The sequence below is a fragment of the Aulonocara sp. 'chitande type north' Nkhata Bay genome, linkage group LG11 (assembly GCF_057382095.1).
Source record: "Aulonocara sp. 'chitande type north' Nkhata Bay isolate Kocher_YH1m ecotype deep benthic linkage group LG11, A_spYH_male_GT1.1, whole genome shotgun sequence".
Classification (NCBI taxonomy): Eukaryota; Metazoa; Chordata; class Actinopteri; order Cichliformes; family Cichlidae; genus Aulonocara; species Aulonocara sp. 'chitande type north' Nkhata Bay.
In genome coordinates this window covers 23,973,473-24,025,028 of record NC_141354.1, presented here as the reverse complement: position 1 = coordinate 24,025,028, position 51,556 = coordinate 23,973,473, and the positions used below count along the sequence as shown (strand labels likewise).

The 51,556-nt window shown below is 38.6% G+C and overlaps 7 protein-coding genes across 7 annotated transcripts; 6 read left to right on the top strand and 1 right to left on the bottom strand.

The window, feature by feature from the left end:
* Positions 1-2,544: 2,544 nt before the first annotated feature.
* On the bottom strand, positions 2,545-4,190 carry LOC147318996 (uncharacterized). Its single transcript, XM_086309950.1, has 4 exons — positions 4,152-4,190; positions 3,995-4,046; positions 3,521-3,671; positions 2,545-3,403 (listed from the first exon to the last, which is right to left on the bottom strand). The coding sequence occupies exons 2-4, from the start codon at positions 4,032-4,034 to the stop codon at positions 2,827-2,829; spliced, it is 768 nt and encodes a 255-aa protein (XP_086166076.1). The 5' UTR covers positions 4,035-4,046; positions 4,152-4,190; the 3' UTR covers positions 2,545-2,826.
* A 2,470-nt stretch (positions 4,191-6,660) lies between these two features.
* apoa4b.2 (apolipoprotein A-IV b, tandem duplicate 2) lies at positions 6,661-8,195 on the top strand. Its single transcript, XM_086311237.1, has 4 exons — positions 6,661-6,757; positions 6,847-6,898; positions 7,100-7,250; positions 7,388-8,195. The coding sequence occupies exons 2-4, from the start codon at positions 6,859-6,861 to the stop codon at positions 7,962-7,964; spliced, it is 768 nt and encodes a 255-aa protein (XP_086167363.1). The 5' UTR covers positions 6,661-6,757; positions 6,847-6,858; the 3' UTR covers positions 7,965-8,195.
* A 3,731-nt stretch (positions 8,196-11,926) lies between these two features.
* apoeb (apolipoprotein Eb) lies at positions 11,927-14,168 on the top strand. The gene is made up of 5 exons (XM_086311236.1): positions 11,927-12,018; positions 12,295-12,360; positions 12,459-12,612; positions 12,706-12,993; positions 13,076-14,168. Exons 2-5 carry the CDS (start codon positions 12,318-12,320, stop codon positions 13,419-13,421), a joined length of 831 nt encoding a protein of 276 aa, XP_086167362.1. The 5' UTR covers positions 11,927-12,018; positions 12,295-12,317; the 3' UTR covers positions 13,422-14,168.
* Positions 14,169-17,694: 3,526 nt separating this feature from the next.
* On the top strand, positions 17,695-18,924 carry apoc1 (apolipoprotein C-I). Its single transcript, XM_086311235.1, has 4 exons — positions 17,695-17,781; positions 18,275-18,344; positions 18,443-18,581; positions 18,670-18,924. The coding sequence occupies exons 2-4, from the start codon at positions 18,290-18,292 to the stop codon at positions 18,728-18,730; spliced, it is 255 nt and encodes an 84-aa protein (XP_086167361.1). The 5' UTR covers positions 17,695-17,781; positions 18,275-18,289; the 3' UTR covers positions 18,731-18,924.
* A 5,912-nt stretch (positions 18,925-24,836) lies between these two features.
* On the top strand, positions 24,837-25,957 carry apoc4 (apolipoprotein C-IV). The gene is made up of 4 exons (XM_086311233.1): positions 24,837-24,937; positions 25,196-25,241; positions 25,334-25,418; positions 25,616-25,957. Exons 1-4 carry the CDS (start codon positions 24,935-24,937, stop codon positions 25,806-25,808), a joined length of 327 nt encoding a protein of 108 aa, XP_086167359.1. The 5' UTR covers positions 24,837-24,934; the 3' UTR covers positions 25,809-25,957.
* A 794-nt stretch (positions 25,958-26,751) lies between these two features.
* Positions 26,752-28,554, top strand: apoa2 (apolipoprotein A-II). The gene is made up of 4 exons (XM_086311232.1): positions 26,752-26,866; positions 27,091-27,135; positions 27,630-27,861; positions 28,117-28,554. The coding sequence occupies exons 2-4, from the start codon at positions 27,093-27,095 to the stop codon at positions 28,271-28,273; spliced, it is 432 nt and encodes a 143-aa protein (XP_086167358.1). The 5' UTR covers positions 26,752-26,866; positions 27,091-27,092; the 3' UTR covers positions 28,274-28,554.
* Positions 28,555-30,605: 2,051 nt separating this feature from the next.
* On the top strand, positions 30,606-32,187 carry apoc2 (apolipoprotein C-II). Its single transcript, XM_086311234.1, has 4 exons — positions 30,606-30,700; positions 30,972-31,031; positions 31,435-31,594; positions 31,678-32,187. The coding sequence occupies exons 2-4, from the start codon at positions 30,983-30,985 to the stop codon at positions 31,760-31,762; spliced, it is 294 nt and encodes a 97-aa protein (XP_086167360.1). The 5' UTR covers positions 30,606-30,700; positions 30,972-30,982; the 3' UTR covers positions 31,763-32,187.
* Positions 32,188-51,556: the final 19,369 nt, after the last annotated feature.

Sequence of the window (51,556 nt, the reverse complement as noted above, 5' to 3'; positions counted from 1 at the left end):
GCAGCAAAATGTTTTCTCTTAACAGTTTTCTGATATGAATTCCAGTAATACTGTAATATTTGGTATGAAAGCTGAAGTTTATCCTTCTTCCATTTACGTTCAGCTCTCCTAAACTTTCTTCTGACAGCACGGGTGGCTTCATTCAGACCTGAACCCTTCAGCTTAAAGGGGGCCACCGACTGAGTAAAACCATGAGCTGAGCTCTTCTGGATCATTACATATAGAATCAGGAAGGCTGCTGTTCTGATTAAAAACAACAGAGAACTGACCAGCAGTGGATGGGTTAAAAATACCACCGCTCTGAGCAACAGCAGGAGGATTAACTTGAGTACAAGGAAGGGAAACCTCAAACAAGACAGGCTTATGGTCCAGCCATACAGCATCACAGACCTCTAAGTTAAAGACCGGTAAACCGCGAGTTAAAACAAAATCCCATATTTTTGTGTAGGCACAGACACAGGTTTTGCGAGTGTACACTAAAAGAGAGTAAACTCTAGCACACAAAAAATAGCCTAAATAGCACAAACAAACACAACAGGAACAGGGCTAGATGGCAAGCCAAACACATTGGTGCCATCTTGGGCACAGGACCAAGATACTTGATAGCCATCACGTGGGAACGGCAAAGCTAGACTGTGTACAAAGGGAGGAAATTCAAGATAGAAAGTGGGCCATACAATAAGACAACATCCTCTTGGAGCAAAGAAAACTAAAAGTCAGTGCTTTGAAATGTTCTGGTCAAAACCATGACCTGAAGGGTTCTGGACGAGCTGCCCATGTCAGGAAAACACCAGCATGGCAGAATCGAATGTGTTCCTCTAGGCTGGTGACTAGGACTGGTCAATATAAATGTTTAGTTGCATTTACTGCTTCACAAAGTGGTAAATCAAATATTTAAATAATTGATCATTGCCTCAATTATTTTAAAAAAAATCCACATTTAGTTAGTTTTGCTTAATATACTATGAAAACTTGCAGAAAATGAAAAAGAAAACCCACAAAAACATACGAGGTTGTTTTATGATGTATTTATAGGGGACTCTGAAAACTTCCAGAGCTGTAACAAAACATTTCCAGTAGAGGTAGAGTTGGAGGTTTAAACACTGGCGTGGAAAATGTGAACATGATGATATGCTGCATACAACAGTTTTCTCATGGCAATTTCAAATGATTCTAAATTCCAAGTACTAGGTGAAATTGTTGTGTTACATTTTTCTTTCTTGTCAAGAACGTCTCTTCATAACAACCCTGCTCTAAAGCATGGCCATATTCATATGATTGAGAAACAAACGCCATGACCTGAGATCATTTCTAATGATCCAATGACATGCGATACTTATCTTATCACTGCTTGTCAAGCAGAGAAGAAAAGGTCTAGTAACAACCTGTTATCTACATCAAAACAAAATCAGATCGCCGTTTGCTTTCGTGGTGTGCAAGGCAAGATGTGTCTTGTTCGGGGGAAAAAAAGAAAAAAAGAACCTAGTGGACTGTGTTGTAGAGTTTAATGGGAGCAGATACCAGCAAAGGCTCCTTAACAATACCTTTTGGCCATTTGACTGATAAGAGAATCTGAATAGTCCTTTTTGCTTCCCACACAAGTGCTAATGAGGTATAAAGACAGGCTGAAACACAAACATTTGTAATCAGATTTGCATTTCAAAAGTCTCACAGAGCTTTTAGAGCAATTTGAGGAGCGTGTCTCTCATTGAATGCAATCCTTATCACTAACTGCATTTAGGGAAGAATGGATGCTAAGGATTTATGTAGGACAGACCTTTAGACATACAAGTAAATTACCCATTGAATCAGTCAAAAAAAAAAGCAGAGCAGTAGTAAATAATCAGGAAACAGATGTTTTGTGTGTGTTGTGTGTGCATGTGAATGCGTTGTTATTGTTATTGGACTCTAACCCTCCACGTTGGATGCTGGCACTGTCAGTAGGGGCAAGATAAGAGGGATAAGACCAGGCGTTATACAGTTACAACAACAGGGGTGGGGGGTTCAATAAATGCAAAATATGTCAAATTTCATGACAATGTAAAATCCTAAATTCTTTGAATCGAAGGGATTAACTTCTTAGTCTCTTGGATTACATTGGTCAGCTTTTTTTTCAGTTTTGCTGTTGATATATGTAATGTGTAGTTTTAATGGCAAGCACTGAGAAGAACAAAAGCGCCTCTGGAAAAACTACAAGCCGAAACTCTTGCAGAAGCCAGGACATGTTAAGACATTGGAGTCAAAATACTTTTTGCCTCCTGGGGGAAAAAAAGAAAGAAAGAAAAAGCAAACACATGCATGAACAGACACACACACACACACACACACTACTGTTTCTTGTGACCCCGTGTGGTCCCTCCATCTATCTGTGCATCACTCAAACACATGGAAGAATTCACTGTTGTGTGCTTTCAGAACCACTTCTCATCATACTTTGTCATAGTTTGTGTTGAAACAAGATGTTTCGCGATGAGATTTCTTTCTAGAGTTTCACTTTATGTAAAAGAGAGAAGTCAATTCAAAAGTTAGCCAGATGAATAATTTCCAGATTTTTGTATTTATTTCAGATAACTTAGTGAAATTACAAAAGGGTCACAGTTTCAAACTTCACAACACAATAAAAATGGAATATTTACATTTTTGATAAGTGCAGGGATTTGTTTTAATATGTTTGCACTTATCCATAAATAATGCGGTGGAGGGTGGGGTGCAAACACAATATTGTTTACAGTACAAGACAGATATTCAATTATTGTATTTCTTCAAAACAGAGGTAGACCAGCAAGTCCGGTATCTTTGAAAATGATATAGTAGATGGAGGGTGACTTAGTTTGTGTTCACAAAGGACTGGTAGAGGGACATGAGTTGGGCCTGGAGGTCTTGGGCATAGGGGTCAAGCTTTTCCTTAAGGTCTTCTGCATAAGGGGCAACCATTTGTTTCACCAGGTGCGCTCTGTGAGTGAGCTCTACATGGACTTTTTCAGTCATAGGGGCAACACGTTTTTGGAAGTCCCGCAGGTGCTGGTCCACCTTCTGCTTCAGGTCATCTGTGTAGGGACCCAGTTGAGACTGCAGATCCTTTACACTCTGCTCCAAGCTGGTCTTTAGCTCCTCACTCTTCTGCATCAGGGTGGTCCTTAGGGCTTCAGAGTCCAGGGAATCTGCATAAGTAACCAACTCTTGCTTGAGCTGCTCCACTCTCTGATGAACCTGGGTCTGCATGTTCTCAGTGTAGGGCTGGAGCTTCTCCTTGACTGTGTTTAGTTCCTGCGTGACACGTTCTCTCAACACATCAGCCTCTGTGGTAACTTTGGTGATCAGGTCCTGGGCTGCAGGCTGAAGCTGTTCCTGGAGGGTGACTGCATACTTGCTGGCTAAGTCAGCGCTTTCTGTCAGCCGGGCACTAGAGGACAGATAGTGATTGCCAGATCATCAGTGGCTTGAATGACCCCATAACAGTCATGAGGCATATGCCCATCATAGGGCCAGTCATGCTAGTGCAGTGTGTCAAAGAACTTACTTGACTTCTTGTCCAATTGGAGAGTTTCTTATCATCTGGAGTGTATCATCAGCTGTCTGTGTGGCCTTGGCAATGTAATCCCAGAAAACATCGGTCAGCACTTCCAACTGTGGCTTGGGAGCATCAGCATAGAAAAGGTTGGCATGGCAGCCTGTTGGATGGAAACACGCGTGGTGTGAGAACAGTACAGATGTTCGGTTAATTATTGCCATTGCCATTAACGTTGAACTATAATCAGAAAGTCTTGATGCATGCTCAATCATCCAGGTAAGGAAATCACAAAAAGTTGATTCTGTTCATCTGGACGTAGCGTTTTCAGTGAGAAAAAGGTTTTGTCATTCATCCAAGTGACTTCTTTAGTCTCTGTGAGAGACTCATCCAACTGACTGACACTTGGATTCTTTCAGTGAAAATGCTACGTCCAGATCAACAGAATCACATTTTTGGGATATAATTAAGAAGCTTGGAAATTACCAGAGAGCGCTGCGACGACTAGTACCATAAACACCTTCATGACTGCAACTAGCTGAAAAACAATAACAGTCTGATTAAGTTTTAAGTAGTCTTAAAAAGGTCATAACTTTTAGATTTGCCTCTTAAAATATTGTTTAAAATGTAGTGAGATTCTCACCTGCTTTGGGCTTGTGTATCTCTTGAGGTTTAGTGTATGTGTGTTGGAACAGTGCTTCCGTGTATATATACTGATGTCAGATGACAGTAATAGTTAAGAGCACAAAGTCCAGAAGTCCTTGCCGTGTTGTAACACCACTCCCCCCCCCCCCCCCCCCCCCCCCCCCCCCCACTTCTACTGTTTCTTCTGGTTACTATTGTGGTAGCACTTCTGGATTTTAGTATTCTCCTAATGTGAATACATTTATCACTCAACAATAAATCTTGTATTAGTTCTTCTCTCACCCCTCTCTATAAAGTCTTTAGGGTATCATCGGCTTATTAACTGCCCACATTGCTGTTCAGCAGTACCAGCCTCTAGATAACTTCAGATAACTTTGGTATGCTAAGATTAGTGGACTTTGTATGAGGGTCAGTGTGACTTAAGTAGTATGAGATGCTTAAATGGTTTCTTAAATTGAAAACTGTGGTTTAAAAAGACCTCAAAATAATCATGTATAATAAGATTTTCTTTCACTTCTACTGAACACTTCATAGGTACATTATTTTTTAGCTACTGACATAGTGGTACCTTATTCCTTTGATTGGCATAGATACTAGGGCATGTTAAGTTATTAAAAGAAACTGTTAGAAGAAAGAGTAAGTAAATGTTATTTCCAACTCTCTGGAATGACTTAAAATTTTCATCATAACGACAAGCAATCATTAAGGGTGGAAGCATATCTGACATATTTACATGAAGCACGCAAAAAGCAATTTTCTGTAAATAAGACCTGTCTATGAGATGTATGCATAATGTTGTACATCATGAATTGTGCAAAATGAATTGACCTGCAGGAGTATTGAAAAACAATAAGGTTTAAAAAGAGAAATGTACTGCTTTTAGTGTCAAAAACAGGTAGAAACGGTTTGATATTTGAATTCCCTAATGGAATATTAAGGTAGAGGTTAATAATCTACATTCAGTTACAATACAATATGCCAAATGTCACTATCCATAGTAAAAATGTTTTATTTTCTATAGCTTAGAAAAGTAAGTGACACCTGTGAAAGTAACTATTCTCCCACAGGTAGTTTCAGTTGATGCTGATATTGTTTATATTGTTGGTAAGACCTGAGCCCTTTATATCAGGCAGGGACAGCTCAGTAGGTAGCGTGGTGGCCCCATGATCAGAAGGTCAGTGGTTTGAATCCACTGAATGGCTAACCTGAGGTACCCCTGAGCAAGGTACCGTCCCTACACACTGCTCCCCGGGCGCCCAATGGCTGCCCACTGCTTCACAGCGTGAATGGGTTAAATGCAGAGAGGAATTTCTCCATTGGGATCAATAAAGTATACTTTCTTTCTATTACTATTATATGACTTCTCTGTGCAGACTTCTAGGTCTGCACAGATAAGACCTAGAAGACAATGACATAGGTATCACCAACAAATCACAATATACTGTTTAAGTAGCTGTTATACGTTCACCAGTAGTTTTATTGGTTACCCAATTTCTAGTACTAGATTGGATTCTATTGTACCTACAGAACTGTCTTAATTCCTCATGGCATATATTCAACTGCTGGAAACATTCCTCTGAGATTCTGGTCCATACTGACATGAAAGCATCACACAGTTTCTCCAGATTTGTTGGTTGTGCTTCCATGATGCAAATCTCATGTTTGACCATTTTCAAAAATTGATCTATTGGATTTTTGGACGGAAACGTTAATTTGTACTTTTGTCGGACAATTTTTTCAGCTTTATAAATAGTCAAACTGCACTCACAGTACTTTATAGAGGTACCATTTTCAAAAAAAAAAATTCTGGTAAAATTGAGATTCAAGTTTCATACACATACACTTGAGAAAAAGAGAAGAACAACAGGGAAAAATGAAATAATTAATACTCGGGACTCCAAAGTGGTTTCTGGCAATTGGACTATGGCATGTCTGACGTGAAACAGCAGTTACTTTGGCCTTCACAAGCTGACAGTGCTCAAGTCTGCTAACCTTTGGTCAGACTTACACATAGGCCTGCTGAACACTGCCCTGACACAGAAGCAGTGTTGCTGGCAAAATGTAAAACTAAGAGAGACAATAAAATACCTACTGTACACGTAATCAAGTAGGACAACAAAGACATTAAAGCAATAGACTCTATCTGTCTTGGCAGAGAGTTATCACTGACTTGGAAAAAACCTATCAGCTAAGTGATTACAGACTAGCCTGTGTGGGTCGGTTGAGGTTAGACTTATGGATTTTGTATCACTCTAACAGTGGTCAATCATCAAAATACAGCATTCGAGTAGTTTTTAAATTTAAGACAATAGGTGTTCTTGGTTTTTTCTTGTTTTTTAATGGACAACTCACAAATGATGACTAATGTGTACTTGTGTATATTGGGGTATACGCTCAGTGTGTATTCGTGTCAAAGAGGCGTGCTGCATGGATTATCTGGCACAAGATGTCAGCAAAGATAGCTGAGTGAGGCAAGGTGACAGCAAAGCACTAATGTTTGGACTTTGTGATCATTGCTGTCTGCCTTGCTATATAAGCCTCAGTTCCTCACCAGTTTAATACAAGCACTACCAAGTGGACTTACAGATACACTAACAAACTCAGGTAAGATGGAGAGCTAAAAGAATCTTTCTTTGACTGTTAACTGTGTTGTTAACATGCTGTGGTAACTAACTGGTCTTTTCTTGTTACAGTGTCTAAGAACCATGAAGGTCCTTGCTGTGCTCGTCCTAGCTGTTTTCACTGGTGAGTATAAGAAAAATCATTATTCTACTATAAATTTTGGCTCATGAGAACATATATACATAATTAGCAACTATTCCGCTCAAGATAAAGAAAAACGTTGGTGATCAGTGAATATGACCTGTATAAATGTCAAATCCCAGAGAATATACAAAGCTGAAATATCTGCACTACTCTGAATTTATTCATGTCTCCATTAAACAGGCTGCAATGCCAACCTTTTTTATGCTGATGCACCCAAGCCACAGCTGGAGGTGGTGACTGATGCCTTCTGGGATTATGTTGCCAAAGCTACACAGACAGCTGAAGAAACCGTGAAGATGATTAGATCATCTCAGTTCGGACAGGATGTCAGGTAGATCATACAAAACTTGCTAATTATGTTAACAGACAACAAATTATAGTATTGCCTAAAATATTCAGGATAAGCTAGAAATATAACTGCGCTGCCTTGTATTCACTAGCTTTTTTTTTCTTCTTATTTTAATCTAGTGCCCGCCTGACAGAAAGTGTTGATGCTGCCAACAAGTATGCCGTCACCCTCCAGGAGCAGCTTCCACCTACAGCCCAGGACCTGATCACCAAAGTCACAACAGAGGCTGATGTGTTGAGAGATCGTGTGATCCAAGAGCTGAGCACAGTCAGAGAGAGGCTCGAGCCTTACACTGACAACATTCAGACACAGGTCCAGCAGAAGGTTGAGCAGCTCAAACAGGAGGTGGCCACCTACACAGATTCCCTGGACACTGAGGCCCTGAGGACCACCCTGACGCAGAAGAGCGAAGAGCTAAAGACCAGCCTGGAGCAGAGCATGAAAGACCTGCAGACTCAGCTTGGTCCCTACACTGATGACCTGAAGCAGAAGGTGGACCAGCATCTGCAAGACTTCAAGGAAAAAGTGGCCCCCTTGACTGAGCGGGTGCAGAGTCAGATTGCACAGAGAGCCCAGCAGGTGAAAGAAATGGCCACCCCCTACGTTGATGAGCTGAGGGAAAGGCTGGACCCATATGCTCAGGACCTCCAGTCTCGTCTCACCTCCCTTTATAAATCCTTTGTTAAAGCCAATTAAGTTAACATCCACCTCACATGAAACAGAAAAAAGTGCATCTAAAGTGCATCTAAAGAATTCCAAATACCAAGGACATGTTCCTGGTATCTGGAATTTAAAAAAAAATCAGATGTTGTTTGATATATTTACAGTTTTAAAAAAACAGTTGATACATACAAAAAATATGTGTTGGTCTGTGACCACAAACAGTTTTCATATGTTGTAGAAAATAAAGTGAAAGCAAAACTATAATTTCTGAGCCTGTTGTCTTATTTGAGTCAAGGTGATGTTAGATAAGTGTGGGTACCTGGAAAATATATTTCTTTAAACTTTAACACAAGAAGTAACTAGACAAAATTAAAAAAAAAAAGATTTGTATCATGACCTAAGAGATTTGCGGTTTGTTCATGTTAGTTGGCTTTAAAAGCACTTTTTTCAGGACTGGTGATTTGATGACTCGTTAGTAGCTATTATAGAAAAGTTTTCATGCTGTAAAGTACATAGATCTGTATGAGGTTTTACTTGTAGATTTGGGCAACTTGGACAGCTGGAAGGAAGCTTGTACATTGTCATTTAGCAAAAATCACTGGTTAAGCTTTCTTGTTTGTTCAGTAGCTGCTTGCAAAGGTTTGGCCCACCGGCACACCCCTGTTAGATAAAATTGTGGGTATTGGACAGGGCATGTTCAGGTTTGTTTCTGCAAGTCTGGAAGTTCATAAACATCTCCAGCTCCCACTTTGTTTTCGCTTTTGTGCCTCCATCCCCGCTGCCAGATTGCTCCCACGCTGCCTTACCCAGTGGCAAACAACATTCCTCTGCTCTGCCCCAAGCTGTCACAGACTCTCCACAATGTTACTCTCCAAGATCAGCTAAAGTTTACAATATTATTCTTACTATTATTAAAACATAATATCTTGGTTTAAGAAAAACTGTATGACAGTGGAAGAAAAAAATAGGAGAAAACAAAAAAATGTTTTGAGCTCCTGGCTCACTTTTAATTTTGTTCACTTTGACACAGAATTCGGTTGAAAAAAAAATACAACATAGACAAAAAAAAGGCTGTGTCATTCTGAAAAGCACATGCTGGTACATTTCACATGAAGTGCTTTCAGAATTAAATATGAGGGGGGGTTAACCCCTCTCTGAAGAACTGCACTGGCAAATTGTTCAAAAGTGCAAGAATGACTTTTCTCAGTGTAAAGCTCCAAGAATTACTTCAATAACTCATTTATTTAATCAGTAGAGGTAATTAGTGATTGGCAGCATGAAAGTATGAAAATGTAATTATCTTTCTAGTGATAAATAAATAAACAAATAAATAAATAAACCTATTTCCCAATAATATCAACTGACTTTGTTGGTGACCAAGGATGAACATGTTGCTGTATGATCTCTGTTGCTGGATCCACATATGAGGCTTTATTAATTTAACCTGAAACACTGAATGCAATGTTGGCTTACACTTTCACTCTCAGAAGTCTGCAGTGTAACTTTTGGTTATGGAAATTCTGCTGTTGCAAGCATTTGATTCGAGTCAGCATGCTACAGTCATGCCACTCCCCCTATCAGGGATTCAAACCACAGATGTTGAGGTTGTGTGGGTTGTGTGGTTTTATAGCTTTTAACGTGAAAACAGGCATTAACTGCAGTAACCTCACTGACTCATCTAAACAGATGACTGCCTATTTAATGGAGTGAGATCATCCCAACCAAAAAGTCAAATTCCTTAAACTTTATTCAAGTGAACAACATCAGGGTTACTTTTGTTCAAACTGTCTGTTGCTGTGAAACAAAAAAGGAGAAGCCGTTACAGTAGGGATGAATGTGCCAGATGTTTTATTGTATTACCTCATAGTTCCTCTTGTTTCTCTCTCTTTCACTTCTCCGTCTGTCTTGTTGATCTTTGTCCTGATGGCATGGCAAAGTTAGGATGAGACTGAGTTCCTGCAGTCTGGCCACTTGTTACACGCATAGTCAAGATGGTCTATTTTTTTCTGCAAGAATAGTCACAAAGCCTCTTGTCTGTATTTGTAATCACCAAGATGAAAATAAGTCTTAGTAGCTAATGTTGGAGACTGTTGCATACAAACTGTTGAACATGCTCCTCATGGAAATAAGATCCCAAATGTTGCATGACAATGTTTTTGGTAGTAAGTTGTAATTACTTTGTGTTTGAACAAATGAACTGTAGTTGAACATACAGTATTTTAGCTTGTGACTCCTGCAGTGACATACACTATACCCGTTTTTGTCTTGGAATAAGGATCAAAAGGTCTTTACTTTAGCACAGCTGTACCTAAACCTTGACTTCATGACTTCTTTCTTCTCATTGTTCTCCCCTTTTAAGGAGAACAAAGGATTTTTCAAATACCTCTATACAGACTGACCTCTTTGGGTTATCATGTTGTAATGTTATCACGTAAACATGTTAATTACCTGACCAAACCCATTTGAACTTTGGCCCTAATTACAAAAGAGAAAAACCAAATGGGCTGACAACAAAAAAGACAAGGCCTGAAGGGCAAATGTCATTATACGTGGGCAAGAGTGAACTCATCCTGCAACTTGTTCGGCAGAAATATGTGAATTTTATCAAATGTAACAATAATAATTCACAGCCAATGCAACAACAAACCTTTAAAGCTTTTAAAGCAATGTAAATGCAGGAAAAATATGCACAATGTCCCATGACTGTTCTGTCCTGCTGCTAAACAAATATTTGGTGTTTAACAAGCAGGGGTAAGTAACTTCTTTCTACACCAAACTTCCTCTGACTTACACCAGTTTCAAAATCCTGGAAATTTTCAGAATACAATTGGTTGTGAAAGCCTTCAACATAAAACCCATGTTTTATTTTTTTCCTCTGTCACATCTGTATAATTTAGATCTTTTGCTCAATATGTTCACTTTGTTCATTGGATTTATTACCTGTAATCCTTCTTTTGTACAGCGGGCATGTTGAGGGTTACCTAATGTGTCCCCGAGTCTGAACATGCTCATCATGTTGGGGTAACGCCTTCTGGCACTTACTGGATATTTGTTTTATTTTATGTCTGCACGAAAAAAAAAAAAAAAGATTTAGAAACTAGAAAGTGGAAAATACATGGAGGTGCATATGATATGCAAACAGTAAAACCACTCATACTATATTCAGTTGAATGTGAGAGCAGGATTGTCATGCAAATGTGCCATGTGTTTGGGGGTTGCATGTCTATATGGGGTGAAAAGGTGAGGTGTCAATACTGTCTGTGTATTTAGATTGAAATGCATCTGTGAAAGGCTGCTTTACATCCTGGAGCCGAAACATGAGGATTTGTATTCAGGGAGCACATGGTGATAACATCAAAGAAAACATGCAAAGTTGTGAACAGCCTCCTAAGTTATTCAAGCATCTGTAACAAACCTACAATGAGCACTAGAGGGGGGGGGGGACTATTTGCCAAATGGCAATACTGCAATATAAAGGTTAGAAAAAGGAAAAACATACAAGTGATTTGCGAAATAAACTCCGATGACGCTATCTAAAACTTGTGTTTCTGCATGCTCACAAACGGTTTAATTGTTTTGGCAACTGTTCAAAACAATTAAAAACGTATGAGTAGGCTACTTTAATAGATTGTGTAGGTTATGGCTTTATTTCTATTTCATTTTGCACTAATAATCTATACATCAATAAGGGCATTAAATCTCTGACGGAGAAACTTTTACTCTAAAGTTTTTACTTTTTATTTCTTCAGATACTGCTTTTGCTAATAAATCTAAGAATAAAAACGTGAAAACTGAATAATGTGACGAATATTTGTCGTTGCGTTGAACGTGGAACTTTTACCCCGTTTGTTCTCGTGACAACCAGATTGCTCAATTCCCCCTCCAACAAAGCACACCGTTTAGGTTTCGGTGGCACGTTAGGCAGAAGAAAACATGATTATCTGCAGACAAATCAACATCATCATCACCATCGCGCGAGCGTGCCCGCGCGATCGCTCTCTGCGCAACACGCGCAGAGACAGCCTCCCAGGGCTATAAAAAACCCCAGTCACCAACTAAAGAGCACGGAGGAATCTCAACCTCACAGGTGAGTGAAAGACGATAGAAAGAACGGAGAAACACGCTGTCCTCTTTTGTTTGATGCCAAGTCTTAGAAATTATGAAGTTTCACTTTAGTTATTGGCTGAGTTTACTTTTGCACATATGTGTTAAACGTAAAACTCGCGTTGTTTTTTTTTTTTGTTTTTTTTTAAATTTCCAGTCCATATCGTAGTTTATAAAAACACAGTAAATAGTGTGGAAGATGCAAATGTAAATGTTATTGTATTGCTGATTTTCTGAGCGTTCCTTATGCTTTTCATAGGTGTATCTGACTGTCTAACAACCATGAAGGCTGTAGCCCTGATCCTTGCTCTGGCAGTCATCACTGGTAGGTGGATTTACTTGCTGGTTTAGTATTTATCAGTCACACTTTATTATATTTGAGTTACTTTATTTATCCATGCTTTCTATGTGTGCCCATTATAGGCTGCAATGGCCGTGCTGTTCGCCAGGCTGAAGCCACTAAAAATCCATGGGAGGAAAGTGTGGATCGCTTCTGGGAGTACATTGCCAAGCTGGGCCAAAATGCTGATGGAGTTGTGGAGAACCTCAAGGCCTCTCAGCTCAGCAGGGAGTTAGAGTAAGTGAAGCTGAGCAATTAATCAGTACTTTCCTTTGTTTTTTCTTGCACTGAACTTACATTGATTAGTGTTTCTTGTTCTTCTGCTTCTAGCACTCTGATCACTGACACCATGGCAGAGCTTGAAACATACAAAAATAACATTCAGACCAAGCTGGTTCCCTACACTGAGACCTCCACTGCCCAGCTTTCTCAAGACGTTCAGCTTCTGATCAACAGACTGCAGAAGGACATGCTGGATGCCAAAGAGCGCGGCACTGAGTATCACAGTGAGCTCCAGGCTGTGGTGGACCATAACACTGGTGATCTCGAAAGCCGCATGAACAACTTCATCCATAAACTGCAGAAGCGCCTCAATAAGGACATTGAGGAGATTCGCAAGTAAGTTGGGCAGAAACTTTTAGAATTCTCTCTTGCGTTTAGAAATATAAACTTTAATCGAACCATTCCTTTCTTATTTTAGCACTGTGGCCACCTACATAGGTGAGATCCAGTCCCGTGCCTCCCAGAACCTGGATACAGTGAAGGAGCATGTTGAGCCCTATGTCCAGCAGGCCAATGACAACACCAATAAGAAGCTGAGTGACATCACTGCTATGTTGCAGACACAGGCTGAGGGCCTGGGTCAGCAGCTGGAGACCCAGGCTGAGGGCATCAGGACCCAGCTGGAGGCCACTGCAGAGGAACTGCGCACCTCAGTTCAGGGGAAGATTGAAGAGATGACAGAATTGTTCTCCCCCTATGCCACCAAGATCCGTGAGCAGTTTGAGGAGATTGTAGACAAGATCAAGGAGTCAACCACTGCCTAAAGAGAGACTCTGAAAGTGGTAGATGGTTGGTGAAATGGCTACACTGCTGATTTCTTTACACCCAGGTAAAATGAGAAAAGGAGAAAGTTGCTGATGATCTTTACACTGAGTGTTCTAGTGTTCAGGATATGGGGGTTGAATAGAGAGACAAGGGAGGATAAGGTGCAGAACAGTCAGCAGGTGTGTTCTTCCTTCTGCACAGTCACCCTTTCTTATTTTCTCATTGACTCCCTTAATCAGTGAACACAAGCACCACAGTCAATAACAACCTTTCTTATGCAAAAAGACAACAATTATTTGTAATATCCTTTGCTTTTCTACTTTGAATTAACTGTTATATCGGTCTATTCCCACAAGTTTTTGTATTCAATTTCTACATTTTGTTTGGTTATTACCGCAGAGTTTCAGCTTGAGCTTGAGATTTCATCCCGTTATCCTCCGATGCACATAACAACAATGTCTTTCATTTCAATAAATGCAGTGAACAACGATCTCGTTTCTTCTAGAAGTGATACCGAACCAACAAAAATGAGTCCTGTTTATTGTTGTTTCTGTGTTGCACTTCACAGAGAAATGGATCGTAAAATTACTTGATGCAAATAATCAGTGAGTAAAATGTAACACCTGTCTGTACTTCACAAGTGTGGTTAACATGTTGTATGCCCACCATGCTGCTCTCTGTAAGTGCACTTTCTTTAACTGCAGTGTGCTGAACAGTGCTGAGTAAATAAAGAACCTAGAAAAAAATAGTTCCTTTCACTGTTTTTCTTATCAAACATTAATGAGCAATCTATTATTTAACTTTGGGTTCAGTTACACCTGATGAGTGGAAACAGCTGATGCTGTTGGTGACTATTTTAAATAATTACATTACTGCTTTATAATGTAGATGAGATGCAATTAATGCTTGGAAACTGGATTATTTTGCATAATGATGCTATGGCATTATAAAGTATAACATGTCTAAAATCATCTATAAAAGAATAGCGGTCTTGATGGCTTTTACTAGTAAGATTATCAAGCCATTTAAAAAACGTAGCGCCCCTGTGCTGCTGTCACATTGTTACATTTGGCAGTGGTTACATAAGACCATGTGAGTATTTATATAATGGCTTATATAAAGCAGGGGTTAGCACTGTTGCCTCATGTTAAAAAGGTTCTGGGTTCAAAGACCAGCTGGGTCGTACTGTGTTGCTTTTCCTTGTGGTTAAGTTTCTTCTGGGTGCTTCAGTTTCCTCCCACAGTGGAAAAACATGCTTATTAGGTTACTTGACTAATCTAAATTGCTCATTGGTGGAACGCATAAAACATGATGACTTATATGTCTCTACTTGTCCATTTTGTGATTGACAGGTGACTTCTTCCTGGTGTAAAAGTGTTAAAAGGGATGGGTTCAGTTCCAAATCCCCCCACCTACATCCTCCATAGCAATCATAATGGATAAGTGCAATAACAAGAACATTTGAAATTAAAGCCAGGCTCCCTGTCTGTTCCTCTACTCCACCATAAGCATCAGGATTCTTTTGGTTTGCCTTCCTTGTTCAGCCACCCCCTTACATCCCTTAGTTTACCCTTTTCTAGTCCAAACTTGTTAAAATCTCCCTTGAGATTCCTTTCTCTTGATCCCAGCAGGCATTTGGGAACATTCTGTGCCACAGATTAAATTACCATTGAGGTGATGGTTATCTTGCCTAAAATTTATTTTATAAGTAAACCACCACCAATATAGAATAAGAGACTTTGACATATATAGAAAACTGCTTATTTTTTCCCATCTTTCCCCGTATTTTGTCCAAAACCTTTTTCAACTAGCGGTTTTAGTAGTGTAAGAGGATTTTAAGAACAAAATTATGTTTTTTAACTTCAGTTCAAAGGCACCATTCACAGGAAAAAAGGTGGCTTTGGCTGTCATACGCTGGAAATGGTCCTTTAAATGAAAAAGGGTAAAAATGGCTGTTTAAACACAGCATGATTTTCTCTTTGAAGTTTGAGCCCGAGGCCAGTAGGGGACACCATTTGTCCCCTGTTCAGATTTTCTTCTCCACTTGAATCCAGGAAACACAAAGATGCAGCTGTGTTTTCTTTATTGGGAGAATAAGTAAACTATATGTACCACATAAAGAAACATAAACGGTGCTTCGAGAGCACACATTTTTGAGGATTAAGTTTCTGCAGTCGCGACACAAAATGACTTTAGAAATTTCACATTATTTGATAAAAATACAAATTATTGTGAATACAACCTGAAATTAAAAGCAATACAAGAATAGTGAAACACAATAAAAGGATTCTTGATGAGAAGTATAAGACTTGTCCATGTTCCTGCCACACCAAACGTTGGATTCTAATGGAAAAACTTTGATAACACTCTACTTACTTTCCCTGACTTTCTACTTTACTTTTTTTTTTTTTCAAAATAATCATCAGGTCTCTCTGATACAGAAAGTTATATCTATTTTATTCTGTGTTTTTTTCCCTGAATTGACTAGATTTAATCCGTTTCTTTTCTCTTCAAAACATGTTTACCCTTTCTACCAGTGCTAAAGGGCATTGAAGAGTGACTAATGATATGACTACGTGTTTATCCTCGGTGAAATCACTTCTTTCAGGAACCAGGGTTTATTTGGAACAGACAAGTGAAACTCCTACAGTACACAGTCAACTGTGTTAAAGGATCAGTCATGGATGGTAAAAACAGGAAAACCACAAGCATCCTGCTACCTCAGCAATTCGGCTCTGTCTGCACTCTAAGTGCTAAGAATTAAAGGAAAAGAAGAAGGGAAAAAAAGCAGGTGCTATCTAGCCCATGACTGCTAGTAACCCCAAAAACATCCCTGCAGAGATTTTACCTCCTTTTAAAACCCCCACTCTTCTCACCATCCTTTTCACCTTCTTCAGAGCTGGCACACAACATCAGTCACCACAGGGGCCTTGGCCAAACACAAAAACAGCCCTCCTGTAAGCTTGTTATTCCAAATTGTGAGCACACAAGACATGCACTTTCACGCCCTATGCCTCCTACAATTATTCAAGAGGAGTTTCTGTGCACGCAAGCTCAAGCTCATAAATAAGCCCACCAGCCACTCCATTACAAAAGAGATGGAGATGCTGAGGCATGTTAAGTCGTATTTAAGTCAATTAGACCAGTCATCATAGCAGTAACACCTTATAGGCCAAGTCATCAGCAACAAATGGACATTGGCCTTTTGCATCAGACTGCTTGCTGTGAAAATAAAATGTTAAGCAATGAGGTCTTTGAATTGGTAGATGCAGACTTCCTGGCTCTAACTCGGCTCATAATAGGGATTACTGCAGTTCATTCAACTGTACTGTTTTTCCGGTGCAAACTGACAAATTGGAGCATGTATAGTTTTGTCCACTTACTCCTCTTATAAGCAAGGGGAGGTTTGTATAAGACAGATATGAAAAGAAGAACTTTATCTGCTGCTTTTGACTTTCTAAAACCAAACAAATAACAAATGATGTCATGTTACATCAATGTTAATGTTCATTAGGGTTGAGCTATTATGACACTATCCGTAGGAGTAGAGGTGGAAAAAAAGTTGCTGAACAGTTATTTAATGATAGCAGTTAAGGTTTGCTCCAACCTCTAAAATATTATGTAATATGCAAGAAAAGAAAGAAAAAAGGACATTTCAGAGAAAGTTTGTGTTAAAAAACGTGCACCATGTATCAAAAGCAGGCAGATTTAACCAGTATTCATTGCAGTCTAGTCACCCCACATTAAAAAGTATTAAAGGCAAAGTGTTTGATACAATTAAACATTTAGCCAGAGCTTCAGGTCCAAAGGAGGTTCCAAATGGTCAGTTGGTGATGATTATATCACTATTGAACTATTGTTCTTCTACATCATATCTCACCTTATCTACTAAGCTGCTGTTTCTGCCATGAATGCACATATCTTCATATCCTTGTGATTTGATTTTTTCAAAAGTATATATACACATACTTATATTGTCTTTATGCTTTTCAATGTCTTTTTTTCTGAGTACTACCTGTAAATAATAATTACACATAATACATCACTTCATGACTGTAATCTAGAGTCTCTCTCTCTCTCTCTTTCTCTCTCTCTTCCTCGCTCTCTCTCTTTTATCACCGTGGTGGATATCACACAATCTTGCTGCATAATAAATTTGAGCACGTCTCTATTACAATCAACATATCTTCATGTAACTCATGTGCTGGTCAATAAAAGGGGCAGAGACGACTCAAGGTCACCACTCGTACGTGTTGTCTGGTGTTTGCGTCACTCTCCTAAAACCAACCACTTATAAAGAGGGACGCACATAGGCTTTTAAAGGCACTTGATTTTTTTCTCTTCTGAGACAAGAAACAGGTATGTATATTTTTTTAATTTATATATATATATATATGTATATATATATATATATATATATATATATATATATATATATATATATATATATATAGTATTTTATAGGACTAAAAAAGAATCTTTTGAAAGTTTATTAAAGATTGCAGAGACATGCACTTTAGTAGACAAAGAGCATGAAATAATTCAAAACCTTTGTTTGTTTGTTTGTTTGTGTTTTGCGTGTGTGTGTCTGTGGTTCTTTTTGTTTTGTTTTGTTTTCTTTAATAAAAATATCATGACCAAATGTGCTTTATCGGTAAAATGGTCAGTTTTTTAAACTCAAAGTAGAGAAATAATGGACGAAAAGTAAAAGGAGCTGTCCAGTCACCTTGGTGCTGACATGCAGAGGCGCAATTTTTAAAGAAAGATAAACGTTAACTGTTTTCCACTTTCATTAGTGATCCTCAGCAAATGTGTGAAAAAAGACAAAAATCTGTCCCTTTTATATTCTCAGTCATTTACAGCAAAAATGAGACTGTACCTTGCAGTTGCCGTGCTGATGCTGGCTTTTGTGGCATACACAGGTAGGCTACTTGGCCTTAAACATATCCTGTTCCAGTCATACTGTTCTTATTTCACATGATGCAAATTTCCCTCTCTTTGAATATGCCTCCATCTACAGAGGCCCAAGACGATACCAGCTTTACGGACAAATTTGACAGGTTTGGTCAGAAATTGACTGAAATTGGCCAGTCCATCGCTGAAAAAACTAAGACTGCCTTCGATGATATACACAACAGCGAATTTGGAACCAGCACCAGGTACTCTAACATACAGGGAATAAGAAGATTTATTCATATAGGCACACACACAATTCAACGTCATCTAACTCGTGTTTATTTTGCCCAGGAACTGGTTCTCAGATGCCTTTGAGAAGATGAAAGCCAAATTCGGGGAAATGAGTCAGTAGAAAAGCGGACAGGAACCTGTCGCTAGCCAGCAACCAGCCTAAGATACTCACTCTGCTCGTGGGTGGCCGATATTTCACATGTCATGTTGCTCTACACAGACTAAATAATTATATTACCTGTAAAGAGTGTAATCTTTTATTTTTTTTTTTTTGAAAAGTGCAATAAATAAATTGCAAATATTTTAAAACATAAATTGTGGGTGATCCTCAATTTGTGGCCATGCAAAGCAAGAAAACATGACATGACGTGTGTGTGTGAGTGTGTGTGTGTGTATGTATTGTTGTATTCACTGATTAAAAGAGTTCTTGATTGTACTGTGGCATGATAGCAGTAGCATCTTGTAGGTCAAGTCAACAGCAACAAATGGACATTGGCCTTTTGCATCAGACGGCTTGCTGTGAAAACAAAATGTTGAGAAATTAGGTCTTTGACTTCCTGGCTCTAACTCAGGTCACAGTTACTATAGGTTATTGTTGTAGTTCATTCTCCTTTTTTCATTGCAACTATCTGACAAAATGGACCACATAAAGTTTTGCCCACTTACTCCTCTTTTAAATGAGGACAGGAATGTCTAAAAAAAAGTCTAAAGAAGGTAGGATGTGAAAAAAAGGAAAACAAGACAAAAAGGACAGTTTGAGCAAAGGAAACAAAAAAACATTCACGTCTGTTAGATAAACTGCTCAGCATTGTAGTAAGCACTCAGTTAATTTAAAAGCAATCATCTAACATGTAAGTAATGGCGATTGCATATTTCAGCAGAATGTTTTTTTTCCCATTAAAGTTTTACTGTTGCTGATGCATAAAAATAAAACTTACTTTCCCCTTTTATTAAGTATGTGTGTGGTACAATGAGACTTTTAAGTTAAAAAAAAATAATTTATACAATTGCAAATGTTTTTAAGTCAGACTTCTCAATTCTTGAATCAATGAACAACAGAAGTTACAATAATGCAAACAAACAAACAAAAAAATATTTTCAGATACAGTCTGATCTTAACAATTTACATAATCTTTACAAAGACAAATTTTTATTCAGTATTCAGTGCAGTCTAGTCATTAATTATTAAAAAGCAGTAAATCACTTTTTCTTTTTACACAGTTTGAAATCTTGGCCACCACTCCAGATTTTAAGGAGCTCCCAAATAGCTTGCGTCAATTGTTAATAATTATATCACTACTGAAATATGTTATTTTACGTAATGAACTGATCCCTTAGGAAAGTACATATCTAAATATATTCAATATACAATTTAAATTTGATAAATATTTCTGTTTTTTTAATCAATGCATACATTGGAATACATTTCATTACAATTAATGTCGTTCAGAAAGTGCTGTAACTAAGTTCATAGATTTAATTCCTCCACTGTTGCCATGTGCCAACACAAGCTACGTAAACACTATTCCCAAAGACATTGATTATTTTATTAGTACAGTTACATCCTTGCTGCATATGACCCTGGATACTCTGGATACTCCTCTGAAAAAGAAAACCTAAAATCAGAAGTAAAATCAGAAGTAAAATCAGAAGTACTTGTCAGCCTTAAATGAGAACCCAAAGCTGAAGATGAAATTCTGTCTCATTAATGTAGAAGATCCTCACTTATCCTGGAAAAAGAGTTTGTTGCTCTATAAGTAAGCACCTGTAAAGCTAGACCATCTTTCTGCTTGTCACCGATTGAAGACAATAAGGACAACCTTGGGTTTTTTGTTGTTAGGCTGACAAAAAGTCATAGCTCTGTTTAGCTAATGATCAATAAAGCCAGTAGTTAATTCCTCTAATGACTTCACGAATTCCCACACAAATACAATCCTAAAACTATTAGAAACACGGATTTAAGATCTTAGTTTTGTTTGGCTTTTCTCTTTATTATTGTTGTGTTTACCTCACAAGATAAAATATCTACAGCCAACAACTGTTGAGATTTTTTGACATACTTGTGACTATCACTTGTAAATGATAATTAAACAAGTAGTGGTTTTTGAATTCTCATCTAAGAGTTATTTTTCAGCACACAGTCTTGCTGAATAAAATTGAACTCGTCTCTATCCAGCATTCTGCATTTTGCATTCTTTGTCTAACATTTAGATTTGTGTGATGATCTGAAGCATCTAAATGTGACAAACATAGAAAGAAATAGGACATCGGGAAGGGGCAAACACTTTTTCCACACTACTGTAACTACATCAGTGCTGACCACTAAAGTGGGCAGAGACGCCTCAAGGTCACCACTTGTCCATGTTGCATGGTGTTTGGGCCACCCTCCTGAAACGCAGCGTGCTTACAAAGTGAGATGCACATAGATTTTTTTAAAGACACTTCTAAGATTGAAAACAGGTATGTTTTTCATTTTTATGACTAATACTGATTTATTTTTATTAAAACAGATTTTGATTGATGATTGATTGGTTATTTATTTCAACATGTGAACAATTTACAGGTACATTTAGAAAATAAAATAAGAGAGAAAAAAAATACTATACAAAATACATACAAAAAAATGTTCTGATTAATTTACATGTTGAAAGGGAGTGGGAAGAAGTAAACACTTATTTAATCCCACCCCTTTGACATAAATTATAAAGCTGATTTTATTATTAAAGCTGAAAGCTTTTTAATTTATGTATTAGTTTATTAAAACTTTATATACTGGCATGGAGACTTGCAGGTCAATGATGAAGAGAATGAGCTTTTCTCAGGAAACTAATGTACTCAAAACATCAACTTTTGGTTTGTTTGTTTGTTTGCTTTACAATTATTCATATAGTAAACTTTGATATTTTAAAACTCAAAGTAAACATACACAGGTAGGCCACTCTTGGCTTTAAACATATCCTGTCTCAGGCGTTCCTTTCTTTGCACTCCTTGTAAATTTTCCTCTCTGTGATTATCAGATTATCACCTCCATCTGCAGAGGCTTTTCCAGTTAAAAGTTAAGAAATATCAATTTGGTTTGATTGAAAGTAGAAAAGATGACAAGATCCTACCACTAGCCTGCAGCTAGCCCTTCACCAACAAGATGCTCACTCTCACGCATGAAGGCTGATATTTCAGATAACATGTTGCTCTGCACACATAAGTCTGTAATCTTTGAAGATTTTTTTTTCAAGTTTTATTTTTTTAAGTTATCCTCAGTTTTTAACCATACAATAATAATAACAATGTATATTTTATTGATCCATGTGGGGAAATTCCTCTATGCATTTAACCCATTCACTCAGTGAAGCAGTGGGCAGCCATTGGGCACCCGGGGAGCAGTGTGTAGGACGGTACCTCAGGGTAGCCGATTAGTGCATTTGATCCACCGATCTTCCGATTATGGGACCACCACTCAACTGAGCTATCCTTGCCCTAGGAAATTCTGTAATAAATTTAAGCACTAATTAAATGCTTCCTGTCTATTACAGAAGACCATCCATATGCTTTGCACACCTTTGGATCCTAACTGGATTGAAGTTTTTAAACTCTCACTTGTTGCTTAAACTCCATGGAAAATCAATAACAACCTGAGAGGTGTGATTCATTTTAACAGATGAAATTATTATTTATTATTATTATTATTATTATTATTACATTTTTAAAAATTTATTAGCAATTAAAACTTAAATCAAATAGCAATTTGTACGTATGATTTACAAATTAAATTGATTTCAGAGTTGTGATTTATTGCTCAGATTTACATACAAGCGGCAGAAATGAGCTTTTTCCCAAGGTTGGCTGTCCCCTCCATTAGTGATTGGGTAAGGATCTCTACTTCATTAGGGAGTGGATTCCGAGCTGCTACTCCTCCACATTAAAAGGAGTTGGTTGGGGTGTTTCGGGCATCTGACAAGAATTCCCCTTGGGTGCCTCCTGGGTGAGGTGTTCTGGGCATGTCCCACCGGCAGGAGGCCCCGGAGCCGACCCAGGACACGCTGGAGATTGTATCTTTTGGCTGGTCTGGGAACTGAGAACATTGTTCCTTGGTACTCCCCTGGACAAGCAAGGGAAGAGGGAGGTCTGGGCTTCTCTGCTTAGGCTGCTGCCCCCGGATAAGGAGAAGAAAATGGATGGATGGATGGATGGATACATAGATGGATTATTGCTCACACTCTATTTATTTTCCATCCATCTATCCATTAACTTCCGCTTATCCTTTTCAGGGTCGCGGGGGGCGCTGGAACCTATCCCAGCTGTCATAGGGCGAGAGGCGGGGTACACCCTGGACAGTTCGCCAGTCTTTCACAGGGTAACACAGAGACAGACAACCAGCCACGCTCACATTCACTCCCGCATTCACACCTATGGGCAATTTGGATTAATCAATTAACCGAACCCCACAAACTGCATGTCTTTGGACGGTGGGAGGATGCCGGAGTACCCGGAGGGAACCCAAGCAAACACAGGGAGAACATGCAAACTCCACACAGAAAGACCCCGGCCTGAGGGTGGAATTGAACTCAGGACCTTCTTGCTGTGCAGCAACAGTGCTAACCACCGTGCCCTGTTTATCTAAAATATATCTCAATCAAGTGCCAGAGACTGTCAACTTGATTAAAATAAATAAATAGATAAATGGAAAAAAAAACTGGTTGGAGTATCAAGTGACTAAAGGCAATATTGTTTTGATACATCATTTCAAAGTGTCTGCTCAGATTATTTTTGTTTTTTATAGAAACACATAACTACGCTATTCCAATTTTGTCCACTCTAAAAACAACAAAAGGTCTGTGAACCACCTTTGAAGTACTTCCAGAATCCAGGCCTAAACACTGTTATATGAACTTCTTTAATTACCTACTATTAACATATGTGGAATGTCTAAGTAAATTTGGAGAATTATGTATTTGTCTACCAATGGCCACTAAAAATCTGACTAGTTTTTTCAAAGGCTACCAAGTAACATCTAATAGATATTAATCCATTTGTGTCAGTAATTTGAAGCAAAGGTCAAGTGCCAACATGGCTTTGTGCATTTCACAACACCTGGGATAAAGCCACTGTTTATGATGAGTTAATAATCAGCAAGTTGTTCCAGTTCATTGATTTCTGTTTCCCTGAAGAGAACAACCTGACAGAGGTCAGCTGCTGGTGCAGACATGGGCACGCAATTGATATCACCTGTTTGAAATTGTTGTGAAATTAGTTTCACTTTAAGGTAATGTCAGGTAAAGTTTCAAAGCTTTGATGTTCTTGAAGGTGAGATCTTTTGCAACGCTGTTTATACATCACTTTTATCTTGGTGTACCTTATGAACAGGCATTTTCTGCATTGTAATAGTTTTTCTTCTGTTTTTTTGCTAAGTTGCAGCCTTTTCAGGGACACACATACACAATGTTTTCTTTGTACTGTCCAGATGTTTAACATAAAGCAGTTTAAAGACAAGGGCAACAGAATTTTGATCCAGCATATTTAGACAGCTGCAAGACCAGGTTTGTGAGTACAGTGCTCTTATGAAACATAATCTGAACATTAGTGCTGAGCTGTTTCCATATGGAAGAGCAGACTCTGAGGACTGCGACACAAAATCAATTTTATGGTGGACTCTGCCCACAGAAATGCTTCGCTTAGCTGAAAATGTTTGTCTATCGGAACCTTTTGCTCCAGATTTTTACTTAAAATCTGTGGTGCTGTAAGACAGACTTTGACTTCTCTGTAAATACAGCGCATATCAACGTCTGCCAAAAATAGAGATACCTAAACCAAAGTGTATTTGCTCAGTGGTGGAACTCAGCTTTGGTTGATTAGTAAAAGATCCCAAGAGTTTGGGACTTTATTTTAAAAAATTAGATTTTACTAACATTCATATTGTAACACAGTGATACTTAACATGAAAGACAAATCATAACACATTGTAAATGGTAGATCTGTGTTAAATGGATTAAACCAATTTTTCCTAAACAAGTAAAAGTTCCATCTTTCAAAAAGGTATAAAACTAACTACCTCAACTAAAACTTAACTCAAATGTCTTTGAATGCCCTGTCAGATGTGAGTGTTTTTTTTTAGCTAAGACAACAAAACTTTTCAAAGTCAAATTAGGGAGAAAATAAAACCATAATAAGACTTGTTGATTTGCTACCGGTGAATCAAAGAAAAAAAAAAAACCTGATGAATGATCATCCGATCAGGACCAATGTTCACATTGCCAAGGTTACCAAATACAAATAAAGTGGCTAGATAACATTTGGTTCATTTAACTCCTGCTGACCAGAGCCAGAGGAAATGGTAAAATATATTCTTTTGATCATGGTAGTTTTAATGACAATGCACAAACTGACAAATTTTATTTTGAAATCTGTGTTTTTCTTGTAGCTGTCAAAGACAAAGAACCAGTATGTTTTGATATAATCTGCTGAGAACTTTGTTGTTTTTGCATCCAATGTGAACTGCATATGGACTGTGCGGACAAAGAGTTCTGTTATATTAATAACAATATCATGAAGTGTTATGATGTATGTTTTTTTTTTTAATTCTCCATGACAGCCCCATACGAAAGCACTTCTTTTCAGTCTTTTCTTACTAATGCAAGGTATGACTTTATACTATCTTCAGTATTGATTCTGTCATTTCTGATCACGTTTTGTTTTGTTCTAATTGACTGACAAGCATCTTTCTTTGCAGCATGTGGGCCACTTCTGGCCCAAATAGAGCCCACAAAAGAACCTGACTCACCAGGACTGCTGCAGAAGCTGGCAGAGAGGGTCAGGTATTTCAGAAAAAAAAACCCTGTTGACCACTGAATGCAGTTCATTCATAAGTTCAGACTAGAACTCTTTGTAAATGATCAGTAAATTATCAGAATTGTTAAAATATTTAGTTTGATTTCACTTATTGTGTCAAAATGTTTGCACAATAACATATTTATTTGTGTATTATATGTACTTTGCTGCTTTTATCTCACAGGGCAGCCAAAAATAAAATCCTGGCGCTTGGGGCAGTAACACAAGGCTTTGCTGGTGCTTATTATGAAGACCACATTCAACCGGTGACTGACAGCTATGTTGAATGGGCCTCTGGTGTCAAAAGCTCAGTGTGGGAGAGGATTCAGACTACCATCGGCCACTACACACCGTTTAACACAACTCAAGTTGATTAACTCACTCAACTGAGTAAATCAGTATTCTTACTAAACGTCATGGCTTTACTGCTGAAGTGATCATAATTTAATGTTTATCATTAGGCTTGTACTAATGTATGATGCATAAAAAAATCAAATGAGTTGTTAATAAATATCCGTACAACATATCTGTTTGCCTCTGCTGCAGGTTTTAGAGTTTTTGTATTTGTTTGGTTGTTATTAAACAAAGAGCACACCAACTGAATCCGATTAACCAACATTTTGGTTTTGGTTTTAATCGAAGCTGAAAAGCTTGTCTTCTTGATTACGTGAGTACAAGTCACACACAGGTGCATTAATCGACAAGTAAAACAAATCTCAAGCATTAAATGGATGCATGTGGATATGTGAAAAATAAGGTTAAAAAGAAAAAGAAAACAGTGAGATGAAGATATACAGAGGAGAAACCTTTTTAAAACACTATTGAAAAGAGAACTGATCACATTGCTGGCAGGGTATTAGGGTGAAAGGTGAGGGCAGAATGCCCAGCAGCCATTGCTCAGTACAATGCGTTGGGGCAGGTTCTGAATGTTTGACCTGTTGACCATTTGACACCAATATCTGAGTACACACTATAAAATCTGCTGTTAAAAAAGTGCTGATTATCAAGAGCCGATACAGTTAACATTATCTTTTGTCATAACAGATACAGACACACGAGCTGCTTTAGTTTTTTCTATAAAATGAGGTGTAATTGTTATGACATTCTGCAAACATGCAACTTCCACAGTGCCACAGTGCATCCTGCCATATGGATAAGGATAAACGTACATTTCAGAAAGATTACATAACAACTAAGCCATATTTCCACATTCTGTATTTAAAGAATGTCATATACACTGGACTTTGTGTAGGTGTATGTGTGTGTGTGTTTGCGTGCATGTGCATGCAAGCATGTGTGTGTATGCTCATCAGATGACGTTTGTTTGCAGTCCCCCCCTATATCTTCCTGTCCAGATGTGCGCTCTGAGTTACAGACAACTCGGTTTGAGAGAAGACTGTCACTTCTCGGATCTGTGCATCCAACGCAACAGCAGGTAATCCCTTTTTCTTCCTGCAGCTGCCCTTGCAGCTTCTCTTCTGCAACTACAGAGTAGATTTCACTAAAACAGCTTTTCGTGAAATATTTAGGAAATGCAGTTTTGCTTTAAATGTTAGCAATTTAATCACCTTGTTCATGATCTTAAGTTGATAAAATATGAAAACAATTCAATAAGTTGAAATGTGAATTTCATTTGCTTTTTCTTCTTTTGTCTTTCAGAAATGAATGCAAAATATGTTTTTGCACTAATCTTGGTGCTGCAGGGTAAGTCACCCTGTAAACCTTAAATGTTCTGTAACAGTTAAGTTAAATTGAGTTTGATGTGACTGTTTTTAATGATGTTTGATTGGCCCAGTCTAACATGCTTTTATTGCACTCAGGGATTTAATGAACACTGCGCCATGGATGAATATTGCTTGTATTTATATGTAGCTGACATGCAACACAAGTGCTTAATTTTATAATATAGTGAGCTGCTGTAGCAGAAAAATTTCAAATGTAAATACTGACCAAGGAACTCTGATACTGAGAGTGAGGTGCCAAGATATGTGGGACAGTTTTTATTTGGCTTTTAAATAAAAATTTACACACTAACCCCCAAACAGTTTAGTGAAATTTCCCAGTGCAACAATTAATCTTTTTTGTTGTCTCTTTTTAACATGTGTATACACCAGTAATTATTGAATTTACTTGCAACTGTTTTAATAGTACTAGTTCTCATCTCTCTCTCTAAAAATCTCAACTCTGTTGCCTTCCAGTCTCTATGAGCCTGTGTGCACTTCCCGAACCATCGCCAGAAATGGTTGAGTTATATAACACCCACAAAGCCACATTCATGAAGAGACTGATGAATTTTTACAACAAGGTGCACGCTGCTGCCACTCCCGTTGTGGAGGGCTTACGTGACAATGAGCGTTCACAGGATGTCAGGGAATTTGCTGAAAATCTGCAGAGCAAGCCTGAGTACCAAGCCTTTGTGAAAGTTGCCTCGTAAGTTTTCACCTATAACTATCCTAGTAACGCTTAATGTTTCACAGGCGGCTCCAAAAGAAAATAAACCTTTGTAAGCTGCTAATGTCATTACTTGAAACATAATTTGCTATTAGATGCTACTTAATTAACGTTTAGATTTCACAATTTCAGCACAAACACATACAGACAGTTTTTATGGTTTTGTTGATTTATTTGGTAAATTCTTTAATCATGGATACTTTTAAAATCATCCATTTTTCCTCTTTTCATCAGTGCTATCGGTCAGGAAGCAATTCCCTTAGTGGACAAGGCTCGTACAGCAGCACTGGGTGTCTATGAACACTACCTGCGCCCCCACTTTGGCATCACCCTGGGCAGGGGCATTGACCACGCTAAATCAATCCTGGACGAAGTCCTGCCCGCTGAGTAAAGAAGACCAACTGGAGCAAACTGCCTCTCAGCAGCCCTTGTTAGATGATAGGTCATAGTAACTACACCGGAGAAGAAGAATACAAATACTATTCTTTGCCTCTTTTAAATCAAAATACTTGTCCAATCATGCAGAGTTAAAACCATGAAAAACATGTCAACACCACATATGCAAATTGTGCATGTACAGTATTTTATGTTTGAAACACTAACCAGAGTTTGTGTGTGACTGTGTATGTAATGTGTGCGTGTTCAATAAAATGAAGTGAAAACTCTGTGAAATATGTTTCTTCATATACACTCAGATCCTCTCCTGTTATGATACAAGGAAAAAGTTCTAGGCTTTGATAATTCTGTTATTTCATAATCTTCTAATGTATCTTTTAAAGTATGTATAGAGTTTTTTCATACATTTCATACTTTTAATTATGAAGAAAACACATTATTTATTACAACATAAATTTAAAAAGAAAACTCAATTAAACACCATGGGTTTATTTTTTACTCACTGTGGTTTTGCAGTGAGCTGTCCCCTTGATAAAACTGGAAATATAATGAAAAGCTGGTGCTTTAAACACAAGCTAATAATATCATTAATACCCTGAAATAAGTCAAACTCTGTCCCCTGAGTAGTGAATTTGTATAATCCCATATGAAAACTTTTTTTAGTGCCAGAAATACTGAAAACACATTATTAATGTGTCTTTTGTATCTTTACATAAATTGATTGTTAACCTAAAATTACTAAAGAGAACTGTACAATAATCTCAGACGTTTTTATTTGAATTAACTTTCCATAATTTGAATATTGATACAGGTTTCCTGTTGAATAGCACTTTGCAAGAACATGTGGAATATCTGCCTTATTCTACTCATATGAGCAGCAAACAAATACTCTTCCTGTGTTCACGGCATGATAGCAGAAATCACTGATTGAATTTATAATGCAATGATACACCAACGTTATTTTCAGCTACAGCAATAACCATGCCGAGATGAGCCATCACAGCGTTTATTCAGTTGGATTGAATCAAAAGTGCAAATTCTCAAACAGTTTGAACCCCACTGCTGCCCACAGCTGCACTCAACTGACCTGAGTTCTTGGGGTCGCACACAACATGACATGTGAGACTGGAACACATGATTGGATTGAATGTTTACTTAGGCCTCCATCAACATGTAGACATCGCAGGAGAAAGCTCTTAACTCAGTTTTTTTTTGTCACATTAACAATTATTCCCAGCACAAACTGAAATGTTTTTAAACCTGTCCCCTCGTGAATTCTGGCAAATTCTGTCTTCTCCAAAAAGAGATCTAAACATCTCACAAATATTTCCGTAGGTCAGAATTTTATTTGAAATTGTTTCCTCATAAAATTGTTTTTACTCTGGCTAAAAAAAAAAAAAAAAAAAAAAAAGAAGCATGTGACTGATATTGACAAAGCTGTCTGGACTCTGAATTCTGTTCACCAAATGTTCACCGATGGCAAGCAAGAAACTGTCACTTATTACCCAGAGCCACAATATTTACTTTAATATATAACCACAGCCTCAAGGCTAAAAAGACAGATTTTGTCTCAAGAATGAATATTATAATTATGTTATAATTATTAGGGAAAATAGGAAATAAAGAGCACATGAGAACAAAACAACATAACATGAACAGCCGGCTTTAGACTTGTATTTTCATTTCAAATTGAGAAGAATCAAGACGGGGATTCAATGTTTTCCGCATGTAACTGTGACCAAACTTCTCCTTTCCTGAAGGTTTTTGAAGAGACGAGTGGAAAGAGATTGTTTTTTGTTCTAAAAAAAACCTAAAATAAATAAATTCTTAAGAGTTTTCAATGCAACACCATATATTCATTAATGCGGCCTAACTGTTTCATAACCAGAATCAGTGTGGGTGACGTGTTCAGCACACTTTAGACTTTGGACCATTTTAAAAGGACTTGGGACTGTTGCAGTGTGTCATGAATGACTGAGTCTTGTTATACAAATCTAAAGTGCCTCCTTATGTAGACTGTGAACAGCGCAAGGAGTAACAGTCTGCTGATACTGACCTTATCAATGGAAAAGAATTGACTGGGCCACATTTATTTGTCAGTATTCTTCTACAATGCTGTTTTCAGTCTATACTATGAAAGTCACTCCTAACCACAGCTGTGCTACCACTGTTATAAGTACCTTGTCATGCTTTATTCACTATCCTTGTATTTGCATTATCCCAATATCTGCTTTATCAAGACACAATGATGAACCACTCCAAAAAAACGCACAGCTGACAGCAGTCCAGGTTTATCTCCCACAGAGTGCACTTTGGCTCTGAGAGCAACAAGTCACCACTTTTACACTCCTATATAAACAAGCTGGGCCGGCACTACCTCTTACTTTTTTTCTTTTCACAGTCACTTCTGAAGAGGAATAGAGTGAGTACCAACACTTTTGATTCATTTACTGAGCAGTTTTAAAATAGACGCATGCTGTTTCACTGTATATGATAAAAAGCCAAAAGATGACCTAACCGTTTGGGAGATTTGGGGAGATCTTCTGTGTTTTAATGTTAGAAGTGGACTAAAACAACATATATGCACAGTTAATGTAACAAACACATCGGCTGGATGAGTGGGTAAATCTTGGACAATGTCTCACCCTAGTGGATGGAAAGAAGGAAGCTTCAAATGTTTTTTTTCCTCACAGATCCAAGGACCATGAATAAGCTGCTGGTCATCACTGTGCTTGTTGCACTTTTTGCACTCAGTAAGTTTGTCCTCAGAGAGTAAAACCAACAACACAAATATATAATATACCAGGAGGTTTTTATGAATCAGTGATAATAAAACTTTAAGCTTTTCAATCCTAACCTGTTTGTAACATAAGCGAGATCTCTACAGAGTAATAATGAGCACATTCAGTTCAAGAAAATGGATACAAACCAGATGACTAAATGATATGTTTTTGTTTTTCATTTTGGTTAAAACTGAAATTCACATCACATATTCTGATATAGAAAAGCTATTGAATGCATTGACATACCATCTTTAGCAGGAAATGAAGTTTTGTTTTAAGTGAAGACATTAGGGTGAAAGACTTTTCTTCTTCTCTGTCTTTTTTGCCTCTCGTGTCTTTAACCCTCTAACTAATGTGGCCTGTTTTTGCATAGGTGCTGAAAGCTTCCGTGTGCCGAGGCAGGTTGATGAGGAAGAGCAAGGGACCATCACAAAAATAACAGATACTGTCAAGTCCTATTATGCAGGTGCGGTCAACACTGCCAGTGATTACCTGGAACAGATCAAAGGCCTGAAGCTGGAGGAGAAGGCAAAGTAAGACATTTTGATATTAAGATGAATTCAAAAAAACTTTCATTTTAATCTATAACTGCTCTCATTCTGTGTTTTTACCACAGGAATCTTTACACTGAAACTTCCAACATTATGAGCACCTATCTTGGCATTGCACAGGACCAGCTTTACCATATTTTTCACCATTAATAGTGAAAAAAAAGTTATCCAATGACCTCCACAACGTTACATGGTTGTGTAAGGACTTTCAACCTACACAAGAAAGGTTCAGAATTCATTTTACATTCTGTCCTTGGCGATGCTCTCCCCACACGCAAGTGTCAAACTCTCTAACACAATGGACGAGGTGCATTTTGTAGCACTTTCTCAATCCACTGCATTGGAGGTAAATAATGATAACCACCCAATGGGGACTTTAGCCCTTTGAAAAACAACTAAGAGCTTGGAATGAGAAAATGGACATGAGAATTTGGCAAGCACAAGAAAGGGAGCATTTTAAGATCTGCTACCACCTGCTGATATGCTGATATTTCCTCACAGTACCATGGCATCTCTGAATAAATTTCAGTTTGTTATATCTTGAAATAAAATATTTATACTGAAAAAAACATAAACAGGTGTCTGTGGTTGGTACATGGTATTTTTGTGAAGTGTTTGATGTAGTAAATTCAGCCCATTTTGCCCCCGTCTGTTTGTGTAAGATCGGTGTCATCTTTCAACTCAGTGATGCAAAAGGTCGTGATTTTGTCTGAACGAATCTGCAGTGAGACACGAGACTTTTATCGGCTCAGGCAGCACAAGAACAGAGGCTTCTGTTGTAATTAATAATGGATGAAAAGAAACAACATGCAAAATGTGAGCGGCGGGAAATTGACAGAGATGAATAAACAACAAAGACTCTGAAGTTTGTTTTATGGATACTGACAATCAGTGATGCAAGAGCAAGTGATTTTTAATTAATGCACAAATCTACAACATGCGGCTTCTTCTGAAGCTATTACCAACAGAAACAAACCAAGCAAAAAAAAATCTGCTTTAAAGAATCTTGTCTTGTGTAGTCGTTGCAAAGGATCTAAACTGCATCAGAGAAGCACAGAACAAATTACACATTTGTGTGGGTTTTAAGGACTACAGTGATCCAACACTACCACTCCTGGTTCATCTACAATGACTATAATCACTGGAACAAAAAGAATAGACAAATATTAATATTAAAATAATGGTTTCAGATCCTTGAGTTGCAACTGAACATGCATACAGATCTGTCCAGAGTGGATGAGCTTGAAAGGAGCTGCATTCTGCAGTGTTTTCTCCTCTATCCATTAGTTTTCTTAACCTTCTTGTCCAATTGAGGCTCACATAATGGGAGCAGCCTATCATAGGTGACATAAGGTGAAGGCAGGTGACAGTCTGGACAGGTTGCCAGTCAATTGCAGGGTTATTAACACATAGAAACGAGCAGTGATTCCCAGCAGAATTTACAATCTCCAATTAGCCTAACACACATGTCTCTGGACTGTGCAAGGAAGCTGAAGTACTCAATGAGAATTCATGCAGGCACAGGCAGAACATGCAAACTCCTCACAGAAAGGCCCCGGCTGGCTGGTGGCTTCAAATGCAGGAACTTCAATTCCAGCTTTTATTTGGAAAAAATCTGTTTCCACTTGCTTTAAACATGTATTGATAATTAAAATGCATATCAAATGTTTGTATGTCAAACAAAAAAAAAAGTCAACTGTACCTATTAATTAAACATCAGACAGCTGAATAACACTGACCATATTGAATACCTCTAAAGCTGTTTTATAATGTCTGCAAAACATACATTCACATTTCATCAGTCAGTGATTTGCTTGCCTGGAATGTTGATTTTTTTCCACAAAACAAAGTTCATGAAACATTAACAAGCTGTGTGAGATCTCCATCTTTTAGATTTTTATAAATATCTACACATGATCATGTTATTAACTGATAAAACAAATCTGATATCTTTTTATAGACTTAAAGGACAAAATAAAATTATAAACACATTTTGTTTTCCCAAGAGGCCATGCAGTATTTTAAGGGTTTTGAAATGATATGATAAATATTCCATTTATAAACAGAAGCGGGAATCCAGTCGTATTGTCTTTTTTTTTTTTTTACTTTTTCTTTTTTTATTACTTCTTGTACTATTGCAAAAGCTTTTCCCATTTATCTATGACACCACTGACCGCTATAGAGTCCACTTAGCATGGCCTAACCTTAAAAAATGGCTTTAATATTGCCCACTGAGCCAAAAGAGCCTGTCCTGCAGGTCTTGTATGTTATAAAAGATATTAACTTGACCAAAGAACACAAAAACTGTAACTAGAATCTGTTACATCTGAATAAAAAATGTGATAAACCACAGGCAAGAGTCTTTTTATGGTTTTCAGGAAAGCAACAAATTGGCACAGGAAGGAAAGTATATCACCCTAAATGAACTGATAACATTGTTACAAAGGTTACAGCTGAGCAGGAAGTGGTGCTGGAAAGTGATAAAGCAGTCTGTTCCTCCAACTGAACCCTAAAAAGCTTGCAGATATATAAAAAAAATAAAATAAGGACTGATCAAAGTGCCTTTACAGACTATACAGGAGAAAACTGCAAAGAATATGTATAGCATGAATCTTCCCTTGTGGTCATTATATCCATATATTCAGGCTCACAGGTAGATATTTCCAATTTTGTGTCTATAATAAAGGGAATAAATATTATAAAGGACATTTCTATTTTCTCTTTGATCTTTTTGACGGGTTACAGAAGCTCCCCTGAGGGACAGCAAGATGTCCCAGCCTCTGTCTAGACCCTGCCATGTCTATTGATCTGACAAATATCCTGCATAGTAACCTTGGGTGATTGTGAAGCCACATATTTATTAGTGAATGATTTTGCCAAATAAAACCTTAAAATTAAAAAGATAATTTTTGGTTTATTGGTCGGATTTGTTAAGAAATTATCGTCACTAATCGAAGTCATTCATGGCAGTGAATGAATTCAGCGGCATTTCACCAAACAATTATATTTGATGAAATGGGAAAGTAATTTTAAGAGGACGTGTAATCTGTCTGTGTCAGATGAGTCAATCAGTCATTGTATTCAGCTTTGTCATTTTGGTTTTACGTAGTCAGTGTTAGAAAGCCTCAATAATGCTGACAGAACTGCTGCAAATCCCAATTGGGATTTTGCTTAATTAAATCACATTCATCAGCCTGCTGTTCATGTCTGATTAAAGCTCACTGTTCTTCAGTCACAGGCCTATTCCTGCCAGTGGCCTAAGAAGTCTGCCTGAGCATAATAAATTGGATTTTCTCTTCTGTCCTTTGCACATCCTACCAAACCGCTGCATGTCTTGGGGAACATGACAAAGGCACAGAGCAGAACATTTATGTTACTTTGGGATCATTCACAGTCCCTACCATTCAACTCTCCAGAGTCTAAGTTGTTGTACATCTGGCTGAACCTGCCTATTTGCAGCCTATTTCTCTGACCTGTTGCTTGCCTGGGGAGACTTGCCATGGCAGTGGTTAGGGCTCCACTATCGCAAATCAGTGTAAGTGGATTTAAAAGTGATACTGTTGCTTTTATCCCTCATTAAGAATTTAGCATAGCTGCAGATAAGCTGTTTTTTCCCCTTTTAATCTGGTCCTCAAATATGCTTTTTAGCTAAATGTCCCAGGAGTTTCCTTTTTTTAAACAATTTGGGAAATGAGCTTCTATATACTTTTTTACTGAGAGTGAGATAAGAACTCTTGATTAGGTAAACAAGACATATTAACTAATTGGTGTTTCTTTCTGTAATCAGACTATGAAGGGAAGCCAGCTGCTAGACCCCACTGGTCTATTCAGTGTCCAAATCTGACTCATATATATGGAACATGATCCTGATCTGTGAATGAATTAACAGTGTCAGTACTTTGTTTCAATCCAGCCTCCTCATACAATCGATGTGCAACAGTTTAATCCTCTCTGTAGCTGTATATTATGTTACATAGGGTTTCAGTTGGTTCAAAAGTAAACAGTACTCATTTTAGGCCCATGGCTTGTTACCATAAACTGTAGTGAAGAAAAACTGCCATAAACAGACACAGCAAGATATGAGACTGAGGAGCTCTCAGCCGCTGGTGTCTTTGATTTCAGACAAACAGGAAAATATTTGGGGAAATGTATTTTTTACCTTCTTGAAAAGATATACAGTAAAAGACTCTTAAGCTCCTAAGCGTGTCCACTTAGTATAAAGCAACAGCCAGCTTACATCAGCTTAGCATCAAATAAAGAAATAGCTTCTGTCTGAAGGTCACAAAAACCACCTACTGACACACTTAAAGCTTCCTAATCATCATGTGATTTCTTATCTGTCTATTTCATGCAAAAAGCTGAATTTTTAAAAAATGACGTATGCTTTTACAAGTGTAGAGCAAGTGATGTCCCTGTAACTTGTAACTCAGTGATTCTCTGAACTCTTTACTTTCTATTCTACTTGAGCTTTGTAAACCTGTCTTCAAAATAAGTACACCAGAGAACAAGCAGTACCTTCAGAGCAGAAAGCACAAAATTTGGGCTTAATCTGGAGAGATACACAATTCAGTGGGTATATTTTGGGGGAATGTTGGGTTCATCAGCAGGTGGGAATGTATGTGTTATGAAGCTCATTATTATTCTGGTCATCGCTGCTTTAACAAGGCATGAACATTCTATTTTAATCATGGCTTTCTTTAATCAGGGGAGTTTATAATTGCCTGCCAAAATGCCCAGTCAGTGATCAGGACTAATTAAAAGAGGTAGACCTTGAAAATAGTATTTACTCAAGGTTTAGACCTCATGCTTTTGTGAGAGAAGTGGCAATGCATAAAAATAGGAAGCAATCCGTAGACGTTCTGAATAAAATGAAGGAAGTTTTTGTCAAAAAATAGGTTGTTTGATAAGAGATGGCATAGATTATACCACAAATACTGCATTGTTATTGTTCACCCTGGTAGAAATCCAGGGTGTCCCTCTGAAACAGATGAGCCCACTCACCACATGAGGAGCATAACTGTACCTGTTGTGGATGATCAGACTTGCATGGACACTTTGCCTGAGTTTGTATACTGGGGCCCATTCATGGTCACAGATAACTGCTGGGTGAGCATGGCCAGAACCTCAGGAAGCTGCCACTCACACAGCTATGTTCATTCCCTTGACTTCTGTTGCACCACTTACTATAATTTGTCATTTGTCTCTTGCAGTATCAGATAATTTGGATTTCATTTTAATTAAATTATTTGCATCTGTTTCCTGTAAAAAGCCCCAATAGAGAGTTGTGTTCTCTCCCCAGAAGAAAATGGGCAGTGTGATGGTGTGTGACCACCAGCTGCAGAGTGTGCAATGGTACAACCAAAGCTGCAGCAACCCGGTTGACCCCACTGTCAACTGGGTTGACACCAAGCTGTGCATGTACACTGTTTGGAACAAGCGTGTGATGGATGGCTACACATCACCTCTGCCAACTGAAACCACTCCAGGGATGATGGCATGAATGGGGAAGCAGAGCGACACATTTATCTGCAGATAAAAGCACTATTATAAATACAACTCCTGCTCTTAGGGATTGGATCAGTGACTGATCCAGTCCAGAAGCTCCCATTCCAGTCATTTCATATATATGTATTTGGTACAAATGATCACATATATTTCCTCAGCAACTTTTCCACAGCTAAGTGTTGTTCACCAGCATAAATCCACCTCTGTTGTTATGTAATAGCAGCAGTAAACTGGACCTGTGATTTATACAAATGACAGTGCGAGTTTGTTTTGGTCCATGAGGAGAACATTACCCTAAAATGAAAGTTATGTTGATGCTGTGAAAAACAAAAAACAGATTCAATATCATAAACTTAAAGCTGTGCTCGTCAATACTTATATCAATAATAGATCAAAGTAAATGACAGTTCTAATTCTGTAATGTGTAATATGAAAGATGGTGCCCATAGTGAAGCATCCAAAGAGAATTATAACCCAGTTCCGCTCCCTCGGATCAACATTTTTTTTTATTTATGTTTTTTACAGTCCATAGCATTTGATTCACTTTCCCATTGCTGTAGTTTTAAACTGAAGCACACAGCTTTTTTGATCTGATAAATTCACACTGCACTACCTTTCTTGTGCTAAACTGCAGGCAGACAAACCGACTGGTGATTATAGTGGAACATTTAGCAGCTAAAGAGCCATATATTTTTCTTACGGAGTTAAAAGAGGAGCAAATGTTAAAATTACATTTGTCAGGTGGTTGGGGACATGATTATACATGCATTATAATGTTCTTCCATTTGCTGGCTCTGTAACTGTACATATTGCACTGTTAGTCATAATAATGATACTCCATCCCACTGTTATATCTCACTGCTGGAGCTGTGGTGCCACAACTGACCAACAAACGTAATTTCATGCAATTGTACCAATTTAACACTTAATAATTTCCAACTATTAAGTAAACATAATGTCATTAAGAGCAAGCAGACATTTATGTTTTTGACTGAAATGTACTTTGTACTTTGAAAACAAACTGTACAGTTACATGTTAAAAACTCTGCAATTATATTTATGACACTAAAATCCAATTAAGTGAACCTGATAATTGCCTGATAATGAGGTGTGCAGCACATTATGCAACTGATCCAAAGGCAGTAACATGAAGCACCACTAGATGGGGGTAAAGCCCAGTAATAAAGAAGCACACACAGCAAGAGAGAGAGAGAGAGAGAGAGAGAGAGAGAGAGAGAGGGAGAGAGAGAGAGAGAGAGAGAGAGAGAGAGAGCTTGTCAAAGTGTGGACAGGTGACCTGAATCTTACATTCCTTGCAATGTTTTGCCTGAACTCTGATCTGGCATTTGAGCTCTGTCAAGACACCAATATCTCAGAAATATGTACAGCCATAAACACGCAGCTGCAATGCAACATTACCAAGACACACTGAGAACAAAGAAACTGGAGAACACATGGGGGAGTTACAGGCACACACACATACACACAAAATACACTCACAAAGACACAAGTACTGACACAAAATCAAACCCACACACGCACGCACACTTACATGTGAAGTGACTGACAGCTGTGTCCATAATCACCCAGGCAGTTGAACATAGGGGCCACTCTGCCATCTGTTCTTAAAATTTCCCTCCCGTTGCTCATCCCCCCCTTCCTTCTCTTTTCCCACCTCAGTGGGACACAGAAAGCAAACTGGGGGGCTGACTTTGGTAGCTGAGATGTCACTTTAGAAAGCAGTGTGATATTAATTGCATGGGGATTTGAAGCCGCTGTTTGTGTTTGCTTCTTTCTTTCAATTTGGATAGCCATTGTTCGTAATGTTGGGGGATTTGACTGAAACCAAATTGATGTAATAGCTGCTATGTCACTAATTGCCTTTGTAATTGATACAATAGAAACTTCACTTATTCCCTCAGGCTGGATACTCAATATAGCAAACCTCAAGCCCCATGGGATTTCACACCAAATATATTTTAGGTGGTTTTCTACACAGAATGCTAAATAACATGCAGTCTGTAGGCTTGGAGTCTACCTACCCCCAAACAAGGCGTGGTTTCTGGTGTGTTTTGAAGATCTGAAGCACCAAGCATCAATAATGATGCTACCTGAACTCTCTGTCAACTGAAACAGATTATCATATGTGCTTTTGCAAACACCCTGCGCCTTCTTTGTAAACTCCAGTTTCAACCTTCAATTTTCTCTTCAAATAAAGAGAATCAAGGTCTTTCAGTAAGATTTAACGGGCATATATACAGAGGGTTTACGTCATTAAAAGCAAACATTAGGCTTGGCTCGGTAAACTCATGCAACAGAAAAGATAATACAACATTTTTCATGAGCGTCTACTAACAAAACCTTTTGCATTAGAATATTTTCAGCTAATGACTACTTCACTGCACCCTAAATGTGGCAGGTCAAAAGTTAAAAAGTTAAAAGTGTGTTTTTTTTTAAAAAAAAAAAAAAACATGTTGAGATATTACAAGGTCCATCCATCCATCCATTCGCTTATCCTTTTCAGGGTCGCGGGGGGCGCTGGAGCCTATCCCAGCTGTCATAGGGCGAGAGGCGGGGTACATCCTGGACAGGTCGCCAGTCTGTCGCAGGGCCAACACACAGGGACAGACAACCATTCGCACTCACATTCACTCGCACATTCACACAATGGCAATTTGGATTTTCCAATTAACCTATCCCCTCAAGCTGCATGTCTTTGGACGGTGGGAGGAAGCCGGAGTACCCGGAGGGAACCCACGCAAACACGGGGAGAACATGCAAACTCCACACAGAAAGACTGATGTTGGAATTGAACTCAGGACCTTCTTGCTGTGCGGCAACAGTGCTAACCACCGTGCCACCGTGCTGCCATATATATATGGCATATATTACAAGGTCAACCAGCTAAAAACAACATCAACCTTAACGTGACACAGATTTACTGTTAATGGGTCAAATAGCCTCAGGAAATGTACTTCCTTTAAACCACTTGCATATAAATCTCTAGTAGAGCAGGAATGCCTGAAATATTATGCTGGATAAGAGCCAAATGCATCTTTTAAGGTACAAATATCCATATTCTATCCAGAATTTAACAGTGCAGAGAATCCACAGCAATGCTAGCGACTATGGTAAGGGACTATGGTAATTTATGCTAACTGCTAATGTAATTATGCTAACATCTTCACAGTCACAAAGCTAATGTTGTGATGTTTAGCATCCATCTATTCATTTTCTTCCGCTTATCCAGTTCAAGGACCATATTTACCATTTATGTTTAGGTTTAGCATTATTTTCATTAGTGAGTCGATGTGAATGCAGGTACCTGGTCAGAAACTAAAGGAAAAATTCAAATTTGGATCCAGCGAGGCAAAATAAAAAGTTGATGAATATCTGTAATTATGACATCGTTTCATTCCAGAGAGAATGCCTGTAAACTAAGCAGCCACTTGTCATCTATGTAGCTCTCAGTTTTGTTTGTATCACAATCACTGGGATTTGCAAAATCACACAAACAAACACACATACATAAATAAAACTGCATAACCAATTCCTACCATGGCATAATGCAACTAACTTTAAAAGTAGCAAAGTTGTTTGCTGTACAGAAACATACTTGAGATCTTGGAGTTTCCTGGCCTGAAGAGGTCAAATGCACCTTCCTGTTCTCCCACTTAGAATTTAATAGGCCAACACAATCAGAAGTTGTGCAGGTAACATAAATATCACTGACTGATTAACAGACTGTGGAATTGTTTCTCTAAGCCCAGTTAGCTCTAATATGCATACCTTTATTAATAGTTAACCATTACACTTGTCTTTCCTGCTATACTCCCTGCTACATTCTATAAATTATTTCCCAATTTCAAAAGGTCCTCCTTACCTCCTACTCTCTCTCGGGGCTTTCATAACTCATGCATGCAAGGCTGGCCCACATTGAAAACAAATATCATCTTCAACTGCCCAAACACTGTGGTATAAACTGATTAATGAGGGAATTAAAATGAACAATGATTCATATGGGGGAATCTTTTTCCTGGGGTGTGACAGAGTTTATCAGTGGTGGGTACAATATCTGTAGAGTAAAGGAAGACTTCTCTCTCCCTTGCACTGTTTCTCTGGCAAACTGTCACCATCACTCATCGCCAGCTTACATTCTCTGCATTCCCCTGTGGCACCTGGCTCCTGAGAAGCAAAAAGTGGCAAACATGCACTGAACTGCACATTCACAAACTGAGAGAAAGTGCACACTGCACACACACCTTCACACTCACATCCCTCCATCATGTAATTACGCTTCCTTACAACTGACAGGTCTTTTTCCCAGAGATGTAAATGAATATGGTAAGCTGACATGGAGTGCATTAGCACAAGCCTGTGTGTGTACATGTGTGTGTGTGTGTGTTTGTTTCCTTGCACTAGACTAATGGCTCATTGAGAAAAGCATAGGCCAAGTCAATCATGCTGGATCTCTCCCTGTTGCCCCATTGAGACCTTCGGCTCATCGGGGGAGATAATTAGTCTGAAGAGCTTTAATGATGCAGGCCTAATAGCTACAACGGCACACTAAGCGGCAGCAGTGTGTCTGTGTGTTCACATCCATGTGTGGGCTGTGGTGTGGGCAAAGGTGTGGGACGTGTCTCCAAGAGTGGATGAGTAAGCGAATAAGTGATTAAAATCATGTTTTGTTAATGCATATGTTTGTGTGTGTGAATGGTGCTACTAAGGGAGCTGATGGGATAATGAATGTTGTGGCTATCAGTCTCCAACCTGCTACACACACGCATACACAACATCCCTCACTCAGCTTTTCTCCCACTCCCTGCATCATTGTTAGCATGACAGTGAAGCAGGGAGTTCGCTTATAGCCTCTGAAAAACACAACCCTTACACACAAAACCACCACCCTGGTGTGTGTGTGCGTGTGTGTGTGTGTGTGTGTGTGTGTGTGTGTGTGTGTGTGTGTGTGTGTCCATGTGAGAGAGGCAGACAGACAGAAAGATACATAAACATTTATACTGGAATTTATTGTGAATTTAAATGAGCATGTGCACATGAGCAGTTTAGTAAATGCTGCTGCAAAGTGCTCTGCAAATAAATGAATGAATACATAAAAGCAGAGACTCAATATTCAGGCTAGAGTGCTAAAAGAATACTACTAAACACAAGACCTGACAATCTGAGTGTTCCTAATAATCATTTTTTAAATCTGTGTGCACCCTAATAACTTTAATCATTGTTTTTAAACAGTTTTATAGAAGGTAAAACCAATGCAGTAGGACCCAAAAACAGCAAATACACAACTCCTGACTAAACCCAGTTTAATGCTAAGTTTTAAGAATTCAGTAAAAGCTACAACATAGACAAACAAAAACAGTAAAATATACTTCCATCTCAAAGCCACTGTTTCTCTAAAATGATAGACAATGATATTTATTATTCACACTGTTATCGATTTGTTTTCCCCTAGAAAAGCAATAAAGTGCGACCAAATCTTGCCTCAAATAATCCAATTTAAGCTGCAGGGAAAACCTATTTAAAATTCTAAGATGGAGGGTATGACAAATCATTGAGCCAATGCTCCAGTGAAGAGGTTTCAGATGTATTCAAATAATAAAGTTTCTTTGCAAGCCGATATAAAACTGTTTCTAAGGAAAAACAATATCTCCATGTGTTGGATATGCTCAGCATGGGTTCAAGTTGCAATATTACATCACTGCTTTGGCAAAAAATTCAAAAACAATTCCTGCACTAAAAATTTACTTATTATTTTCACATTTGTTTATCAGAGCACAAGAGCACAAACAAAAGCCTCAATGTGGTTTTGTGTTATAAAAACCAACTTTTCTTCAGATGAAAAGAATAAAGCGAGCAATAACTGATCATATTTGTTTTTGTGCATGAGGCTGCAACTGCACATATGAAGTAATGGAAGTGCATCTAGTGATCACGTATTGTCTTAAACTGGGACGTGGAAGAAAGAGATCAAACAGTGATCACTCTGCTAATGCATTAGTACACCTATATAGGCCCACACATTCAGTGATATGACAGACATGGATTTCAGTAATTGCTTTTCTCAAAAAAGGAAGCACTGCATACAAAAAGGCAAACCCCGCAGGGACTGCATTTGAGTTCACTTGTAATCATCACACACTTCTGTAAAAAAAAACACAAAAAAACACATTGCACTAGACTGGTGCCGTTGCCATGGATACACAGCAATGCATTCAGCCTTTTTACGATCTTATACAGTGGGGCAAAAAAGTATTTAGTCAGCCACCGATTGTGCAAGTTCCCCCACCTAAAATGATGACAGAGGTCAGTAATTTGCACCAGAGGTACACTTCAACTGTGAGAGACAGAATGTGAAAAAAAAATCCATGAATCCACATGGTAGGATTTGTAAAGAATTTATTCGTAAATCAGGGTGGAAAATAAGTATTTGGTCAATAACAAAAATACAACTCAATACTTTGTAACATAACCTTTGTTGGCAATAACAGAGGTCAAACGTTTACTATAGGTCTTTACCAGGTTTGCACACACAGTAGCTGGTATTTTTGGCCCATTCCTCCATGCAGATCTTCTCGAGAGCAGTAATGTTTTGGGGCTGTCGCCGAGCAACACGGACTTTCAACTCCCGCCATAGATTTTCTATGGGGTTGAGGTCTGGAGACTGGCTAGGCCACTCCAGGACTTTCAAATGCTTCTTACGGAGCCACTCCTTTGTTGCCCGGGCGGTGTGTTTTGGATCATTGTCATGTTGGAAGACCCAGCCTCGTTTCATCTTCAAAGTTCTCACTGATGGAAGGAGGTTTTGGCTCAAAATCTCACGATACATGGCCCCATTCATTCTGTCCTTAACACGGATCAGTCGTCCTGTCCCCTTGGCAGAAAAACAGCCCCATAGCATGATGTTTCCACCCCCATGCTTCACAGTAGGTATGGTGTTCTTGGGATGCAACTCAGTATTTTTCTTCCTCCAAACACGACGAGTTGAGTTTATACCAAAAAGTTCTACTTTGGTTTCATCTGACCACATGACATTCTCCCAATCCTCTGCTGTATCATCCATGTGCTCTCTGGCAAACTTCAGACGGGCCTGGACATGCACTGGCTTCAGCAGCGGAACACGTCTGGCACTGCGGGATTTGATTCCCTGCCGTTGTAGTGTGTTACTGATGGTGACCTTTGTTACTTTGGTCCCAGCTCTCTGCAGGTCATTCACCAGGTCCCCCCGTGTGGTTCTGGGATCTTTGCTCACCGTTCTCATGATCATTTTGACCCCACGGGATGAGATCTTGTGTGGAGCCCCAGATCGAGGGAGATTATCAGTGGTCTTGTATGTCTTCCATTTTCTGATGATTGCTCCCACAGTTGATTTTTTCACACCAAGCTGCTTGCCTATTGTAGATTCACTCTTCCCAGTCTGGTGCAGGTCTACAATACTTTTCCTGGTGTCCTTCGAAAGCTCTTTGGTCTTGGCCATGGCGGAGTTTGGAGTCTGACTGTTTGAGGCTGTGGACAGGTGTCTTTTATACAGATGATGAGTTCAAACAGGTGCCATTCATACAGGTAACGAATGGGGGACAGAAAAGCTTCTTACAGAAGACGTTACAGGTCTGTGAGAGCCAGAGATTTTCCTTGTTTGAGGTGACCAAATACTTATTTTCCACCCTGATTTACGAATAAATTCTTTACAAATCCTACCATGTGGATTCATGGATTTTTTTTTCACATTCTGTCTCTCACAGTTGAAGTGTACCTCTGGTGCAAATTACTGACCTCTGTCATCATTTGTCATAGCTCTGTGGTCGGCATGAAGCTGGACACTCTGGTGACAGTGGCAGAGAAAAGGACATTAAAGAAACTGCTGGACATTATGAACAATGCTGGGCATCCTCTGCACACGGCCATAAACAATCAGAAGAGTCTGTTCAGTGACAGGTTGCTTCTCCCCAAGACAAGAACTAACAGACTTAAAAACTCCTTTGTCCCACACGCCATCAGGCTGTTTAACTCCTCTCTGGAGGGGAGAGGGAGGGGAAACAGGAGGACAAAGGAGGGGGGAACAACTAAGCTGTAGTGCCTCTTCACCTCACTGTACAATACTTTTTGTAAATAGTCAACAGTGCAATAGACTCAATACTTGAAATGTGCAATTCACTTGTATTTTTATTTTTTATTCCTATTTATTCTATTTATCCCCTTTGTATATTTTATTTATATTTGTCTCTGTATTTATATGTGTGTGTGTGTGTGTGTGTGTGTGTGTGTGTGTGTGTGTGTGTGTGTGTGTGTGTGTGTGTGTGTATATATATATATAACAATTCTGTAACTGTAACTTCGGTCGTTGCTGTGCTTTTTTTGGAAGTCGAATTTCCCAGAGGAACCCACCCGAGGGATTATAAAAAGTTCTATATTATCTTATCTTATTTTAAGTGGGGGAACTTGCACAATCGGTGGCTGACTAAATACTTTTTTGCCCCACTGTATTTCTAATGCAACATTCTTTCTCTGGTAGGTTTGTTAACACTTCTGTAGAAAACCAGAACGTGTTGTTTCATGTTTGTAAGTGTGTCCCGAAGGGAAGAAAATGTACATGTGCCTTTGAAATACAGGGAAAAAAGCTTTACCTGAAGGCACGCTTTACATCAACAAGGCAGAAAATACATCCATCAACAAATATGCAACATGTTATTGTATGAGCTGCTGAATACCACAGCAATTAGGTAATTTCATACCTTCCACATACACAGACACACAAACTGTGTCACACGCACAGCACCACATACATAATGGTCCGATGGTTAACACCAGGTAAGCCCGACAAACTCCCCTGAGCTATGCTGCGGCTCTCTGAAAGGTCTGTCACAAAGAAGTCGACTCATATATCACCGCAAATCTGGAAAGTCCCGACCTGCAGAAAAAAAGACATCCACGGAGGACTGGAACTGCCACAAATTGTGTTCATTTTTGAAAGTTAACAAAAGACATGTTCGACAAATGATTGTTACTCGTGATTTCAGGAGTTTTTGAGGGGGGTGGTCCTGCTGTAAACAACATTAAGTTGACAGTTTGTTGGAGAAAGACACAGTTTCTGTAGTAAAATCCACAATGGCTTTTAAATCAAACACTCAATATGTAATTGAACACTTTGAGTTTTTATCCAATGGGTTTTTACAAAAAACCTCTAACTACTTAGGAATTATAACCACTGTTAAAAATAGTCTGCCATTCTCAGAGACTCATAAAAATGGATCTATTAACTGACAAGTTCCATGGCTTGGTGAGGCCTTTTCCCCAGTTATATGTGCTATATATTACTATTCATTCAGATGTCTTAATGTGCCATAATCCAGTCTGTAGCAGTTGATTTAAACAAATAACCAATAGGTGTAGACTATAAAAAGAATAAGAAAAGATGCCAATGTAAGAATAAATATAGTAAATCCTTTCCCAAATTATACAAGTTTACCAACTGCAAAACATCTCTCACAAAATGTAAAACAGCACGTTCCACAACATTTAAAATGAATTATCTGAGTGTGCATTCGGATTACATTTTTGCTGTTTTGATTTCTGATTAAAAAACAACAACAACAACAACAACAGCAAAACAGGCATCTTGTGACAGCCAGATAAAAGATGAACATGCTGAATGAGATATTGTTGATTTGGGTTCTTTTTGCTGATAGGAAAAGATAGAAATTTACTCAGTTGGGCTGTTATTGTAGGCCAGTTCAAGCAAATTTCCTGTCACAGAATAACAATCACATCAGCATTATTTGTGTTTCACATCTATAATGCAGCATATTTGCAGCAGACTGCGTTTTCCTGTGATTTTATTGTACAACTGTGCCGCCATGTTATCACCGATAACAGCCGACTTCTATTTATTTGATATAAACTGCTACTGCTGTTGCCACAAGGGTAAATTGCACCCTTTCCTGTGCAACAATAGCTTTCCATTTGGAAAAGTCTGTTCCCCTGGGGGCTAAAACAGCAAATATAAAATCTTTCATGAGCTGGGCATAGATTGAATCAATAATGTGCCACATCTTTTGCCAGCAGAGCAAATGTTGCAAAGAATATACAGATTTATAGACACAGTGCCACATTCATGATGGGACAAACATCCAGGGATATGACCCTGACCTTTTTCATTACCGCAGCCAAAGGTCGGATGCTTTGTTGGCAATTTTCTAAATTATTTTGCACAATGAAGCATAAAGAAAAAACACGCATGCACACTCTGAGAGGAGGGTGGGGTGTTGGGCAAACACAATTAGCAAGGAATGTTAGACCCCACCCGGCAAGTGGTTAGAAAAATAGCTGACACTCATACAGTTTACAAAATTTAAGAAGAGACAGCTTCACAGAGCACAAAGGCTGTGACTAATATGTGTAAGAAGAAATATATACAGTGCATTTATATTCTGTGGCATGAGAAATGAGACGGCAAAGCAGTGCAAGGAGCAGGTAGGAGAAACTGTGGAATGCAAAGTTAAATAAATGACTCTAACTCACGCTTCTTATAATATTTGAGAATCTGCAAAATATCTCCCAAATCAAAAAAGAAGAAAAAACCCTCAGTCTTGCATTTATATACATTGCCCTTTCCCCCCTCTATATGTGAGCTTATGCAGAGCTGTGCCCTGTGATCCAGCATCAAATAAAGTAGAACGGTCTAGTAAGCTGATAAGGATGTAGCTGGGAGAAATACCAGTGACCTCACAGTGCACTTACATACAAACTGGAGATGGCGAGAAAAGAAACCTTAACAGTGGTAACACACTGACACAGGAGCTGCAAGTGATAAACACTCCTGTCTTTTCCATTGCTGGCAGAGACCCTCTGGCTCTGTAATAATAAGGGCTCTCTCTTCACTAGGAAGTGAGTATTTTTTTTTCTTTTCCATTGAGGTAAAGGTAGTGGGAAGGGTCACAGCTGTGAAAGAACATAAAACAGGCTGAGACTGAAAATGGAAAATAGGGTATAAATAATCCTATCCTCGTCTCGCTCAACACCGTTGCCCTTGCTTAAAAAAAAGTGACACACACACTAAATCCTTTTTTTGAATATGGTAGCAAGATACACAAGACAGAATACACGAGTGTAAGAAAAGGAGAACATGCTTGGATACGATTGCAAAGCTTCATCGGTAAGTCAGCAGAGCATATAGTAATTATAAGGTGTAAGTTACTCTGATTGTCACTGCTATTATTGTTTTACACACAAGAGCAGCAAGCAGTTTTCAGTGTGAGTGTGTGCATGTACATGTGTAATGGAAATGGAAAGAGGAGATATAGGAGAGTGATGGAGTGATATAAGCTGGCATTCTGCTGCTGGGTGATGCAAAAGCAATCACTTTTACTGCGTGTTTGGCCTCAGGAAAGTGTGTGTTTGTGTGTGTTCTATATGTATCTGCAGTGAGTGTTGAGCAACAAGGTCAAATGGGAGTCTTTCATTATGCTATACAGGTCCACCTCCCTCCAGGTGTGTATGCCATATCAGAAGCTCTGGTTTAGCACACACAAGTACAGTTTCTGTGTGCACTGATGTGTTTTTAAGTGCGCGTGTGTGTGCGTTACTCTCCAGACAGCTGCCGTGCTGTAATGTTAGCCGATGGGAGGAGCCTGTAGAATGTAAAGAAGTTCTCAGAGGAGAAACTCTCAACAGCTGCTCTTCAGTTCCTTCGGGCTGTTCTCCCTCTTTTGAACAGCAACTTTCTTCTCTGATCCTCTCTCTCGCTTTCTTTCTCTCACTCCCTCCTACTTTCTCTCTTTCTCTTGACTCTTTCCCAGGGGATTTTTTTTTTTGCTCTCAGCAGTTCTTTAACCCCAGCAAGTATGTGTAAGAATATACTAACAGAGCTGCCTTTTAAGTATTTTAAAACATTACTCAGTATTTCAGTGTGTTGGAAAACTAGTCTTAGTGCAGTTTATTATGAGTTTTTACTCTAAAGATAATCTGTTTTATAGGTTTTAAAATGGAGGCTAACTGTGGGTTATTGGTGTGATGATAAAGATGTAATTATTAGGTCAACGAATATATACATATGCCAAAAAGATTAACCAAGTAATAGCCTTGTTTTAACAAAAAGTAAGTCTGGATGATTCATTCATGTTCTGCTTATCCAAATCCAAGACAGGACATGGTGGTAGGTGGGTAAGCAGGGTACTCCTGACATCCCTCTCCCCAGGTACATGTTTGCAGTTCATTCTGATGCATCCCAGGGTGCTTGCAAGCCAAGTGAAATATATCACCTCTCCATTGACTTGTAGGCCTAGCCTCAGATCTCCTTCCAGTTGGATGTGCCCAGAGATCCTCTGAAGCAGAGCTATCAAACAGAAGGCTCCCGGGCCAGAAACAGCCCAGCAAAGACTCCAATCTGGTCCATTGGATGGAAAATGTGAATGAAGGCATACATTATGGACTTTTAACTTTATTTTTATACATTTAACAACTTTTCCTGCTGATAAAGGCCTCCTCCTTGTGCATTTTGACAAGCTTTTGCTTCTTTGTTTGTTAATCAATCAGCTACAACTTTTATTTCTTACAATTTAAGCCCAAAGAGTCATGCTAACAGATTTTTCGTTTATTACAGCAGCATTTTTAATCATGGAGGAAAAACTGAGACACAAAGTTGAAATTGTACTTTTTCTTATATTAAGATGTCTTAAACATTAAATATACAGTTCAGCTTCTTTACGCTGACAGCGATGGAAGTTTTGCTGGTGTGGCCCAATAAGATCAGAGTGGGATGTATGTGGCCCTGATGTAAAATGAATTTGACTTCCATGCTCTAAAGGGGGGATGATGCCCAAACGACCCCACCTGCTTCTTTTGACACAAACAAGCAGTGGCCCTTTTATGAGCTCACTTCCAGATACCAAGCTCCTAAGGCTGGGCCCAAGCACTCAACAGAGGAAACTCCTTTTGCCATCTTGTTTTTGTGTCCTTATTCTTTGGGTCACTACCAAAATCTCATGAATGTAGGGTGGGAACTAAGATTGACTGATAAATCGCCTTCCGGCTCAGCTCTCCCTTCACTACAAAGGTCTGGCCTACATTACTGTTAACACTGCGTCAATGCAGCACTCCACCCCACACTCCATCCTACCATCAGATCCTGAGATATCTGAACTTCTTTGCTTTTGGAATCCTCCCTCCTCCAACAGAGAGGGAGCAATACACCAGGTTAATCATTCATCTCACTAGTTGGCTAATACTAAGCCAAAATATGTGTAATAACAATAATAAGCAAGAATAGCAATAACACTAAGCTAAATACTAATACACCAAGTACTTAAATATGAGGTGACAACCAAAGTGATCAGAGAAAAAAAACAGTGCAGTATGTATGATTTAAAAAGTAATATCATATTAATGGGGTCAGAACCTTATAATAATGAGATAACATGAGCACATGATTTTTCCTATTATGTGCAGCCTAATACCTCTATAAAGCACATACAAATTATCTGAGGTAAAAATGGGTTATTATCATATCATAGTAATGAGTTGTGTGCTCCTAACATTTGCTTTTATTTAAAGGTAATAATATAAAATTATGCTTAATGGTTCAAGTTGTTAAACTGAAAAATTGAGTGAAAAATGTGAATTGGGGCTGCAAAATGCATCCCAGACCCCAGGCTTTTAGACTCTAATGCTTATAGATTCAAAATATTTTTTTCCGAAGGAGGAAGAGTACATGACTATCTATCGCAGACCACCATTAGTTATTTCACATGAGGGATTTGTGTTGTCTCAGGGCGCTCCCTCTCGCTCCATTTTGGACCAATAGTTTAAGCAGTTCTGCTTAAAAATAGTCCTGACCTTCTGTCTAAATACTTGCACTAAATCGTGAAGTTGACTTAGGCTGTCATGGAAAAATGTAAGTGAACTTTGACCCTTATGGATTGATTCATGGAGCACAACATTCCATTAAAATAGATAAACATAGAGAAAGTGAAATTTTCAAAATAGACCTTTGTTTAAACACATCGATTCTACATATTTATTGTTTTCAGCTCATAAACTCAGCTGGAAATTCATCTCCGTCTATTGTACTTGTCCTTCATTCCCTCACACTAAACACAAAATTGCCAAACCAATTAAAATTAAAATACAACCAGCTGTGCCTTAATAACTAAACATCCCACAGGTGGTCCGGCTCTGCTGAGTGACACGTACTCACACGCTTGCTGAAACTCAAGCAGCGGGGATCTGCCGCTATTTGGCTTAATAGCACGCTCGCTGATACAATCAATGAAACAAATCTTTCTCTTGGTGAGATGCGTATCAGAAATACAACAAATAAATGCAAACTCACACAAGTATATGCACACACACGCACTTAATACACAGGTACCAGCTCTACGTTCTGTGACTCATCATTGCGTCGAGACAGTAAACAGAGTCAGGCCACAC

What these genes read in the sequence shown, in the direction of transcription:
- LOC147318996 (XM_086309950.1), bottom strand. Translation starts at nt 4,034, where the DNA reads ATGAAGGTGTTTATGGTACTAGTCGTCGCAGCGCTCTCTG. An exon ending in AGTCGTCGCAGCGCTCTCTG is followed by an intron (nt 3,672 to 3,994) that starts GTAATTTCCAAG and finishes TCCATCCAACAG; the next exon opens with GCTGCCATGCCAACCTTTTC. An exon ending in CCAATTGGACAAGAAGTCAA is followed by an intron (nt 3,404 to 3,520) that starts GTAAGTTCTTTG and finishes TCTGTCCTCTAG; the next exon opens with TGCCCGGCTGACAGAAAGCG.
- apoa4b.2 (XM_086311237.1), top strand. Translation starts at nt 6,859, where the DNA reads ATGAAGGTCCTTGCTGTGCTCGTCCTAGCTGTTTTCACTG. An exon ending in CGTCCTAGCTGTTTTCACTG is followed by an intron (nt 6,899 to 7,099) that starts GTGAGTATAAGA and finishes TCCATTAAACAG; the next exon opens with GCTGCAATGCCAACCTTTTT. An exon ending in CAGTTCGGACAGGATGTCAG is followed by an intron (nt 7,251 to 7,387) that starts GTAGATCATACA and finishes ATTTTAATCTAG; the next exon opens with TGCCCGCCTGACAGAAAGTG.
- apoeb (XM_086311236.1), top strand. Translation starts at nt 12,318, where the DNA reads ATGAAGGCTGTAGCCCTGATCCTTGCTCTGGCAGTCATCACTG. An exon ending in TGCTCTGGCAGTCATCACTG is followed by an intron (nt 12,361 to 12,458) that starts GTAGGTGGATTT and finishes TGCCCATTATAG; the next exon opens with GCTGCAATGGCCGTGCTGTT. An exon ending in CAGCTCAGCAGGGAGTTAGA is followed by an intron (nt 12,613 to 12,705) that starts GTAAGTGAAGCT and finishes TTCTGCTTCTAG; the next exon opens with CACTCTGATCACTGACACCA.
- apoc1 (XM_086311235.1), top strand. Translation starts at nt 18,290, where the DNA reads ATGAGACTGTACCTTGCAGTTGCCGTGCTGATGCTGGCTTTTGTGGCA. An exon ending in GGCTTTTGTGGCATACACAG is followed by an intron (nt 18,345 to 18,442) that starts GTAGGCTACTTG and finishes CTCCATCTACAG; the next exon opens with AGGCCCAAGACGATACCAGC. An exon ending in GAATTTGGAACCAGCACCAG is followed by an intron (nt 18,582 to 18,669) that starts GTACTCTAACAT and finishes TATTTTGCCCAG; the next exon opens with GAACTGGTTCTCAGATGCCT.
- apoc4 (XM_086311233.1), top strand. An exon ending in TCTTTTCTTACTAATGCAAG is followed by an intron (nt 25,242 to 25,333) that starts GTATGACTTTAT and finishes CTTTCTTTGCAG; the next exon opens with CATGTGGGCCACTTCTGGCC. An exon ending in AAGCTGGCAGAGAGGGTCAG is followed by an intron (nt 25,419 to 25,615) that starts GTATTTCAGAAA and finishes TTTATCTCACAG; the next exon opens with GGCAGCCAAAAATAAAATCC.
- apoa2 (XM_086311232.1), top strand. Translation starts at nt 27,093, where the DNA reads ATGAATGCAAAATATGTTTTTGCACTAATCTTGGTGCTGCAGG. An exon ending in ACTAATCTTGGTGCTGCAGG is followed by an intron (nt 27,136 to 27,629) that starts GTAAGTCACCCT and finishes GTTGCCTTCCAG; the next exon opens with TCTCTATGAGCCTGTGTGCA. An exon ending in GCCTTTGTGAAAGTTGCCTC is followed by an intron (nt 27,862 to 28,116) that starts GTAAGTTTTCAC and finishes TCTTTTCATCAG; the next exon opens with TGCTATCGGTCAGGAAGCAA.
- apoc2 (XM_086311234.1), top strand. Translation starts at nt 30,983, where the DNA reads ATGAATAAGCTGCTGGTCATCACTGTGCTTGTTGCACTTTTTGCACTC. An exon ending in TGTTGCACTTTTTGCACTCA is followed by an intron (nt 31,032 to 31,434) that starts GTAAGTTTGTCC and finishes GTTTTTGCATAG; the next exon opens with GTGCTGAAAGCTTCCGTGTG. An exon ending in AAGCTGGAGGAGAAGGCAAA is followed by an intron (nt 31,595 to 31,677) that starts GTAAGACATTTT and finishes TTTTTACCACAG; the next exon opens with GAATCTTTACACTGAAACTT.